This window comes from Ambystoma mexicanum, chromosome 3p (assembly GCF_040938575.1).
Source record: "Ambystoma mexicanum isolate Mex_15411 chromosome 3p, UKY_AmexF1_1, whole genome shotgun sequence".
Taxonomy (NCBI): Eukaryota; Metazoa; Chordata; class Amphibia; order Caudata; family Ambystomatidae; genus Ambystoma; species Ambystoma mexicanum.
The window spans coordinates 556013117-556085205 of NC_090925.1; positions in this window are offsets into that span (position 1 = coordinate 556013117).

The following is a 72089-nucleotide window of genomic DNA, read 5'->3' on the forward strand; positions in this document are numbered from 1 at the left end:
TCAGAGTAGTCAGGAGAAAAACATCAGTCCACACAAGGGTTCTATCATCTTAGATACAGCCATGGAATCCCACTTCCTGCAGTCACAGAACTCTGGGACTGTCATCGCCAGTCAAAAAGACTATGAACAGAGCAGCCATGATTGGACCCGTTACAGGAGGCTAGACAGGGATCAATCCATTGTGGCAGATTGCTTATTAAGTGGGAAATCTCTCCCCCTCTGTTGAATACTCTTTGGATTTCAGAAGAAAGATTTCACGCAAGAAAAATGTGAGTATACCGTCTGCCTAAATTCCTCTTTCACAGATGTGGAAACAAAGACTGTCAAGAAAGGAACAAGGGCTTTCATCCATCACGGAAAAACAATTTGGGTGATCTGCTAACTGGACAAGTTTAACAAATTACCTTCTGTTCTGAAAGAGTATAACGATGAGTAAACCCCCTACCTCCAAACTTCTATAAACCAACAGAGATCCCAATCATAAAGGTAAAAGAGACACAGTAATGGAAAGTCCTCCTTTGCCTTTTGTGGTAATGATGGCCGAAGGATAGTAATACTCTCCGAAAGGTGGTGAGTTAGATCCAGTAGCAACCCAAACCGCAGAGTACAACAGTCCACAATCAAAGTGATGCCCAATTAAGGTTCTATAGAATATAGATGCTTTATTTAAACACACTTATGTATTAATACCTATACAAACACTATACAACCACTCTCTGTAAAGGAAAGAGAGAAATGCAATATGTAATGGTGCAACACAATGGGCTTTTGGCAGGGAGGAACTACATTCAAGAAAGGCAATAAGAAATTAATAATGTTCTTCTTGGGAAAAAGGTGCAAAAGGGACTAATTTTACAGTGTTAAAAGTGGTAAACTTCCAGCTTACCTGCCTGCCTGCCTTCCAGCACGTCTCCGGTAAGTGGTCTGTTTGTGTTTGTGTGTCGGGTTTGTTTTGCTTTATGTTTGTGTGTATGAATGTTTGTGTTTGAATGTATTTTGTGTATATGTTGAGATGCGGGGGTGGGGGAGTGTGTCGGATGTGTATGAATGTTTGTGTTTGAATGTATTTTGAGTGTATGTTGAGATGCGGGGGTGGGGGTGTGTGTCGGATGTGTATGAATGTTTGTGTTTGAATGTATTTGAGTGTATGTTGAGATGTGGGGGTGAGGGGGTGTGTCGGATGTGTATGAATGTTTGTGTTTGAATGTATTTGAGCTGTACTGCGGTGCCGGTCGAACCTGGTTCAGGTGTGGTGAGTCCTGATGGGTCTATTTAGTTCAAATCAGGAACTCAGTACCGTCGAGTGTGGCATTCGGGTTGTGCAGTTTGGATGGCTCACCAGTGTCTATTGGAGGGTGGAGACTGTTTGAGAAAGTGGTACCTGCTGGTTCGGGTTGGTGAGTGAAACTCAGTTTGAGTTATTAAGGCCAGTTGGTTCAAAGTGGTGACTTTGGTGATACAATGCAGGGTTCAAAGAGGTGATGGTTCCAGTTGGTCCGCAGCAGTGAACAGGTTGTTCAAGCCAAACAGGTGCCATTTCTGTTTGGCATGATGCAGGGGAGAACAGATCCTACGGATGCAACGCAGAGTTTGTTCAAAGTTTGGTGGAGTGCCGAATGCAGCACAGCAGCAGGTGACTCTGGTTTTTGTCTGAAGAATATGGTAAGAATTTAGTTCAACCACAATTAAGTGGTAGAACAGGGATCCTGGCTGATCTGACTTGTCAGCTGCTGTGAGACCCACTGCAGGGGCTCAAGTTCAGGGTGAGTCCTTTCAGGTTCTGCTCTCCCAGCCTAGAAAGGTTTGGTGCAGTGGACATCTAGTACTTAACAAGATTCACCCCCCAGTGTGCCCTGGGAGTGGGTAGGGAGCAGAGCTTGCCACTGCCTCAGGACACTCCATCTTTACCTCAATGGCAGAGGGATTTGAAAACATCAACACTTCCAGTAGAGGTGCAAGCAAATTCTTCCTTTATTCACAGGTGGACCAAAAGTGAATCCAAAAATGAATCAAAGGAGGAGTGGGAGACCCCCTCATCACCAAGCCAGCTTAAATGGTTCCAATCTCTGTCCTTGTAAACAGTGTGTTTTACCTTCTTGCATCATACACAAAGGGCTTTGGTCTAAAGGAAGCAGAGGAGACAGGAAGGAAAGAGAAGTACAGAGAGAATCAAGGTGGTGGAACTAATCTACAACTATGCTGAGCTCCCTCTGGCACCATTAAACACACCCTGTCTCAGACGACTAGCTTCAAAGGCCCTTTGGTATGCGGCATCATGGTGTGTGGCTTGTCCTTTTGTGTAGGGTTCACCCTTTCATTCCTGTTCCCAGTACAGCTTCTTCTGCTGTTCTGTCTTGCATGGGAGCGGTGTACCCAACCTTGCAAAAGATCACAAGAGAGGCAGCACGCCTTGGCTGATGTCCTAGTGGGTGTAGTAGAGACAGCCAGTTTAGGGAGAATACACAAAGCTTTTCCATGGCTGGCCCGGCTCACAGTGTTGACAAAAATATGATTTTCTGAATTCCCTGCATTGTTGTATTAGTAAAATAAAACAACAACAAAAAAACATGTTTCTACTCCCTTGCTAGATGGAAAACCTTTGCAATGAATGAGGAAAAGGAATGGCCAAGGATTGAGATTTCCTTCTCAACAACTGCATGACCCACCACCCTTGGCCAGCAGACAAAACCCTTTCTGATTGAAATGGGTTGGATTGAGCTAAGAGGGGGAGATGAGAAGGGATACTCATGTGTTGTTTTCCAACTATATTTGAACATGATGGTCATGTTGGCTATCCCCAGGTGCATAAACTCTCTCCCAAAATGAAGAATGTTTAAGTTGTGCCTACTTACCAACCAGTTACAACTGCTTCTATACCACCAAGGTGTCCTGCTCCCTGTCAGACCAACATAAGAGCGTGCATTAAATGTAATTCCCTTGCCTTTTGTATTTTATTGAAAATATAGCTGACCATACAATATCCCACTCCCATTGCTCCTTCTTTTCAGCTGGCTTGACAGTCCTGTGGGACCCCCTCTGCTGCCCTCATTTAAAGGGAAAACATCATTGCTGTGTACCTAGAATCAGATGGAGATGGTAGATTAGGTAGACAAAGACCAAGAAGTACCCATCCCACTCACAGTGAGAATCAGTCATCACAATGCTACTGCTAGCCCCATAACAAGCAAGGTGGGGTGGCTGTTTCACAGCCACAAATGACAGATATGTTACTGATCTTCTGGCATTATCCTCAACTATCTCATGACTCCTCACTCCACTGAAACAAACTAATATTCCAAGGGTCCAATAATCTTTCCCTGCCTTTGTCCTAATGGTAAAACCACACGTAAATAAATTAAATTATAGGGGGTTTCATTACTTAAAATTCATAGCAGCGTAAATTCATTTTGTGTATGCACAAAATGGCATTTGTGCATGTACATTTGTATTAGTGCTAGTGAAAATGCAATTCATATTAATTTAAATTCCTTCTGCTGAACAAGAACATTGAAAGGCTGACTGCTATGCACCTCCAGGGCTTCACACCCCAGCTGGCCACGCACGCCTTGTCCCTTGGGTTCAACATTGACCGTCACCTTTCCTCAATGGCATCATCTACAAGGTTGTCATCCTGAGATCCCCAAGCTACCACCTCACTGAGAAACTCAGCATCTCTGTAGGCAGAAGTAAGGACATGTGCAGACTTGAGCTCCACCAGTGCAGGAAGGAAAGAACCAGACTCTGGTACCTCCTCCCCATCAACATTAGACTCAGCACATTGCTTCTAAAATTTAGGAAGGAGCTCAACACCCTCCTATTCAAGGAGTGGATCCTCCATAATGCCCAGGTCCATACACCCTCCACCCCCTACCGTACCTGAGGCGGGGTGATCTGATCCCTACTGTTTCCTCCCCTTGTTGCTTTTAGATCCATTGATGACAAATTGCCTGCCCTCTCCCTGCCGGGTCTTAGCTCCTCACTCCCTGGTTCCTCTGCTTCCCTCACCATGTTCTTCACCCTATTATTGTAAAGTGCCCTGTTACTTCGTAACCAGGTACTAGGTCAACAAATACTGTAATAAAAATATTAATAATAGTTATTTGTACTAGAGCTAGTGAAGATGTGCAAACATTTCTGTATGCACAAACTCTATTTGTGCTGCCACAACCTTTCAGTTATAGGGTCTTTAATATCCTGCCAGCCTATCATCACCTCCATCGTGGCTCCATATCTAACACACTATGTGCACAAGTTTTCTGCTTCATCCTGATCTTTCCCATAAGAAAAGGTGGAGCTTTGTGTTGAGACTTGTTGCTGAACTGAGGAACTACTGTGTGTGCTACTTTGACTCTACATACTCAACAGGAAATCAATGAGAGGCCTGAACATGCAATGCAGCATCTTTGTGTGAACACGTTGTGACTCTGCACATATCAGGATTTGCTTCTCCTGTATGTCATCAGTGTTGAGAGCCAAGGACCAGTGATGTACGAATGCGAACAATGCTTTGTGCAAAATGCAGAGAATATAATGCAAAAGCTCCTTAATCTGATGCAATTTAACATAGTTTGAAAACTAGAGAAAACCAATGAGATGTGACGATGGTTAGAGCTGATGACAACTCTTAAGAAAATACCAGTTTATGTATGAAAATAATCGTACAAGCTCTCAGGGGAAAATAGCATTTTTACTATGAAATACAAGCTCAGTTATAGTTCCAGTGAAACCTTTCCTTTTTGTCTGTCCCTTCTGCTGACAGCAGGCATGGAATATGGTCACATCCATAACAATCCACAGCGTTCTGCGTCACCCACCACTCATATAACACTTCACCCCTGGATGCATCATCCTCACAATAATCAGGATAGTCTTTAGATATGTCACACTGCAACACTGTTCTGCCGCCTGATATCCCAATGTCACCAGGATATTCTGGGTGGCTTCAGGCCGGTATGTCAAGTGGTGGAAAGTGTAAGTCCCCATTCCTGTGGAGTCCAATTATGCCTTAGTGGGCATGTCCTTCCAAACAATACTTCAGAAAGAGAACATTTCATTTTAGTTTGTTTCCTTCTACACGAAGCATGTAAAATAAATGGCAAATGCAAATCCCATTGGCCCCCTTCCTCAGTGAGTTTTAAGACATCACTTTAATTAGTTCCTGCTATCAACATGAGCTTGTGGCATGCAACTGTGTCATCACACAGTGTTCTCTTTTACTAAAGGTCATAGGTAAAAGGCAATGGTAGGCAACATTGTAATAATACTGAGTGTCTTGTACAGGCATTTCTTGCATTGTTTTAGCACTTGTGAATGGTCATCCTCCCAATGGAACACTTTAGGAAATCATACAGGGGCTTCTCCAATTTCGCAAACATAGAAGTCAATGTTCTGGAAAACCCTAAAATGCACAATATGGGCTTCAATGATTTGTGAGTTTTGGGAATCAGTAGCACCATCATTAGCTGAAGTCAATTTGGCAATGCTCTTGCCCTTTCATGATACACACATGGCGGCCATCTTTAAATCAATTAATATATTGCCCTCATCACTAAAAACGCGTCCAACTATTGATGCTCACCTAACACTACATATAATTATTTTCATTTGAGATCCGTACTCCAATCCTTTATATAAATACATAAAAAATTAAAAATAAAGATTATGTAACCTTTGATTATTTAGTCCGAAATACCATAGCGAATGAGAAATGACTCACAAAATCATTTTTTTCATCCTGTATTGTGTTCTACTGACAGATCGATTCATAAGGGCACTTCCTATCGAATGTGATTCGTTCGTAACGTGTTCCACGTAACAATACACGTTAGACAATTGTATAAATAGGTGGCCATCTTAGAGTCAGTCATGGCCCCGCGCTAACATTTTCGAATGAGAAATCGTTGTCTACTCAAACAAGAAGCTTGTATTTACTAGCTAAAGACGTAAGGACCCTTATTTTCCCAGTCTGAAATTAACTAAGCGTCTTAAAAGTAAACAAAAGGAGTACGCTAAACAATGCATCATCTCCAGTTGTCTTTATAGATTACTGCACAACCAGACGCATTTAAAAGCTTAAAACAAGACTACAAATAATTATCACCATCTTATAAACTTCCAAAGTATTTTGAGAAAAAAAGAAGGGGCATGCCAAAAAACTTAATGACGCATTCAGACCATTAGTAAGGTGAGCATACCCACTGATACTTTCCTGCAATGTTCTTACAAATGCAACATTTTAAGAGGCAAATGTTATTATTAAAAGGCACGAAGACACATTGCACATTTAGAAAATCCATTGTAACAGAGCAAACTAGTAACTGCCTTGTTCTTAGTTGTTAAGCGAGTCCGAATTTTTTGATGATTCTTCACAAATAGTTTTTTGTTCACTAAAATACGTTGTCAAACTTTCAAAATGTTCATCTATACCTTTTGTTTTTTATTCTTAACAGAGAATTCCACAATGTATGAAAAATAATACATTTGTAAACTTACAGTATGTTCATGAATTGAAATGAATACCCTACTGATGAACCAATGAACTTGGGGAAACATGTGTCGAGGGAAGCGTTTGAATCCATTCTTAAAAAGAAAATAAAAATATTTGTTTGACTAAATCTTCAAATTCCAAATATCTTATTAGGTGCGCAGGTTGTATGACTAAAACCATTGACTATTCTTGCACAAAAATGGTACTTCAGTTTTCTTCATTCAATTTTTGCCAAGTTACATCAACACTTCATCAGTAGTTCTCTCAAATGTTCAATATGTTCTTGCTCCTTGTTACAACAAATCATAATGCCATCTACGTACTGGCCCACATTGTTGCACACTTTAGATCATCCAAGATCATATTCGTTACTCAGTGCAGCAGTGTGAGATGGTCTCACAACCTCTGGGGCAATACTTGAAAAATCATTTGCTTTCCACCCAAAGATGGCATATTTCTGTCTGTCTTTGCATCGGAGGCAGGCCCATACATTATCGTTTTCATTAGGGACTATACTCATTGTGCATGTGGGTGTCATCCCTGAAATAATTCCTGAAAACAATGCAACACATTGGTCAGTGGGAGACACTACTTTGTTCAGGTTGGTATAATCCATCCTTACATCCATATCCATTTTCCTCTTTATCAGCCAAATCAGGGCAAATAATGTGACCTGCTTTTCTGCTTAAAAATTAAACCTCTCACCAACAATTACTTAATATTCCCTGTAATGGATACAGCACTCTGCTGATGCAGAATGAGAATAGCCATAGCTTCACATGTGTTGGATTCCTAGTGATGTACAATTCTAAACAAGCGTTTCTTCTTCCAGATTTTAATTTGGGGTGTGCCACAATCAAAGGGACTTTCCCCTGTCATACACCCAAGTCAATGGTAATTGTCAACTCTTTGTTCCCCTTAACAATCTCTATGGCTGGGCACTTTGAGACGACTATTACTATTCCCTTTTTGACTGCCACATTGCAAGCACGCAAAATCTAAAATTAGGTCTTCCCCTCTTTAAACATCTACTCCCAGTCAATCCTCCTCCCCCACACATGAACAATTGTGTTTCCTAAATCAAATTATTGAATTTAACATTCAATTTTTGTATCAGGCAGAGAATGGGGTCCCCTCCCAATACTTGCATTTTAAAAGACTTTGCGGTCTCACTATCCACCAGTGCATTTATTTTATAATTTACTCCACTAACCTTAAAATTACACTGTACAATGGCCCTACCCTATTTGTCTTGTTGCATCAATATATTGTGGATGTCCCTTCATGCAGTGTCTTGTACAGGGATGTCATTTCACCAAAATGCCAGTGGTTGCGGAAGTGACATCACATGAACCTGTCATTTCACCCCACCTCGAAGTGACATCACAGGAAGCGATGGAACGCATTTTTTCACCCCTTGACAAAACAGGAGGTGGCATCACATAGCATTGTTCCTATGTACAATACGAAAAATAAGTACACTATCCTAATAAGGCTACACATATGACCACTTCCGAACACTACACAATGGATTAATTCCTTGATTCCATGCCCCTTTTCAACTAATTAAATGGAAATTTGCAAAGATATATATTGTTTAGGTTAAATGACAACTCAGGATGTGCCCATGTTTAGGATGTGTAGACCACTCTCACATGCCCACGGCAAGGCAATTTTATAGAGTTGTCTGTTAATTACCAGATAAGTCAATTTCCCAAACCTGGAAAAGGCATCACATGATGATCAGCTAAATATATGTTTCAAATTTGGTGCATCTATGAGGATATTCCTTCTACAAAAACAGGAATATCTTTGTGAACACATCTATTCACAGCAGCATTTTGTAAAGACACAATTTAAACTACGTCCACCTCACTGAAGTTGATAAATGACATTTTAGTTACCCAAACATATGGTTAGGAACGTTTGTTGAAAATTGGGCACTATGAGGCACAGTGGTAAGCATCTCTGTAGAACGCGAATTGCATCTGTAATGATGATTAAGCAGGGGAATTTGAATGCTTGCTCCTATAATTATGAACTATTTTGTAAACAATAAGGTTACAACCTATACGAAGTTAGTCTCCCAGTGTTTGGAATGCCAATATTAAGGTGTAACCTATAACAATAAAAAATTACCAACATAAATCTAATTAATGTTTGTTATTGTTTAGTGGAAAATGTATAGCGATTGTAGTAAAAGTCTAAGGGCCTCATTACGAGTTGGGAGGCAGCCATACTCAGGTCCGGGTCCGTGGTCCCTGAATGGGGAAATACTGGGCCATTCCGACTTTGGAGGGCCCGGTATTTTGCTGTTCATGTAACCCAGATGCGGACCATCCCCATTCCCATTCTAGCCCCCATAGGGCTCAATGGGAATGGGGTGGGAGCTAACAACGGGCACGTCAATAACAGGCCTATTGTTAGCTCCCTGGTTCCCTCGCCGGACCCGCTAAGGATGTCTCCTAAAACCAGACGTTCAGAGCGGGTCCCGCAAGGGGACCTCGTAATAGGGCGGTATGGGTTTAACGGCGCCGGCACCTTTACCGGCACAGTTAAACACATACCGCACGGGTCATAATGAGGTCCAAAGAGACTGATTCATAGAATTTTTTGCATGCTGAAAAGTGACTTTACACACTTTTCAGAGCGCAAAACTCAATTCACTGAATCATGGATCAGACTGTGTGATTTTCCTTGACTTTGCGCTGGTCTGTCATGATTTTGCATTCAGTGGAGTGCTCAGCGCGACACACCACGCAAATTGTAGGATGGGCCGGTGCAACTAAATAAATAGGGGTGACGGAACATACATATTTCCCATTTTACCCACCAAAATTAGGAAGAATGTGGATGAAGAGGGCGTGTTGAGGGACGGGCCATGCAAATAGATCACTTGCCCAGTCAAGCGCAAACACAACCAAAATCATGGATTTCAATGTGCAACTTCACATCGGAAAAAGTCACATGCAAACCTTGTGATCTAACTGCCACATGATAGGAGACACAAAGAACAAGACACAAAGGATAAAAAGCATATAAAGCATGCAATGCACACCATTCAATCATCGTTCAGCCACGATAAATGCAGTTATACTGGCAGCCATTGTATGTGGACATAGAAGGAGGAGGAGGATGGGGATGACGAGGGACCGGTTCTTAACATGCACTGTGCTGTTTGGGATGCCAGATGACCAGGTGTATGCAAGTTAAAGGTTCCCACCCCATGTCATCCTAGACCTGGTCAGGGAGTGGAACCAATACCTTGCATCACCCACCATCTGCTCACATGCCATCACACCCCTGGAGAAGGTGCTGACAGCCCTCCACTTAATAGCCACAGACTCCTTTCAGTGCACCACTGCCATTGTTGGTGGTATATCTCGGCCACGCAATCCCACTGTCTTCACCAGGTTTTGGCCTGCATCACATTTGGTGCATGTGTGCTTAGGCATATATACATGCTATGCACAGTGCAGGCAAGGCAGAGAGTGTGCCAGGAGATGTATGGCACTGCATTGTTTCCACATGTGCTTGGAACTATTAACTACATGCATGTCATCCTGAATGATGGAGCACATCTACCTCAAACGGAAGCAATGGCATTCAATCAATGTCCAGGTCATCTGTGATGCAAACAGAGTTATCATGCAAGTCAATGTCGATTTCCCCGGAAGCACACATGACAGTATCATTTACTGACAGTCACCACTGTACCAGGCCCTGGCATCAGGGGCATTTGGCATGACCTGGCTCATCGTGAATATCGACTGTCGTGCACATGCATGCAGTGATGTGACACACAGAATAACAGAATAACAGACCATGAAAATCAATGCTAACAACAACCATTTACAAATTGGGCAAATTATGTAAGGGACAGTGCCACCCACTCTCACCATTCCTGCTTACGCAATTACAAAAATCCTGCGACACCAGCTGAGGAAAGGTACAACATGTCACATACAGCTATTATGGGCATATTGGAGTGCTCATTTGTGGTGCTCAAGTCATGTTTCCACTGCCTTGACCACTCGAGACGTATTGCTATATTCCCCACTAGTAGTATGCAGAATCATCATGGCAGCTTGTGTCCTGCACAATGTTGCCGCATGGAAGGGGATACCAGTAGTAATAGAGGGAGGATATTGCCCTCAGCCACAGGCACCACCCATGCCCTTTTGTCGACCATGAGCAGAGGGAGTGGTTGCACACAATCAGCTTTTGCAATCCTACTTCAAATGAATACCAGCCCCTGTGGAGCACACCCAGTGAAGCCACATCCCTGGTGTTATTCAATGATGAATTGAGGCCAATGCACCTTGCCCATAACAAGACCTGTTTGTATGTAATATCTAATGTGCACTTTTCTTTGACCTCCTGACTTTTTGGAATTGTTGACTCTATCCTATTATATATACTTGTACAGCACTGTAACCAAGCTGAACATATTCTTGTTTCTTTCTGCACCCTGACACTCTCGGGCCTGGTGTGCATTATAAATAATAAAACAAACAAACCAACAAACAAACAAACCATGAGAATATGTGTCTGGGAGGCGCAAAATGAATGTGTGTCCATAGTCAGTAAATCAACTGCAACAACCACTGACACAGTCATAGCAAGTGGAAACTACTATATACATGTCGCTCACACCACAGCACACAACACAATCAATGAAATCCCTTAACACTTGCACATGCCCCATAACAAATACTATGCACACAGGACCCCAACAACACACATGTCAACACAAGTAAGAAGACAAGGCACAAAAAGTAACCAGTAGCTAACACATGTGAAGACTTCCCTGGCTACCCTATGCGTGTCGCAAACAATGACCAGGTGGACTGGCCACCCCATTCCCAGACAACAATTATGCACACAATTTTCATCTACATCTAAATTTTCATATGAACTTGGAAAATAGCAGGCTCACTTCAAGAAATATGCACATCTCAACTCACATCTTTCTCCTTGCGAGCCTGCCCCAGCGGTACACAGGAATGTTTCCTTGCTCCACTCCATAGGAGTCCAAACCAGCTTACACTGCTGATGTGTTGCATGCAGGCCTCCCACATCACTGTTCCATTGAATAGCAGCAACCATTTCCCCTTGCTGAATGCCTCAGTAGTGACAAACAACACAAGGTTGGAGTAAGTAACACATCCATGCACCCAATGACACCGCACCCTGTGCCCTCCTGGATGTTATGCAACTACTGCAAGCAATGACTTTCTGCCTATAATAACCATGTCTCTCCAGCACCCATGCAGCTGGACCTGCTCACCTCAGGCCAATGCAATAAAAACCACCCTACACAGTGACACCATCACCACCCACCACACCTCCACTGCCGGCCTCCCTGAGTGCCATGCTGTGAAAGACCAGGCTCCATCTATCCCATGTTCCGATGAGGGGTCATTGTGATAATTTAGAACTGGCTGTCATCAGAATGACACTGAGAGAACTCCCGAAAAAGAGATCACTGAGATGTTGCGAACACAGTATCCCCTCGGAACCCTCCCAATGCCAAGTATTGGCATCCCCTGATTAACGAGGCATTAGAACAGTGTAGGAAACACTGGCAGGGCAGCGGATGATGGATTGCCCAAGAGGACGGTAGGAAAACCTCTCGAAATTAGAGTGAATACAGGTTCCAGCAGGTGGCAGCTGGGCAAATAGGCCGCAGTCATTGAGGAAGGCAGAGCACAGAGGCAACCGTTCGAAAAGAGACATGCAGACAATATAAATGAATGAGAAATGTAGGTCAAGGATACTGGCACACAAAAGGGAGCAGGAAACAGAGAAGAGGAAGGGAAGGCAGAGCTTAGAGGGACTGGATTGAATGATAACCAATGTATTTGCAACTGAAGTGAGCGTTGAGGTGCACTGAGCAGCTGTCAACAGGTGTCTAAATAGCTGCTACGGTACCATGCACAGTATGTGTTGCCATGACAAACAACAACACCAAGCCTATGGAGTGTGCCTGCTGTCTGGGGGTGGTACCTCTACCCTGTTGTGGCCAGAGGGACAAGGCAGCTTCCACATGGCCTGCCATGCCATGCTAGGTGTGGAGTTGTCTGGGGAGTACAACCCCAGAGAGAGCCTAAGCGCCAGTAGTGGACTGCCAGTGTGGGTAGACACACCATGAAAAGATGAGTGGACAGGATACATGTGACAGGCATGACAAATTGAAAAAATGTAAGCAATGACTTGCCAGCATAATGACCCCATGTGTCTGTGAACCCATGCAAACACAATGAAAAACACCCCAGACAGTGACAGCCTTCCACCAATGACACCACAATTCGGGCCTTCCTGAGTGCCTACACTTTACCCGCACAAGGTACCCACCTGTCTCACATCCACACCATTTCACCTGAAAATACATTCCTAACTTGCAAAGACATGCATTACCTGAAAGTTAAATAAACAGGACTGCCTTGATTCCTCAAGTTATCTTGTATGTAACAAGATAACTTTACTGCCATGGTCCACCAAGTGACAATGACCAGAAGGTCAAATCACTGAGCGTGAGCAACAATGAATCCAACACAATTAAAACACATTGACAGAGTAATCACTGGCATTAAAGCAAACACATTTCAAACACAGCACAACATGCACTCTGTACACATGGGTTAGTCTAGCCTGGGATGCAGGCACAAGCTGGGCCATTGATTGCAGGCATAAAAGTTGTGCACACCCGCTGTCAGGTGTCATATGTGCCATTGGGTTACCCTTGGATGGAGGGGGGGGATAGAGTGATGAATGTCCAGCAACAGAGCAGAGAAAAAGAGAGAGAGAGAGAGAGAGAGAGAGAGAGAGAGATAGAGAGAGAGAGAGAGAGAGGGAGAGAGAGAGAGGGAGCGAGAGAGAGGAATTGCCGAGCTAGGAGGAGTCTGGCTGTGGGGAAATGAGGAGAAGGATGGGGGTGGTTTCAGTGGGAGAGGGCAAAAAGCAGGGGGTGAAGAGAGAAAGAAAGTGACAGAAAGACAGAAAAAGAAGTCAGCAGGGGCACAGAGCCTGGAAGGCATATCCATAGAAAAATAGCACAGGTTGGGGGAGAAGAGGTACAATAGCGGGAGGGAGAAAGGCAGACTGGGAAACAAAGGCCACCTGTGAAAGGGCCATCCTCAGCTTCTCATCACAAAAACAACATGCACAACACACCATGGCATGTAAACCAGAAAGAGAGCCATGTTCGCAATATTAACGCAAATAAGTTCCTTCAACCACCAACCCCCCCCCTCTTGTACACCTCAGTTCATGGACAGGACATCACCCCCCAGCTATTGCCTCCCCATCCATCAGATCACACACCCTGGATGAGGCATTCCCAGGAAGGGTGCGGGTATCATAGGGTGTACTGCAATCCCCTGTTTACAGAAAAACAGAAACAAACAACAAGCGAATGGGGAATACAGGTAAAGTCCATCAGGGGTCCACATGTGCAAACCAGTACAAACCTAGATGCACCAAGTGTGCAAATCCTGCCTTGTGGATTGCAAGGAGAAATATGGGCACATATGTGTGAAAAGAGGCACCATCAAGAATTGGAGCAGCCGAGGTCTTGGTGATCAGTGAATGGATGTGTGTGCAAGATGTATTTTTGTAGCAGGGCAGGTCATGTGAGTGGATAAGGTTGTGGAGTGGGCTCTGGCACAGGTTGAAAAGGAGTGTGGATGCGATTTACACCAGCAGAGCCCTGTAGGACACATGGGGGGTGAGGAAGAATACCACAGAACGGTCAGTGAGGCAAGAGCTAAACAATCATAATGCAGAGTCAACCTGTCCAGATAATTGAGGATGAGGCTGTTGTTGTATAATGTTTGAAATACTGTCAATGGCTAAAGTGGGATTAGTGCCGCATATTCTCCTGAGTCTGCTGTCCTTTGTGGAAGCGCAACCTGAAAACCAATGCAATGGAATGGATGATTAAGGGGACATACACACACAAGCATGTGGACAAACACACATCTGCACGGTCCTCACCTCCACTGGTTGACTGACGTACCACCTCCTCCTCTTCCTCCTCCTATGCATCTGATGCATCATCACCTGCACATGGACAGGCAATGACATTTTGAATCATGAGTTCCCTGACAAACATGCACATGTGCATTATGATGCAAACAGACACAAAATGGCTGGACACACATATGGCACACATCATGACTTTGAACACTGTGTACATGCATTCCCTTGTCATCAATATACTCTCTATCCCACCAACATGACAACTACTGTCAGATGTCTACTGTATGTGACTGCACCTTGTTTAAGAAAGCAGGGTCCATTGCGTCATTGTGCAGACCATAGTCCATGTACAATCAATGACGTGCTATGTGTGCAGCAATGATTAGTGAGCGGGCCAAATCACCATCATCTCCATCAAAGCCTCCCTGTGCTGGCCAAAAATGTGACAACCCATATGACTGTTACTGACTAACAGTCATTAACTGTTGCTTAGAATGACACTGTCATGTAAAGTGTGCTGTCATTTCACACAATATGAAGTGACACTTCACATTATGTGTGTTGGCTTTGCACTATATTCACTGTGTCCCTTGAGCCAGCTCTGTGTTACTTGTACATACAAAAGTGCACTGGTAACATTGACATATGCATCTACTATGAGTGTGCCATGCTGTAACCACACTGAATCAAATGAATCAATCACAGAATTACCCTCAAGTGTGTTACTCTACTGTGCTTAACCCCCTTACCACACCACCACAAAATGGTATAAGTAGAGATGCCAGTGCCAGCACTGCCAGACAAAACATGGCTTTTGTGCAGGATTCACCCCTATGCTTAATGGTAAGGAGTCAGTGGCTGTGTAAATGTGAACCCCATACGACATATCATGAGCCGGTTCTTTCATCCATATTGCTAATGGTCATTCATGGTCTGGTAATGGTACATAAGTGGAATAATCATTACCTACATGCATGCCTCCTGTATGGGTGTTTTTTGTGTGGCATCAGTCCCTGTCTATGAACATCATCTAATTAAGATGTGTCTGTACTGGTGACAGGGCATGCTCGCATACCTCTTGGAAAGAATACACGAAGTCCGGGCACACAGACCTAAACGCACTCAATAAGTTCACCTTCTCGCAGACCCAGTCTTCAACAGAGCTAAAGCTGGTGGCACTAGCTTCGAAGTACTAGCCCCAAAGACTTGGAATGAACTCCCTCTCAGTCTAAGAAACAAAGAATCTTTTACAGTATTCAGAAAGGTACTAAAAACCAAGCTATTCAATTAGACCGTCACCATACACTTGCTGCTCTGTCTCTATCACTGTTCCTATGTAACCTCGGAACTCCCATTATGGTTGTACACTGCTGTCAATGACTATTCTATTATCACTGCTTCTGTAACATGCCATAACCTGTTTTTCAAGTAAATATGCTGTAACAGTGCCACAATGCCTCTGGGCCGCTGGGTGCTTCATAAATCCAAATAAATAATAAATAGATGCTCAGACTGAGAACCAGTACATCATCATCTTCAATTCACATGAGACAAGGAGCAACAGAGTCCTCATGCCACATCCAAGTGGGCAATTTTGCTGCCATGTCATTCCATACCCAATTAGATCCACATGTCTGGACAAGTATGTATGTCTCAAGGACACAGACATGGCAGTGTTCGGGTGAGTGTTGCCACATTGATGCAAGAAACAAGGCATGTGTATGTCATGTATTCACTGATACCCACATACTGGCTTTTCATGTCAGACTGGTCATTTTAATGTAGAGCTTTATTATCATATTTGCAATTACAACATGCACATACATGACATTCAAAGCAGACAGGTACACTCATTGGTGTTAATCTTTTCCGTAACCTCTCATGGGTTGTGCACAGACAGCAGACAGTTCATGGGTTGTGCACAGACTAGTTCAACCAGACTGCCCACCTTGGAATGATGACCTGCAATAAGCTGATTTAATGTATGTTTGGTCTAGCATTGCCCCTAGCCATATACAAGTAAAGTTGTTTCTACATAACACCTGCTACACTGGGCATTGGTCTGCGGGACTCAGACCACAGCAGGCTGGTCACACCACAGTGTGTCATTACAGGCAGCTTGGAAATGCATTCTGACAAGGCGTTTTGTAAGAACATGTAACAGAACAAACATGCACCTCAGCAGCATCTGCTGTGTTTTAACATCATATATTGTATGTACTTGATGTACAATGAAATGAGATGTGCCCCATTAGTGTGGCAATGATTTATTCATGTGGTTGTAGAATTATTTTTGCCTGACACAGAAGTGTGGCTTGTGGGGAATGTGTCCCTGTCAGGGGGCACATCATGGGTTCTTGCACTGTGCACATATTTGGTTCATAACAACCCTGTATACAAGCACTGGCACAGCTGTGAAGGCCAATAGACAGTGATGTGTACTGTCAGACAAACATGTACCGCACGGGAACCACACAGTCACTTCCCAGAATGCAGGCCATGTGATAGAAGTGTAAACGTTAGCAAACATGCATTGGTCAGGGATGGTTGAAAACTTCAGACGACTTTACTTGTAAACATATATGGGTTGGTCAACCATAATTGGCCACACATACGATGCACACGTGTCCACATAGGTCTACTGGCCTCTCATGCCTTGCACCAACTCACTGCTAATGAGTTGACTTGCAGCCTCTTCAATTGCAGTCAGCTGCTTCTCCTCTACTGGCCCCCCTCTAGTGGCCTGTGCAGAGGCCAGGTTGTCACTGAGCTTCTGCTTGGTCCTTCACATGAGATTGTTCATCCACTTCTGGACCTCTTTATCAGTGCGCCTCTGCACACCACAGGCATTGATTAGTTCTGGGACATGCCACCACTGTGCCATTTGGTGTGTGGCAGTAGAGATGCTTCTCGCCTAGGAGTACATCTGATGATGGTGATTCGTCACATAGTCTACGAGGATCTGAAGCTCCTCATCAGTGAAGCGCTTCTTCCTCTGTGGTCCCTTATCCTGTGCCGAGTCTTGGTCTGGAGTCGCTTCCTGCTCTGCAGAGTATCCCCTCTTGGACCTAGAGGCCCTAGGTGGTGCTGGCCCACCTGTCGGCCGCTGACCATGTCCACATACAGGTGCCAGGTCACCTGTGGGCTGAGGCACACCACGTCCTGCTGGTGCAGGGTCACATGTGTCCTCACCATGTCCCTGTCTTCTCCCCTTACCACTCATGGTGCAGGAAAAAAGAAATGACTGAATGATAAGCACACTGATTTATTGCTCAGAGAAAAATAAGAAAAAGAACAGTCTACGTGATGTACTATGCAGATGCATTGTCCAGCAAGGCTCCAAGGCACCCCAAAACATTACAAAAGTGGTACGCGATATGCAGTGCCACCCAAAAATCAAAAAAATGCATACTCGATACTCTGAAAGCTTCTGCCAGATGATAAAAGTGGTACACAAAGAGTAGTGGCACCCCAAGGTTGCATGCACGATACCCCAAAAGCTTCCGAACAAAGAAATGAAGCTGTACGTGATACGCAGCGGCACCCCAAAATCTAAAAAATGCATACACTTTACACCGTAAGCCTCAAAATGGACAAATGCATGCACATATGCGTAGAGTCAACCCCCAATAAGAACAATGCAGTATGCACTGCGTAGCACACCCAAATGCATATCTTCAAAACTCATCTGTCTTCAAACCTTCTTGCACACAACCAGTGATGCGGTGCATACCTCTTAAATATCCCGTGATTGCCTTGTACTGCATAAGTTGCATAGGTGTGCTGTGTGCCACGTGTAGCACGTAATGTACATGCAGTTGGCCTTTACACTGTAATCTGCTGCCTCAGATGTGAAGCACCACAAAGAGCCTTTTCCTGCATCCAGTGTCATTTAATCCTCCTACTGCCTTGTACGGCCTCCCACTATTCCATCTGCTGCTGCCCGCAGAGATTGAGTGCCTGCTGCCTACCGGCATTGTGGGCATTGTGTTGGAGTGCCTGCTGATCCACCATTTCCTGTCCTTGTGTGTTTGGCCTCTAAGGCCCTGTGACCACCTCATCTGCTGTCTTTGACACCCACCTCTCCATTCCACCATCGCTACTCCACAGTCCATTCTCAGGACCCAGTTAGCCCACTCACACCTGACTCATGGGTTGCCATGTCTACTCCATCCTCCTCACCATCAAGCAGCAATCCCATGGCAGCAAGGTAGAGGGATGCCACCTTTACCTCCACCGAAGTTGGAATCCTGGTGGATGGGGTCATGGAAAATTATGATGCACTCTGTAACCGAGCAACGCAGCTGGGAGAAAAATTGACTGAAACAGATCTCAGTGAACATCATGGATGCCATCAACATGGAGGGGGTGGCAGAAAATTGCCAGCAGACCGTGTAGAAGCGATGGGAGGACCTAAAGACCCACAGCCATTCCAAGGCTGTAGCAGACCTCAAAGCAGGTGCCACTGTGTATATGCACCGTGCGTCCTGCTACAAGTTTTCATCTGCCTCTATGCAGGTCCTTGAGAGGTTCTACATGGAGCTCCATGCCCAGATCTTTGAGTGGCAACAACGCCTGCAAGCTGCTGATGAGTAGACATGTGGTACACTGCTCTACAGTGTATGTGTGTTGTGCGTGGGCATGCATTTTTACAGATACTCCCTTCTGTATGAAGCATGTGTGTTGCAGTGATCCACAGCGGCATGCAGCCTCATGGACAGGCTTGCCATGTGTGATGTCTGTTGAATGTACATGCGCTGGTATGTGCACTGTGGTTTGTTGGTTACTTTGGCCACTCATTGTGCACATGCAAAGTCAGTTATGGTGACACGTGCTCAGACTGTAAGGATGCCAAATTACAATGTTGTGGCCAAGTGAGGGACATGCATACAGGGGGCAACTGGGGGTAAGACACCTTGGAGTCATCCAGCTTGATGGATGAGGAGGTGGAGGAGGAGGCAATTGCAGATCAGCCCATGGGGTCAGGTGGGGGTGTTGAGGAGGGTGTTCATTCTGCAACCCTGTCCCAGGGGCATGAGGATGCACAGACCACAGTGGAGTTTCCTACACAGAATCCTGTCCCTGGGCCATCAGCTGTAGCAGTGACCACCTTCCAGGATGCCTCGACCCAGACCAGCAACCTGATTCCAGCTGATATGTCCACCTACAAACATATGCTGCCCCAGCTTGCTGGTTTCACAAGCCATACCGCAGTCATTTGTGATGATGTACAGGTTACTCCTAGGGAGCGCGTATATCATCACCATCAGCTGTGTCGCCTCATGGCCATGCTGGCAACAGCACTGTTCTTGGGTGGGCTCTGTGGGCTGTTTGTTTATTGGCCTCCTCCACTTCTTCCTTTGTGAACCAGTCGTCCTTCAGCGTGCCTTCTGAGCCACATTCCAACATGGGCCCTTGTGCATCAGTCCCACCACTGCCATCCCATCAGGTTGAGCTTTCATCCCATCCCTGAGAAGTCAGATGAGGTGGTCACTGTGCCTACCCAGACATCAAAACAGGCACAGGCAGTGGAAGGTCAGCAGGCATCTCAAGGCAATGCAGGTGCTGTACGTCCCCGATGGCAGTCATCAGGTCAGAGGGCGTACCTCTATAGTGTGCACTCTGAATGGCGGAAATAGGTTGCGACCATGAGGAGGCAGAATGTATCAGGAGTTTCCACCCCGAGTAGGCAATTGGCACCAGTGAGTCAGGAGGGACATTGAGGGGCCATGCAGGATTGTCTTCTGTATTTCACAGAGGTTGTATACTAATTGACCTTTTCACAATTGACCTCAGGAGAATTGACCTCAGGAGAATTGACCTAATTTAGAAGGTCAATTAGGACGTATATGTTGGGGGATACCCATATAAAATAGCTAAAATAATATAAATGTCAATTGTGCAGAAGGTCAATTAGGACCACTATAATTAGGTCAATTGTGCAAAAGGTCAGTTTTAAAAGGTCAATTTGGGTAATACCTTCACAGATACCAGAGGCAGCTAGTGGCAAAGAGGCAGCAGGCAAGCGAAGCAGCTCAGATAATGGCCAGGATTTAGATGGCACTAAGGCGGTCCAGGAGGCACTCCTGGTTGCTACTTGTAGGTTGGCAGAGGAGGCAGAGCAGCAGATGGTGGCCACCCTGCAAGGCCTACAGGCAAGTACAGAGGGATGCCTAAAGCAGGAGAACATTGCATGTGACTCAGCCCTGGTCGAAGGATTGTCTGAAGTTGGAGAGAACTTGCCCGCTGACTATGTATATATATTCATGGTGCTGTGATGTTTGCTGGGGGAGGTGTGCGCATGCACCTGCCTGACATGTAGGAGTGTGGCCATCAGACAGATTAAGGGGGCACTGGATGATTTTCAGATTCCATTGCGTGTACAGGGTCATTGCATGTTTGGCGTCAGTGTGTTGTTGTTGTTGGAGTGAAGGCTTTTGTTGCTTGTGTAATGTGTACATACAGGTGTGGTTGTGGTGATGTGTGGATGTCTCATGATGGTGTTCATTGTCTCTCACTGGGGATGTATTTCCACTTGTTCATGTGTATTGCCACTGTTATGCAGAATTATATGCAGTACCCTTTGGGAACACCACACACAATTAGGACTACAAGTGACAGTACAAATTCACCTTTGGTACAAGCCTGTACTACACCGTAAAGTAGTAGCGATGGCTGAGCAGCCAGACTTATCTCAAGAGCAAGTGAGCAGTATCAATAATTACACAAAGGACAGCAATTACTATGATTCAAACAAACACTGACTCAAGGTTTCTGAGTAAAAGAATATACATTTATTTACACATCAGGTGTAAAACATTTCACTAAAGTAAAGCAGTTGAAAAATCACACTCTTAATACACTACACCACACCCAATAGATTCTGGACAAGTTAGGCTCAAAATGAAGTATGAGCAAAATGGCACTCCAGCAATTTAAAAGTGAGGGAAAGATAAAGTTAGATAAGAATTGAGCAGCACCAACAAGTAAGTAAGAAGGGCAATCTAGAAATAGGAACTACAGTGATGAAATCAAATTAAAGGGGCCTAGCCCAAAGTCAATGGACCAAAGTCTTTGCTCAAGATCACACAGTTCAGTGTAGTTCGCGGTTAAGTCTTTGCCAAGAATTCAGAACGAAGTTTGTCAGATGAAAAGTTACTTTATGAATGAAGGACAAGCCCTCTGATTGGCGAAATGTTTGACACGCCTTCACCGCGGCTGGATGAAACGAACAACCGGATTTGAACAGTACCTTAAATGGAGAAGAAGGCTGTAGCTGAGGAGGACGTTCCTGGCGGGTCCTGCAGGCTCACGGTTCCTGAAGTGACTGTCGGATTGACACAAAGTAGGACGATTGGAGGGTCCTGTACTGCCCAGGGAAGAAACCAGCAGCAGAGCAAAGCAACACATAAAAGTTGTGTTCCTTACAACGCAAGCAGGGTCCGTTCCTCCTGTCTATCCGGTTCACTGTAACTCTGTAGAGCAAATTCGACCAGAGAAGGGAGGCCTGATGAGCAGTTTGGTAAACTGGTTGTTCCCACCAGCTCAAGGGGAGAAGATTCCTTGCAGATCTTCCCTGTTGTTGGAGTATGAAGATTCAGACCTGCAGTAGTACTTCCCCGGGAGGTTCAATCGTGGTAGGGGTCCTCTTCTCTCAGTTCCTCTTTGGTTCTCTCGTTCCAGTGGCGACTCTGCCTTTCCAGCCCCAGAGACATGCTTTTTATGCAGTTTTCCCCCATTCACACAGCTTGGCTGTCAATCACACAGCAGAGTGGCTGTCTTGCCGGGACAGTCACCACAACCAATCAGATCAGAGTCCGACATGGGTCACCAAGGAGACCCTTTGCAGGGAGTCCTAAACCCCTGCCTCACATCCTGTCCCTCCCAGACATACAGGCGCCTAAGGAGGGCTTCTGTGCAGAAGCCTGTAAAAGATAGCCTGAAACAATACCAGGGCTATTTAAGATAACCGCGATATGCAAAATAGGGAAGTTACCAGTGCCACCAGCCAAGTCTTAATGAAAAGGGAGCGAAACAATGCTCCAAGAGAAACAGACAAAAAGGGATAAGTATTAACTCTTTCCAGAACTCTATTTAAGATAGTTTCTACTGGGTCTGTGAGTTTTACAAGAGACTAATAAAGTCAATGGCAACTTTACATGTTCTGGGAGACAGTAGTCGTCCCAGAAAATGGAGTCGGGAGTTGGTAAGCCAAAAAGACAACCCTGTGTCACTGCACTGAAGGTGCTGTGTAACACACAGTAAAAAGATGATGCCTATGGAGTAGGTGAGGCTCTGCAGTCTATGAACACAAGAAAATGTTAAACACACACAGCAAAACACATGTAAGAATGGGAAAAAAGGCTCACACTCTTACCAGGTGGATGAGGAGGTGGAGGAGGAGGTGGAGGAGGAGGCAATTGCAGATCAGCCCATGGGGTCAGGTGGGGGTGTTGAGGAGGGTGTTCATTCTGCAACCCTGTCCCAGGGGCATGAGGATGCACAGACCACAGTGGAGTTTCCTACACAGAATCCTGTCCCTGGGCCATCAGCTGTAACAGTGACCACCTTCCAGGATGCCTCGACCCAGACCAGCAACCTGATTCCAGCTGATATGTCCACCTACAAACATATGCTGCCCCAGCTTGCTGGTTTCACAAGCCATACCGCAGTCATTTGTGATGATGTACAGGTTACTCCTAGGGAGCGCGTATATCATCACCATCAGCTGTGTCGCCTCATGGCCATGCTGGCAACATCACTGTTCTTGGGTGGGCTCTGTGGGCTGTTTGTTTATTGGCCTCCTCCACTTCTTCCTTTGTGAACCAGTCGACCTTCAGCGTGCCTTCTGAGCCACATTCCAACATGGGCCCTTGTGCATCAGTCCCACCACTGCCATCCCATCAGGTTGAGCTTTCATCCCATCCCTGAGAAGTCAGATGAGGTGGTCACTGTGCCTACCCAGACATCAAAACAGGCACAGGCAGTGGAAGGTCAGCAGGCATCTCAAGGCAATGCAGGTGCTGTACGTCCCCGATGGCAGTCATCAGGTCAGAGGGCGTACCTCTATAGTGTGCACTCTGAATGGCGGAAATAGGTTGCGACCATGAGGAGGCAGAATGTATCAGGAGTTTCCACCCCGAGTAGGCAATTGGCACCAGTGAGTCAGGAGGGACATTGAGGGGCCATGCAGGATTGTCTTCTGTATTTCACAGAGGTTGTATACTAATTGACCTTTTCACAATTGACCTCAGGAGAATTGACCTCAGGAGAATTGACCTAATTTAGAAGGTCAATTAGGACGTATATGTTGGGGGATACCCATATAAAATAGCTAAAATAATATAAATGTCAATTGTGCAGAAGGTCAATTAGGACCACTATAATTAGGTCAATTGTGCAAAAGGTCAGTTTTAAAAGGTCAATTTGGGTAATACCTTCACAGATACCAGAGGCAGCTAGTGGCAAAGAGGCAGCAGGCAAGCGAAGCAGCTCAGATAATGGCCAGGATTTAGATGGCACTAAGGCGGTCCAGGAGGCACTCCTGGTTGCTACTTGTAGGTTGGCAGAGGAGGCAGAGCAGCAGATGGTGGCCACCCTGCAAGGCCTACAGGCAAGTACAGAGGGATGCCTAAAGCAGGAGAACATTGCATGTGACTCAGCCCTGGTCGAAGGATTGTCTGAAGTTGGAGAGAACTTGCCCGCTGACTATGTATATATATTCATGGTGCTGTGATGTTTGCTGGGGGAGGTGTGCGCATGCACCTGCCTGACATGTAGGAGTGTGGCCATCAGACAGATTAAGGGGGCACTGGATGATTTTCAGATTCCATTGCGTGTACAGGGTCATTGCATGTTTGGCGTCAGTGTGTTGTTGTTGTTGGAGTGAAGGCTTTTGTTGCTTGTGTAATGTGTACATACAGGTGTGGTTGTGGTGATGTGTGGATGTCTCATGATGGTGTTCATTGTCTCTCACTGGGGATGTATTTCCTCTTGTTCATGTGTATTGCCACTGTTATGCAGAATTATATGCAGTACCCTTTGGGAACACCACACACAATTAGGACTACAAGTGACAGTACAAATTCACCTTTGGTACAAGCCTGTACTACACCGTAAAGTAGTAGCGATGGCTGAGCAGCCAGACTTATCTCAAGAGCAAGTGAGCAGTATCAATAATTACACAAAGGACAGCAATTACTATGATTCAAACAAACACTGACTCAAGGTTTCTGAGTAAAAGAATATACATTTATTTACACATCAGGTGTAAAACATTTCACTAAAGTAAAGCAGTTGAAAAATCACACTCTTAATACACTACACCACACCCAATAGATTCTGGACAAGTTAGGCTCAAAATGAAGTATGAGCAAAATGGCACTCCAGCAATTTAAAAGTGAGGGAAAGATAAAGTTAGATAAGAATTGAGCAGCACCAACAAGTAAGTAAGAAGGGCAATCTAGAAATAGGAACTACAGTGATGAAATCAAATTAAAGGGGCCTAGCCCAAAGTCAATGGACCAAAGTCTTTGCTCAAGATCACACAGTTCAGTGTAGTTCGCGGTTAAGTCTTTGCCAAGAATTCAGAACGAAGTTTGTCAGATGAAAAGTTACTTTATGAATGAAGGACAAGCCCTCTGATTGGCGAAATGTTTGACACGCCTTCACCGCGGCTGGATGAAACGAACAACCGGATTTGAACAGTACCTTAAATGGAGAAGAAGGCTGTAGCTGAGGAGGACGTTCCTGGCGGGTCCTGCAGGCTCACGGTTCCTGAAGTGACTGTCGGATTGACACAAAGTAGGACGATTGGAGGGTCCTGTACTGCCCAGGGAAGAAACCAGCAGCAGAGCAAAGCAACACATAAAAGATGTGTTCCTTACAACGCAAGCAGGGTCCGTTCCTCCTGTCTATCCGGTTCACTGTAACTCTGTATAGCAAATTCGACCAGAGAAGGGAGGCCTGATGAGCAGTTTGGTAAACTGGTTGTTCCCACCAGCTCAAGGGGAGAAGATTCCTTGCAGATCTTCCCTGTTGTTGGAGTATGAAGATTCAGACCTGCAGTAGTACTTCCCCGGGAGGTTCAATCGTGGTAGGGGTCCTCTTCTCTCAGTTCCTCTTTGGTTCTCTCGTTCCAGTGGTGACTCTGCCTTTCCAGCCCCAGAGACATGCTTTTTATGCAGTTTTCCCCCATTCACACAGCTTGGCTGTCAATCACACAGCAGGGTGGCTGTCTTGCCGGGACAGTCACCACAACCAATCAGATCAGAGTCCGACATGGGTCACCAAGGAGACCCTTTGCAGGGAGTCCTAAACCCCTGCCTCACATCCTGTCCCTCCCAGACATACAGGCGCCTAAGGAGGGCTTCTGTGCAGAAGCCTGTAAAAGATAGCCTGAAACAATACCAGGGCTATTTAAGATAACCGCGATATGCAAAATAGGGAAGTTACCAGTGCCACCAGCCAAGTCTTAATGAAAAGGGAGCGAAACAATGCTCCAAGAGAAACAGACAAAAAGGGATAAGTATTAACTCTTTCCAGAACTCTATTTAAGATAGTTTCTACTGGGTCTGTGAGTTTTACAAGAGACTAATAAAGTCAATGGCAACTTTACATGTTCTGGGAGACAGTAGTCGTCCCAGAAAATGGAGTCGGGAGTTGGTAAGCCAAAAAGACAACCCTGTGTCACTGCACTGAAGGTGCTGTGTAACACACAGTAAAAAGATGATGCCTATGGAGTAGGTGAGGCTCTGCAGTCTATGAACACAAGAAAATGTTAAACACACACAGCAAAACACATGTAAGAATGGGAAAAAAGGCTCACACTCTTACCAGGTGAAAAAAAAATCCTAGAAATCCAGCAAAGCTGCTGAGGGACTCAGTAGGTAAGGGAAATGAGCTATTCTGGAGAAATCTCTCTAACAGCCACATGTTACAAATGTTTTCGTTGTGTGTTGTATCTGGTGTCATCTGTATTGCCTCTGCACATTTTCTACTGGTAGCAGAGTTTATTGTGTTGATTTAATTTCTAGTCCACTATTGTTTAGGTGTTCCCTTAGCACTTGCGTGGGATTGTGCATGTGCCAACACTTCATTCACTGTTGTAGGTATTTTGCATTGTGGCTGTTGCAGTGAGATGTGGTCTCAATGTGGATGGGTGGCTTGGACACATCACTTTTGTATTTGATGATAGATTGCTGTGTCACTCCCATGTCATGGCTGCCCACACACACCAATCTGCAATCACACACTACCTGGTCTCATATCATGCATCACCTCTGCGACTGGAATGCAGCTTAGTCCCATGAGTGAGGATGGTGTGGGGAGGGGGTGTAGTGTCAGGGGGCTGCCTGGGATACTGGCAGAGGTGAGGGGGGCTGGTGGTTGGTGAGATGCAGTGAGGGGGCAGTCTGGTGGTAGTGACGGAGGTCAGGAGGGTGTGGGGAAGGGAGTGTACTGTCAAGGGGATACCTGGGATAGTGGCAGAACTCAGAGCGGTGTGGGGACCAGGCTGTACTGTCAGGGGGCTGCCTTGGGTAGTGGTGGCTATGAGGGAGGCTGGTGGGTGGTGTTGAGGCTTGAGAGTGCTACCTGGGGGTAGTGGTGGAGGTGAGGGTGGCTAGTGGGTGGTGTCATGTCTTGAGAGGGCGTACTGGGGTAGTGGCAGAGGTGAGGGGGTTTGGAGAGCGGGATGTACTGTGAGGGGCCTGCCTGGGTTAATGGCAGAGGTCGGGGGGTGGTGTGGATTTGGGTGTACTGTCAGGGATGCTACCTGGGATAATGGGGGGAGTTGAGGAGGGAAGGTGGGTGGTGTCAGGTCTTGAGAAGGGTGCTGGGGTAGTGGCAGAGGTGAGGGGGGCTGGTGAGTGGTGTCGGGACTTGAGGGTGTGGCCTGGGTTAGTGACAGAGGTGAGTGGGGGCAGTGTCAAGACTTGAGGGGGCTGCTATGACTAAGGGCTGTAGGCCAGCACTATGGATGGCTTGAAAGTAGGGGCGAAGGTCCGTAGTTTCGCCAGGGTGCAGCCTTGACTTATGGGGGACTGCACGCAGTATCGCCGGGGTGCAGTCTTGACTTACAGGGGATAGTTCGCAGTTTCACCGGGATGCAGGCAGGACTCACTGGGGGGGCACACACATTGTTGCCGGGATACAGCTTTGACTTACATAAGAAGCGCATGCAGTTTTACACAGGGGGTTGACTTACGGGGGAATGTGTGCAGTTTTGCTGGGGTGCAGCCTTGAATTATGGGGGATCGCGCATAGTTTTGCCAGGGTTCAGCCCTGACTTACGGGGGATCGCGCGCAGATTCTCCGGGGTGCTGAATGATGGGGCAAAGGTTGATTGGTAATGCTTTTTGTTTGTGTGGGGGCGTGTTGTGGGCACCTCGATTTTCTTTGTGCCTCGGTTTGCTTTGCGGTTAAAATTCCATTAATACATGGAGCGCAAAAAACATTTGCCCGCAAGTAGGTGCAAAGTTGTTTTACGTGCAAAGTACTTTGCAGCGACTTTGCACTTTTTCTATGAATTGGGCTCTTTTGGGTCTCATTACAAGTATGGCAGTGTAGTAAAAAACGTTGATAACATGGTGGTAACTCAGTTACTGCCGTTTTATCACATTCTGCACTGCAGTTTTGGAGGTGAAGTTGGGGATTTTCCTCCAGCAAAAGGCTGGAGAAAAATCCCTCGCCTTACCACCAGAAAATCAGCAAAATCAGCCACCGAAATCCCCATGGAATCCTATGGACACCAAGAAATGGGGATTTACACTGTCTATGATGCTTGGCGAAGTGGCGGTAACAGTAATTCCCTTTGGAGGTATTCTGGCAGATTAACCGCCAGAATACCTCCAAACTTGTAATGAGGACCTATGTTTGTGAGATATTACTTTGTGTTAGTGTATGCTTTATGTTATTTATTTCGTCATGTACATTAGGACTTTTGTTAACATTGGAATGTGTACTTTAGAAAATATTACATGTTTGCTATATATCTATGTATGTTCTTGGTGTATGTTGAGAAGATGCATAAATGCTGACCTTATTGACTTTGCATTTGTGTGGGTGAGTTAAAGGTCCAGCAGTGTTGGCTTTATTTCATGTTTCCTGTTTAATAATACTTTAAACCTCATCCTCAGCAATCAAAAATGTTGTAGACTTAATTAGTACCTGGCGAGGGTCAATTAGCTTGTAAAATGCAAGCTCATTGTCCCTTGCCTGGGCCTTACCTGCCCCAGAAAGCTTGGAGCTCCGCGCGGCCCAGAGTTCTTCCCTCGACTGGCCGCCATGGGAAAGGGAGAAGGGACTGCACGTAGTCCGTTCTCCCCTTCTATGGCAGCCATTTACTTTGTTTACTATGGCCTCTACAGAAAGAGAAAATGGACTACGTTTAATGTCCACGGCGATCATTTGTTTTCCTTTTTTTTCAGCTGCGAAACCCAACGTGTCTCGCAGCCCAGGGGAAAAAAAAAAACATTAGTCTAATGGGCCGGGGTACTAATGGCAATATGCCCCGAGACTGCAGACCATTACCGCAAAAGGTAATGCCCCCAGGGCCTTCGTTAAGGCCCTCGCTGCACTCAGGCCTGTAACTATGGGCCCCAAGGGCATTACCTTATGCGGTAATGGCCCACAGTCTCGGGGTATGTTGCCAAAATATTTTTTAGATAGTTACCATAACTATTCAAATGAGCATTATATGATGTGTATGTCAATTATGTCGAAGTATTTGTGTTGAGTGTGACTGATCATCTTGTGCATTTCGTGTTATGTAGAGTACTTCATTGTGTGGTATATTTTCTTTTGTCCCTCTGGACCTACTCTACATGTATGGCAAACCTAATATACGTTGGGTGCGGCTGATCATCTGGTTCGTTTGGTGAGCTATTTTCCATTTGGCTGTATATTATTCAAATAGTTTTGTCCATCTTATGCTACAGCACATGCACTGCATCCAGAGGCGTTGCTAGAGGGGGGCGAATGGGGGCTATAGCCTTTGGTTTTTTGGTTGTAGCCCTGGATAGAAGCTCAGGGACTACAACCGAAAGGCTATAGCTAGCCTCGAATCCTGCCAGTCCCGACATTAGCTTTGCCCCTGATCTTTTCCAGACCTAGCAACACCCCTGACTGCATCCCTACTATATGCTGGGCGAAGTAAATCATTATGTGTGCTCCATACAGTAGTTTTAATTTGGTTGTCTATTTTTCAATTTATTTTGCCCTCCAATCCTGCTACGTATATATGGGGGCCTCGCTGCATGTCCGATATGATGAATCATCCTGTGAGGTTTGCATGACATGTTTCATTCCCCATTTTCTTTTCATTTTGTTATGTCCTCCGACCCTACTGTTCATGTGTGCTGACCTTATTATAAGTTATGTTTAGGTGATTATCTTGTGAGTTTTTCTGAATACTTTTAATTTTATGAAGTCCTTTTTAATTTAGGTTTGCCTCTCTGACCCTACCTGCACATTTTGATTAATATTTTTCATTTTGCAGTATGTTTTTCACCTCTCCGGCTCCCTCCTCTGCTTCTTTGGCTGTCCTGTTGCCTCCTCCCTCAGCCACCTCTCTGGCACTCTATTCTTCCTCTCTGACTACTCTACTCTTCCTTCACCCTCCGCCCATTCTCGGGCCCCTCCAACACTTCTGCCTGTGGCCTGTACCCCTCCACAAAGTCCTGTAAAGGCTATATCTTGTTCCACATCGATACTCTAAACGCTTGCGCTCCTGTCAAACACTCCTCTGACATCTACAATCTCCTGGAAGAGCTTGATTTGGATATACTCAGTCTCACCAAAACTTGGTTCACTGCCAGTGCTGTCACAAGTTTTGACACTCTCCTTCCTGGTGGCTACACGATCCTCTCCAATACCAGAGCCAACACTCCCGGCAAGGATGTAGCCATGATTTTACCAGAGTGGATCCCTGCTTCTGTCATTCCAACCCAGGAATACTCCTCCTTTGAATGCCTGGTCTGCAAGCTCTCTATATCTCCTGGCCTCTCTCTCTCACTGTGGCCACTATCTACAGGCCACCTGGCCAGGTCGCCCTCTTCCACTCTGATTGAGCTAACATCTCCTCCTCCTTCCTTGCCTTTACCTCTCAACTTATCCTCCTGGAGATGTGAACATCCACCTGGAAGCTACTAGCTCCTCGGCAGGACTCTTTTGTAACCTCTGCAACTCTCTGTTTCTCTCTATTCTTCCCTCTGACCCGACTCACTTTGCAGGGCACACCCTGGATGTTCTGATCTCTTTAGAGCTCCCTCTCTCCAACCCTCTCACCACTCCTCTCTCTTGCAGTGACCACTTCCTTCTTTCCTCCCACCTTTCTCTCTGTACCCCTCAGGTCAAGCCAACCCCAGCACTGCCACCCACCTTCTCGGTCCTACACCTTTGGCTGACTTGATATGATATGATACTTTATTTATATTGCACCCATACACAAGTGTTTCAGGGTGCAACAAGACAAGGGAGGGGTACATGGGAGGACAGAAACAACGATCTTTCAAGGCCCAGTGACATTGAGAACATCCAAGTGCAGGGGAGAGGTTAAGGGGGAAGTGCAAGGGGCAGGGGAGGAGTGGAAGGTGCTGAACACGTGATCAAGAAACAACAGCAGGTAGTGTGGCCAGCAGGTGGCAAGTGCATGAGTTAAGTGCAGACAAGGGGTATAAATAAGTGCAGATAAGGGGAGTGTAGGGTTGCAGATACAGACCCAAGTACAAGGGAAGCCAGGAGGCAGTGCAGGTATGCAGCTGGGTGGGCAGGGATCTGGGCCCGAAATTGGAGAGTAGCCAGATGCCCAGTGCAGAAATGGACAGAGATCAGCAAGGGAGAGGAAGAGAAAAGGCAGAAGCAAAGAGAAGGCTCTTCAGGTGCTTCCGGAACCAAAGATGGTTCTCCTCATGTTACAAAGAGGTAGGGAGGCTGTTCCAGAGGGAGGGCCCAGCCAAAGAGAGAGATCTACCACCAACTCATTGTTTGGAGAAGCGACTGACACTGAGGGAGTTGGAGGTGGTTCTTACACTCTGCACAGCCCTCGCTAACCCTCCTCTCTCTATCTCTAACACTCTTGACGTCCTTGCCCCTGTCATGAGGATCCATTTGAAGCCAACATCTAGGTGCAACTCTTCGTACAATTCCGACCTCACCACCCTTAAATGCAATTGCAGAGTGGCAGAGAGGAAGTGGAGGGCATCATGAGCATCTGGCAAACTGGCCTGGTGCCTGCTGCAAAGGCAGTACAGACTGTCTGTCCTCTCTAAGAAGAGAGCCTACATCCAAGCCTGTGTCTCTGCAGCCCCTAACAACTCGGCCAAACTTTTCAAAATCTGCATGGAGTTGCCCAATCCTGTTGCAGTCTCTACCTCTCCTGTTCCCTCGCATGCCCTCTACATGGCTCTGGCATTTCACCACTAAAACCAGGACATCCTGTCCACTCTCTCTTCCTCTACCTCCTCTTTCTCCTCCTCATCCACCATGGCCACTCTTTGCTGTCTCTCCTCCTCCTTTCACCTCGTTTCCCCCGTTCACCCCAGACAATGTTTCTAGACAAGTTTGATCTATGAAAGTCTCATCAAAACAGGTTCTCCCCTGATCCGACAGAACCAATAAGGACCACATTGACACCCTTGCTACAGCATTGGACGATTGGCACTCCCTTGTGCACCCACTTCTGAAGAAGCCCTCTACCCATCCTTCCTCCCTGGCAAACTATCGACCGATGTCCATCACTCCTTTCCTAGGAAAACTCCTGAAAAGCTGGTCATTTGCCAGCTCAATCTGCACACTGAATCTGTTGGTTGTCTCCCCGACCACTAGTCTGGCTTCAGAGCAGCCATAAGCACAGAAAATGCTCTCCTGAACAACTGTGAAGACCTGCTCTCTAATTTTGACTCTAACCTTCCTTCTGTCCTCATTCTCTTTGATCTATACTCTGCTTTCGACACGTTCAACCAGGCCATCCTGCTCAATTGCCTCAGCGACAACCTGGGTATCTTTGGTCAGGACCTGGCCTGGATGACCTCTTTTAGCACTGACCGACCCTCCCAGGTCCAACTTGGGTCTTTCCTCTTTTCTATCTCTCTTTCTACTTGTGGTGTTCCCCAGGGGTCTAACCTTTCTCCCTGGCTTTTCAACAGCTATGTGGCACCTCTTGCCCACCACATTGCTCTAACTTTCAGTGTTATGCGGATGACACCCAGCTCTCCGTCAGGCTCCTCTTACCCACCGTGGCTCCTTCTCTCATACCAGACTGCCTGGCTGCAATTCAGGAATGGTGTGCCACCACTTAATGGCAGTAAGACTGAGATCCACCTTGTCGGGACACCTGTACCCTCCTTTCCTCTCTCTCTCTCCGGCCGTCCACCCGGGGGCCCTCTTCCTGCTCCTTCCTGTGAGGCTATGAATCTTGCTGTCACATTTGACTCCACCCTCTCCTTCTCTACTTACATCTCTGACGTTTCTAAGAAGTCACACTATCAGCTGCACTTCCTCAGACATATTCTGCCTTTTCTCACTTTCCACCAGAAGCTCACTGTCTCCAGAGCCCTGGACCTCTCGAGGCTTGAATATTGCAACAGCCTCTTTCTAAATCTGCTTGTTGCTGCTCTCCGACCTTTACGACTTATCCAGAACAGGACTTGTCCTTGGCCGCAAGCCCAGGGATCATATCTATCCAGCTCTGAGAGCTCTCCACTGGATCTCTGTGGCTGCAAGGATCAATTTCAAGACCCTTTGCATCGTCCACAAGGCTTTCTGGGGCCTGGGACTGCACTACCTCCAACTTTCTCTTCCTAAACATCTTTCTTCTCGAACCCTCTGCTCAACCGCCTCCAACTCTCTGCGCGTCAGACACTTCTCTGAACAGAGAGTGGCGGGTAGATCTCTTTCCTCAGCTGGGGCCTCCCTCTGGAACAGCCTCCCTGTTTCTCTCAAACTTGAGCAGAACCACCTCCGATTCCAGAAGCAACTCAAGATCTTCCATTTTGCCTCTGCTTTCTCTCTTCCTCTCCCTTGCTGATGTCCCTGACTGCTCCGCACACTGGTCACCTGGCCACCCATCGAAATTTGGGCCCATGCACCTGCATGCCCAATTGCCTTGCACTGCCTCTGGGCACTTTAGGATCGGTATCTGCAACCCTACAGACCCCTGTCTCTCTGCACTTTTGAGCCACCCTCCGGCAGCACTTATTGAGTTACGTGCACCCCCTCCCCACCAGCACTTCTTCCCTTCGCTCCTCCCCGCAATGTGCGTTCTGAATGACTCCACGCCTAGTAACATCGTTGTTTTGTTCTCCCTCTGTCCCCCCTCCTTGTCTTGTCGCGCCTAGAAACACTTGTGTACTGGCGCGTTATAAATGACTTATTATATTGTATTGTATTGTATTGTATTGTATTGTATTTATTGTGTTTATATAGCACTTTAATCCAAAACGCTTGTTAACAACAGAATACACATAACATTATAACAGTAATTTACAATTATGAATCAAACCAACAAAACAGTAAGTAGAGCTATTAAACTGTGAGGGAAAAGGGATGGGTGAGGAAGGGACCGAGGAGGGAGACAGAAGGGGTATAAGAAGGGGTATAAGGGTGAGAATGAGGGAGAGTAGGGGAAGGGGAAGGTAGAGGAGCGTAGGGAAGATTCGAAGGAAGGAGAGGGACTGAGAGGAGGGAAGGGTTTCATGGCGGGGAATGGAGGAGGAGAGATTTCAGGGAATTATATCATATATTTTTCGTCCTCTGACACGAATGGGCATGTATGACGGTCGACTACTTGGTGGTAGTGGCTGATGGGTGCATTTTGTAAAATATTTTTCATTTCACAGTTTGTTTTTTCATTTCCTTTTGCTTCTGCAACATTTCTATGCATATACGTCACTCTGTTGCACGTTGGCTTCTGCAGATCATTTTGGGTGTTTCTCTGCATATTTTTAATTCTGTGGGCTGAACCTAGATGTTTGTTGGGGGCTGCAGGTTTTTTTTTACATGTTTTGTGGTATATTTACCATTCTGTTTTGTCTCTCCATGAATTCTATGCATGTATGGATATTTCAATATTTATTTTTATGAAATAGTGAATATCTCAAATTTGCTATATTTGTTTAATTTGTTTGCCATGGAGAACTTCATGGTCAGGGCTATGGGTGCGCAAACACAACTTGCAAGGTGAAGTAGACATTGCTGAGATGTGTGGTTGGAAATTGACAACATCTGACATGAGTGTCCGGATATGGTGAGATCAGATAAGCAAATACAACTCAATTCTCCTGTATAAGGTGTCATGTAAACTTAACTATACTGAAGCGACTGCGGCAGTATAACACACTTTGCTTCACTTTGTTGTCAGCTCCTTATGGACCTTCACAAAGTGTAGCTAATTTAACCAACCTACTATTAAATATTTTATTTAAAAACATATATATATATATTTTTAAATAAATGTTTATTGGTTAAGCAGAAAAAAGAAAAAACAATCAATTACAACTTAATTTGTCATGCTAAATTAACCCTTTACATTCACGTTCAGTTACATATTTTTCCCTCTGTTTCACTGTCCAACAATTTAAAAAATCCAAAACGATATATCATAGACCCACTTCGTTTGGAGATAACCATCAATAAAATAAAATAAATCAAGGGAAAGGTGAAAAAATAAGTAAAAGGGACCAACGAAGAAGGAAAAGAGAGCGAAGACTGGGGAGAGGCGATCAGTTCCAGGTTTTGCTAATTGGGTCCGTCATGAGCACCAGTTATTATTTATTCAGCAGCAGTTATACATCACTAGCCTTTACTAAAATTGCTTTGTTGAATTTAAGAACTTCAAAACATAAGCTGGTGCTCTATTCCATGATCATCCACAACCACCAACTCTGGTCAAGATCAATAGAGTCAATCTTTTGAGTTTTCTTTAGGTGTGTGGTTTTTAGGGTTGCTAATTTAGGACAGGTCGTTACCCAGTGCACAAGAGTTTCCACCTTTCCCTCTGATCCGCAAAAACTACAGTTGGCTTCCCCTGGAGATGTTATTTTTCTCTCCAGCGCTATCTCTCGTGTGTTTACTATGTTCAGTCTTACTCTTAGTGGTAACTCATTTAACCCTTTTTTGTCTTTTTCTTGGGCATGGCTTCTCATGTCCTGATTTCTCGCATGTATAGTTTCAGTCCAATCCCACTCTACTAGTTTTTTTTTTAAATTTTCATTGGGTTGAAAATGAGTTCTTTCTCGCATAAGCCATGATCTTTCATGATGTTCTCTATCTTGGTCCACCAGTTCTGAAGCATAGGGTCTTTGGTTTCTACTTGACAGATGAAGATTTCTAAAGGTGAATCTGGTTCTGCTATTTTGGTTTTTTGGTAAAGTGCAATGGACTCCCATAACACAATGCTCTCCATTTATTGTAGTCTAAGTTCATGGTGGACAACCGCTATTCGGAGGGAATTGGGTAGACACAGACCTTTTCACCAAAATAGACCTTCTAAAACGGGCCAGATTTTCCAAGGTAGACATAACATTTACTCTGAACCATATGTCAGGACTGCAGCAACCTTTGGACGGCCGTATATGACGAGTGGCATTATGGAATATCTTCCATACTTTTGGAAGATGCTTGTGCCTTGGGCTGCCAGATGTTTTCTTTTAAGTCGCAGGGCATGATAATGAGCATTCTCATCGCAGTTATTATTTAGCAAAAACACCCAAGTACATCATTGTGTTTACAACTTCCATCTTCACATCAGTTATATACCAGTTTCGGTCCCTTCGCTCCGGCATACAGGCTGAAGACATAATTAGAATCTTAGATTTATGAGCATTCATTTTCATGACTTTTGTTTCCAAAAACTGTTGGAAGCAGTCTAGTCTCCTCTGTAGGCCAACTGGAGTTAAGTCCATAAAGAAAATATCGTCTGCATAAAGGACCCATGGTGTTAATTTTCCATTTATTTTTGGAGGGAAAGCTCTTACATCCTCTTGTGGTACTCTAGATCAGCGATATACAGGCTGAACAAGAATGCTGCAAGGCAGAGCCTTGTTTCAAGCCTCTTTGTGTCACAATTTTCTCAGAGAGCACTCGCGAGCCTGATAGTCTGATCTGTACAGACGTGTCTGTAAAAAGGACACACATTGCTCCTATCAGATCATGTGGGCAGTTCCATTTCTTTAATTTTGCCCATAGTTTTCCTCGATTCACACAGTCAAAGGCTTTTTCTAGATCTAGGAATGCCACATATATTTTCGAACTGGACTCCAATGCTCTCAACTTTAGAATTCCGAGTATAAAGATGTTAATAGATGTCCCCACGCCTTTAATAAAGCCGGTTTGATGCAGTTGTAGGATTCTAGATTTTATGGCCCATTTTGTCAGATCTCTAGGTAATATCGTAGCAAACAATTTTACCATTCAGTCCAACAAGCTATAAGCCTATAATTATGTGGGTCTGCTTTGTCCCCTTTTTTGTACATTGGGATGACTATGGCTTCACACCATGAAGTTAGCACTTGTCTTGTGCTTAGGACGTGATTGAAGATTTGAAACAAGCCCTGGCTCCATTCCTCTGTGTTTTCTTTTAACTGGTTGGTTTGTTATCCCGTCAGGGTCTGCAGCTCTTGATCAGCTAAGTTTCTTAATTCTTATCTCAACATCTTCTCTGTCTATATCAATGGCCCCTTCCATTTGTGAGTTGGAACTTTCATTTGCAAGATTATCATCGGGATTGGAAAACAGCTTTGTATAATGATCGCGCACCTTACTTCACCAAATTGCGCTAGCATATTATTCGCTCTGAAAGATCCCCCATTGTTTAAGAGTTCCCAAAGATCTCTAGTGCTTTTTTGAGAGATCGCTTTTAGCATATGTTCAGCTTGTAGTTGTATTCACTGGGATTTGGTGGCGATCAAGCAGTTTGTAAACTTCTGTTTCCATTGTCTGGTGATTTCTATCCTATCTGGTAGATTTAGCTTTTTTATTTTTCTTATATCTGCGTGCAGTTGTTTTTTTGCACTTCGCGCTAGCGGGTCATAGAGATTCCTAGAGATCATATTGCATTTACGTGGTTTAGAAAAGTCCCTCCAAATCCATATTTAGTCCACCTGATTCGAATCGACCTCCACAGCTTGTTTGAAAGTATGGCCAATCTTCACAATCTCTTTCTTGCCAGTTTTCAATCGGTTTTTTGCCCATGTTAACTTAACTGAGGCCATTAGCCCATGACACTTGTGTACTTTGTTTACTTACAGAGTCATTGCAACTAGATTGTGGTCGCTTGTACTCTGGGTTTTTACTTCTAGGGTCTTAATTTGTTTTACTAAGTTCCCAGATACAAAGAAGTAATCGAGACAAAATCTCTTGTTTCCACTGCTCCATGTATTTCTCCCTGGTATATCCTCAGGTGTTTGTCCATTAAGTATATGTAGGACTTGTACAGTGAATTCACGATACCAAATTAGTGCTTTGCCTTGAAGTTCTTTTTTGGTTTTGGAATACCTTTTTAATCGAGTAAATGGATGTTAAAGTCACCACAGATTATCACTGGGACTTCTTTCCATCCAGCTATGGCTTGATCTTTCTCCTTGTATAACGCTTGGATGAATTTGGTTTCTTGGGTTGAGTGAACTCGCCAGTATATATTTATTAGTATTACATTTTCTTGTTTGTTCTTATGTTTCCGTTGAAGGTGTAAGGTCTGCACATACGGATTGGGATAATTGTGTTTGAATATTCAGTATTCTGAGTCAGTTTTTACCAATGGTAGGAGCCCGGAATAAGGTCTTCCCATGAGGCCCTTACATGCTGGATTTAGAAAAGCCTCATAATCGTTGCATGATGGGGTGTTCCTTAACCAGGTTTCCTGCATGAAGATAACTTCATATTTAGATAGAGTCTTCAACTCTTCCGAGACCAGAGGTTTGAATCCTGTAGTGTTTCAACTGGCAAATCTAATCTATGCAGTGACTTCTCTGTCTTCATTCTTTTTCTGCTTTCTGCCCACCAGGGCTTCAGCTAGCCATTTTCAAGAGTCTTCCTCAATACCCTACCATACAATACGCTTTTCTTCTTCCCGATTGTTTCTCACTGTGAAACGAACTTGGTGTAGGTCATTCATATTTGCTGTAATATAGCTTATAGACTTTTTAACTGAGGAACGTGTTTCAGCATGGTTTCTTTCTTTGGTTTCGGATAGCCAATGTTTTTTCATGTCTCCATATCCCTCAGTTTCCTGTCTCGGTTGAGGGTCTTGGTATCATTTCTGCTGTTTATTATTTTGATTGATATGTTGTTGCTTGTTTGAATTGAGATTAAGCTTTTCTAGTTGTTCCCATCTTTGTAAGTCTTCATGGGCGTCGATTTCTATTTTCTCAGGAGTAAGTTCAGCGGGACGAGATCTTTGTTCTGTTCAGCTACTGGACTTCTGATACTCTTGTAGATCGTAGCCTAATCTCAATGGTCTCACACTTTGATCTAGGATTAAGGACTTAATTTTCCATGATGTTAAGTAGAGGGAGGATAGCTCAGCAGCAACGTGCTTACCTTGGAAGCAAGACAACACAGAGCAACACTGGTTCAATGCCCGGTCCGCACTTAGAAACCTCTGGGTATTAAGCGCATTATAAATAACCTATCATGTCATCTCATGTCATAGCACAACTTGATCCATCAACTTCTCTGAGACAAATTCAATGATCTTGATGTCATCTGTGGAAATGCGTCCTAAACTAGGTATGAGTTGTAATAATTTCATTACCATAAGTTTATTTAGAATGGGAGAATTGTTCCCTTTATCAATCCGTTCTAAATACATTTTTGGGGTTCCTTTCCCCTGCTGTCAGGTATTCTCTGCCAGGCTTTTTGCTCTTTCTCTCCACGCTTTCCTTGGTTGTTGTTTTTCCTGAAGGTTCAGTTTCTTTCTCTTCTGATCCATTGCAATACATTCTCTCACCTCTTCATGTTTCTTTGAGGGAGGTACTTCTCTAGATTTCTTTTTTCTTTTTATTATCCTCCTTTTTCGGGAGTCTTCTGATATCTCAGCCACAGCACGTTCTATATCAGCCCATTCCGATTCTGATAGATTATTCCAGTGTGCTTTTTCATCCTTCTGTTCAATAATTTCTACCAGATCACTGAGACAAGTTTCGTCTTCAGCTTCACATAGATCCTCTTCCAAAGGCGTCTGGCTTTCTGGGAACATAGTTAGATTTTCCCCTTTGTAACTTTTTCAACTTCTGGTATTACCAGTTCTTTCCTTGTTCTCTTATGGAGTTGTTTACTCCCAACTTTGGTGTGGTCCTTGAATTGAATTATTAAGGCAGGTTCTCGAGGCTGTATTTTTTTTTCCTTTTTTCCTTAGTCATTGGGGGCTCTGGTAATTTTTCACGCACTCCCTTAGAATTTCGCTGGATCTTTTTCTGAGAAGATATTTCCTGTGGTCTTGTCTCCTAACTCTGGTTGGGTTCAGTCTACAGCTGCTGCAGGTATGTCAGATTTTTTTAAAGTGGCAGTTGATGCATGTTCTTAGACCAACATATCTTTATATTTCAGACCCTTCCACATTGCTTGCATCCATCTGAAATCTTCAAGTATCGCTTGCATTAGAGTCGATTTATCATTGGATTCTCTACGGGCTAAATCGCATAGCCAATTTTGCCAAAGTACTGATGTTTCTGCTTCTTTTTCTAAACGCAAATCTACTTTCGTTGCTAGATTCTCCACTATTGTTAGTTTGGACTGGAGCACAGCAATCAGGGTGCTCTGATCTTTTATTGCCTCATTAACTGCTTCATATAACTTTAGAAAAGGTGATATCGAGAGTGTGATGGATGGAAAGATGATTCTCTGTAATTCTGATGCATCTTTATTTGTTATGGAGGGATTCGGATTTCCGTTCTCCGATTCCCAGTATCTTCCTTCGTTACTATAGCCTGAGGTACTGGTTGATTCATTTAATTGCCCGGGCAAATCTTCCAGTGACTCAGAGCTCAGCTTGGGAGGGAGTTTCACTGTTGGTGTCATACTGGAAATCGCAGGCTTTTCCCATCCTTCTCTTTGAGGGCTGTTTCATTTTATGATTCGGTTTTGTTCGTTTCACAGGATCCAATTCTAAATGATTCAACTGCAGACATTTTAAGTTCAATCTCCGACAACCTATTTTGTATGGAGGCTAAACTCTGCCTCTATTGTTTAGAAATGTTTTCTGCTAAGGTTGAGAGCACTTTGTCTAGTTGTGCAGCTAGCTCTGAATTTTTTTATATTTTATTGAAAGCTCCAAAGGATCACTTCTATTTCCCATGTTTTGATTTACGAGGCATTAAGAGAGTGGAGGTTTTACTCACCGCTTGCACGTCTCTTTTTCTGCGCGCCGCCATAGTATTCAGTTTCACAGGTGTACTTGAGAGGTGAGAAGTATCGGCATCTTGGAAGACTTCATATGAAATGGATCCATTTGATCTCATGTTGGTTTCTATTTGTGTCAAAGTTTCTTTCGGTTCACGGCTTCATAGTAGTTGATTTTTATCTTGTACAATGGGCTGGCTAGACACAGCTTCAGACTCCTCGATTAGGAACAGTTCATTTGAGCTTGTTTCAATAGCTTGCAAGGTCGTATTTACATTGTCAAGTGTTACAATAATCGCCTCTCGTCTGGGCTCCTCAATCGACTGTATTGGCGTCTTTGGTTTAAGGTGATTTAAGGCCTTTAGGGGGCAGTCTCTATTATCAGAGACGTCTTCTTCTTTTGAGGCTCCATCCAATGTTAGCTGGACACTGGGCATTTTCTTTATTTGGCGTGTTTTCATTCTTAGATGAGGCGCCCAGCTTAGGTATGACTACGTAGCGTCTAGATTTCTAATCTGGCACCTGCACTAAAATGTAAACCTCACGCGGCTTCGGGAACCAAAGGGCCTAGTCCCGCAGTTTCCCCACCGCCACAGGCTTTGATGGAACTAGTAGGGAGCAATGCCAGTCATCCGCCTCACATCAATAGAGTTTCCTTTGTTACTTACAGTTCAGTGAAAAGAGCTGCTGCAGTACAGTCTTCTTGTAATCTGCTTGGGTGATGGCAGACAGCTGCAGCTATGCTGGGGCCACGCCAGCTTGCAGCTAACTGCCAACTGCCAGCTTTCACTTTGCTCCGCTTCGCTGTTCTGGAAGCTTTTGAATCCAGGTGAGGAAAGGTATGGGGAGGAGCCTCCAGCGTCCGTTGATTGTTAAAGGTAAAGAGTCTTTATTCACACTGTAATGTCAATATACAGTGTTCTACAGAGTTCCAAAATAATGCTCTACACACGCCAAACCAAGTGAGTTGAGACATCTTGTCGTCCTGCTAACTGCCACTTTGCTCACTTCATAAAAAACATATCCATGTTCCATTAAAACGTTATGAACTCATTTCAATTGGACATATACAACATTTTAAACGTATTAAGTTATTATTTGTTGCATTCAGCTCAACATCAAACACTGACGAAAAATGTCAGCCTAAACAAAGGTGTTTTTTTTGTGTTATGAATATTTTGATATGAAAATGTATAATTGCAGAAGTGCTTCTGTCAAAAGCGTTATGCACATGCTAAAAAAACATAGAGAAGTGTATGTTGGTTCTAGATTGTTTCTGTCTCCTTCCAACGTCTGCAGAGATGCTCAAAGACACAGGGCATTACATTATTTTGTATCGGTGACGTCAGTTGAAGACATTTGAAGGAAACCGTGAGTTTATTTTTCACTGTGAATTGCTCTGTGCCTGTGTGCAACCTAGGCACATCCTCTTTGTTAAAATAATGTCACAATAGCAAATCTTGTATGCAAAGCTTGCTAATGACAGCTTTGCGGCAAAAGCCTTGTGATGTGCCAGCGACAAAGACACTGTAGAAGCACCCCTAGACTGGTTTCCTCAGAACTGCACTATTTGACCCAGTGGGAAGGTTGAGACATAGATCTGCTGGTCCACCCCATTGCGTAAATACAAATATATTGCATAATTATAACATCATTGAATAGTGATGGATCTGATACATGATGAAGTTGATGTTGTATTACCTTGTACCTTGTCTAAGAACCTTCCATGAGCAGCATTCATGTAACCCAGAATCAAGCCTTCTTAAGCTCCTCTTATAGCACCTTGATGCCTAAGGGCTGCAGTGTGCTCTACAAATCTAAATAAATAAAATAAATAAGCATAGCCAGTATCCATGGAAGATTTGAACAATGTTACATGTTGTTACAATGGCCCTCATTACGACCCTGGCGGAGTGGGATACCGCCAGCGGTAATCGCGGCGGACCCGTCCGCCGTACTACGAGTTCCCTTAGCGCCATGGAGGTTTTCTCCGCCTGGTTTTACCGGGCGGAGAAAACCATGGCGCTAAGGGACCTCGTTGTTAATTACGCCGCCGTACTTTACGGCGGCGTAATTAACTCCTTCCCCACTCCCATTATACCCTATGGGGCAAGAATGGGAATGGGGAAGGGTAAAATGGGGATTGGGGATTTACCGCTCCGCCAAGGTCGGCATGGGGTGGTAAATCCGCCAACCCCCATGGCGCTATCGGCGGCTTTCCGCCATGCTCCGCGGTGCATTTTGCACCGCGAAATCCGCCAGGGTCGTAATGAGGGCCAATGAATGTTTTGAATATTAGTCAGATTCATATCCATAATGCCTAATATGCTGTGCAATAAAATGTTTGAGTAGCTCATTTAAAATGGATTGGCATTTAGACACGTATGGTAGATGTCCACAACTGTTGAGCTAACACTACGTGATATCTAACCAATAAAGGACACCGGAAGCTTGAGTTCCCTCTGTGTTTACACGTAGCAAAGAAAAGCCGGGTGAGGTTTAAAATGCCCAGGAAGAGCCTGGAGTAAAGCACGTAAGCGTAGAGCGTGCATCGTCACAGATAGGCCAATCACAATAAGATGTACGACAGGCATGTCATGCAATTCCCATGCAAAGCTCATAAAGCGTCTTGCGTTCCATGTGCTCCTACTTACATCTTTAAGACGCTAATAAATGCAGATTACATGTGGAAGTATGTCTTGCGCCGCAAATGTTAATACAACTGCACCTACCAGAATGTTTATTGAGTCGAATATGTTGCACTGATGTTGCTGGAAGAATATAAATGTCTGAATATATATAGTCTGAATGTACATGAATTCTCTATCCGCATTGGCATAATTTGCATACAGTTGAGCGACCTTTTTCTTGAGTGGTTTGCACTAATGTGTTTTAATGGCTGCTTTTTCATTTCATGGAACGAACATTGAACGCTAAGGGCCATCCCTATTCATAGAGCCATGAAATTCTATGATTTTGTAAATGAAGACAGCATAAAAAGAGAACTAAACATTTTCATAACCCCACTTACAGCTACTCTGTGCTCTGCTTTTGGTTGTAATTACACATGTTAGAAACAGATGCACATACAGCAAAACAAGTATCTTTGTATATGTATTAATGCAAATTAGACACTTATTGGATGGTATTATGGTATTATGGAGATTTGCACCTGACGCATCACATGACCCAAGCCTCAAATCCGGCGTTAGAAAGATAGAGGACAAAGAGGGAGAGAGAGAGAAACAGAGAGAGAAAAATGAGTTACTTGTCACATATGCCGACTCCAAGTGGGGTTAAAAATTAAGCACTCATCAATTGACAATACACACGTGTAGCAGCGTGCACATGCACTCTACCTAATGTCATGAAAAATATTCACTTCCAAACAAGGTCTAGTGTACATGTGTCTAATTGTGATTTGCAAACCGCAAACAAAAATTCACCCATGTTTCCTTTTTTTAATGCACCTTCAACGTCTTCATTATAACAGATTTCTCTCCTTTGCTTTCCGGCAAGCCCCAAAGGCCGTTGGGAGGGGCAAGGATGGTTGCTGTGGTCCTCAGAGGCCACACAATGGGCTTTGTAGCATCGCTCCCAGGTGACCTTCCAAAGGGAATATGGGGTTGAATCTATACAAAGACTGGGCCTCATTACGGGTCCGGTGGTAAGAAATAGTAATTACCGGCATGCCGGTGCTACAGTGTCTGTGAAGTACAGCTCCGGAAACAATGGCTGATTCTATGTTGGCGTGCATGCACATTCCGGCATGCCAGATAAAGTGGCACCGGCATGCCGGTAATTACACCAAACATCTCCCAAAATCCCAACACTGCCACCCTCTGTGCCAGTGACTCTGATTCCGGCATCACGCTCCCGGTTCCACCGGCACTGGTATCAACGGTGCCGCTATTACCGTGACCAGAAAAACAGTGATCGCTAGAACAGGAAATCGACCGGCGGCCAATAATAAAACATAATCCATTGCAATCCTCAGAGCACAGGACTGATACAAATATCCAGAGCACTGTTCTTGCAAAATAAAGATGACATCAAGGGTACCTGCAAACCGGAGGTGCAAGCCACGCTTTAGTAAGGCAGCACTGAAGATGTTGGCAGACGCATTTGTGGAGCATGCCGATCAACTATTCAGTACAGACCTAGGCAGGCAGGCACAGCTGAGAAAAAAGGCCATCTGGGAGGAGTGGGCACAGAAGGTTACTGCAGTTGGCACAACCCCCCGCACTGTGCGTGACTAAAGGTGGGATAACCTGTGCTTGAGGGTGCACAGCCTCCTGTCGGCCCAGCAAACCCAGGGTATGGACATAGGAAGCAGCAGTGCATCACCCATCCACCTGCATCCCTGGGAGGAGACCTGCAGCAGTGTGCTGCACCTTGAATCCATCGAGGGAGTTGGTGCTGCGGAGGCTGGAGGCATGACATCCAAGGAGGCTGGTGAGTACACGTAACCCCAATGTCCCATTAACCTCCCTGTCCACCCTGCACACAATAGAGAATAAACTTCACTAATACCCCATTCACACAATCAACTCACCTCCTCTCCCCTCCCTGCCTCTACTTCCTGCTCTTCCTCTGGCCCTTCTGCAGCCACCTCTCCTCCCTCCTTCTCTGCCTTTCCCCTGTTCTCCACAGACAAGGTTTCTAGACAAGTTGATCTATGAAAGTCTCGTCAAAGCAGGTTCACCCCTGTTCCTCTAAAACCATCACGGACCACATTGACACCTTTGCTCCTGCCCTGATGACTCTGTAACCACTCCTTTGCCACTGGAGTCTTCCCATCCCCCCTGAAGCACTCCCTTGTGCACCCTCTTCTTAAGAAACCCTCTGCTAACTATCGCCCAATCTCCATCACTCCCTTCCTGGGCAAGCTCCTGGAGAAACTGGCCATCTCCCAGCTTAATATCCACACTGAATTTGTTGGTTGTCTTCATGACCATCAGTCTGGCTTCAGAGCTGCCAGAAGCACAGAAACTGCTCTCCTGAACATCCGTGAAGGCTCTGCTCTCCAACCTCGACTCTAACCCCCACTGTGTCCTCATCTTGCTTGATCTCTCTTCTGCCTTTGACACTGTCAACCATTCCATCCTGCTAAATTGTCTCTGTGATAACCTAGGTATCACCGGTTAGGCCCTGGCATGGCTGACTTCCTTCCTCTCTGACCGACCCTCGCAGGTCCAACATGGGTCCTTCCTCTCTGCTATCTTTTTCTCTACTTGGGGTGTCCCCCAGGGGTCTAACCTCTCTCCCTGGCTGTTCAGCCAATACCTGGCACTCCTTGCCATGCATTGCCACTCTCTGCCCCAACTACCAGTGCTATGCAGACAACACTCAACTTGTTTTCAGGCTTCCTTCCGCCACCTCTTCTCCTTCCCTCATCTCTGACTGTCTGCTATCCACGAGTGGTGTGCCGCCAGTGACCTCAGCCTTAAGGCCAGTAAGACTTAGATTCACCTCATTGGCACACCCACTCCCTCCTTTCCTGTAGCCCGCTGGTCGGCCTCTCTTGGCCCTCTTCCTGCTCCCACCTGCAAGGCTAAAAACCTCAGGGTCATCTTTGAGTCCACACTCTCTTTCTCTCCCCACATCTCTTATGTCTCTATGAAGTCAAACTACCAGCTGCACCTCCTCAGAGGTATTCTTCCTTTCCTCTCCTTCTCACAGAAGCTCACTGTCTCCAGAGCTCTGATTCTCTCTAGGCTGGACTATTGCAACAGCCGCTTTCTAAATCTGCCTGCTTCTACTCTCCGCCCTCTGCAACTCATCCAGAACAGGACTGCAAGACTTGTCCTTGGCCTCAAGCCCAGGGATTGTATCTCTCCAGGACTGAAATCTCTGCACTGGCTCCCAGTGGCTGCGAGGATTAAGTTCAAAACACTATACATCGTCCACAAGGCCTTCTGGGGCCTGGGGCCTCAATACCTTCAACTTTCTCTTCCTAAATATCTTCCTTCAAGAGCTCTTCACTCATCGGCCTCCAACTCCCACATGGTCAGTCTCATCTCCAAGCAACGAGTTGGAGGCAATTCTCTCTTTTCGGCTGGGGCCTCCGTCTGGAACATCCTCCCTGCCACCCTGAAACTTGAGGAGCACCACCTTTGATTCTGGAAGCACCTTAAAACCTTCCTCTTTGCTTCTGCTTTCTCTCCCCCTTTCCCCTGCTGAATTCCTGGCTGATACTGAGACTGCACTGGTTACCTGGCTACCCTTCTGTTCTCAGGCCCAAGCCCTGCCAGTTTCATGCCTGCCCTGCCTCCCTGGCACCCCTGCAGCTGGGAATGGTTGTCTGTATCCCTACATTCTTTTATTTATCTTATTTATTTGTTATCCTATGTACCGCACCTTCCGTTTTTTATTTATCTTGCTTATTTATTATCCCATGTACTGTACGTTCCCCTCCCCCTTCCCCCGCACTTTTCCTTTCCCCCTTCCCTTGCACTTGTGCGATCTGAATGACATCTTGCCTAGTAAGATCGTTGTATGTCTTCCCTCGGTTCCCCCTCCCTTGCCTAGTTGCGCCTTGAAACACCTGTGTATAGTCGCATTATAAATGCCATATCATATCATATCATAACATATCACAGGCACCCTGTATCACCAACACAACATTCTCCTGCTGGCACCCAGACACATATCCCCCTGCCACAGCATAACATATGATGTTTCCACCATGCTGGCACAGCCACAAAGTCACGTCAGTGCCATGCACCTAGATCACCAACAAATGACCAGCATCACACACCAAGGAACCATGTGACTGCCTTGTCCCTACCAACACGGCCCATGATGCCAAATTATCACTGACGTAAAAGTACCACAGACAACAGGCACATGTGGAACACATCCATGGCACAACCCTCCACAACACATCATACACCTTGTTTGCCACACCCCTAACACCCTACACACAAGTACACCACGGAAGCATCCCTGGCACTGCACACACCATGTAGCAACAACACACTTACTGTAGAAACTGTTATTACTTGTGTTTGAAAGTATGAAATAAGCTATTTTTGTCAAAATAAGTGGTTGTGGAGATAATGTGAGTAACCAGAACTCAGGAAAGGTTATTAGTGGTACACTAACCCAAACAAAAATGGACAAAGAGAGCAGTAATCAGGCTTTTGTTCTATTATGTGCATCCTGTATTTTTCCCTCTTTAAGACTGATCCCACGTCAGCAAAAAATTAGGGAAGTACCCAATTGTACAGCACGGCACATCACAAATCCATCCGCACAGTATCCATGACAGAAGCATGTGGGAACCATGCCATGTCACCCACCATATCCCTGACACAGCACTTTCCTCAATAAGTCAAAGCATTCATGTCTGTCTCATCAATCCATACGCATCACTAATGCCCTGCTTTTCTGACTCCCTCAGGCACATCCTCTGGCACTGACGGCCGGCCCAGTCCATCAAGGGGCACCAGGTGTCACTGCCGAAGGACCACCACCACCTCAACACACAACTTCATATCCTCAACGGGCAGATGTCCACGTGCTACTCTAGATGCATCCCTCCAGCCACTGCAGGCCCTTGTGGCACCTCCGCCACAGCCACCTCAGGGCCCTGGGGCACCTCCACCACAATACCTCAAGCCCCTCTTGAACCTCCACAACAGCCACCTCAGGGTCCTGTGGCACCTCCACCACAGCCACCACAGATCCCTGTGGCACCTCCACCACAACAACAAGGATGTGCACAAGGGTGTCTTGGAGAGAACTCAGCTGATGAGGGTGGTCCAGAAATTGGCAACACAGACCAGAGCATTGAAGAGGACCAGCCCATGTCAAAATGCGTGTGGGGTGTGTGGTCCTCAGTGGTATTCACTTGGCCCATTCACAGTCAACATGACCTCTGACCTCTTTAATAAAACATACACAAATTGAACTGCTGGATATGTCCTTATTGTGTTTGTATTCTCTGTGGATCCGGTGGTGTGTGTTTGCTTGACTATGTTAGTGCTTCTTGTTCTCATTTTGTTGTGGTGCATTGTGGTACATGTAATTCATTTGTTTATAGCTGTACACAATTGATGATCTCATGCATGCACTGGATCTATTTACTAAATTGTGGCACGCATGTCAAGGCCTTGCACTCAGGCATGCTATTACTGTGCAGCCCCTTGAGTGACACCTGTACACTTCAACGTACAACACAAAGTAGATTCTTCTCAGCTTTCATTTATTAACTTTATGTGTAGTATTATTGACACAAATTATGATCATTACTGTTATTCATGGTCAACATTCACCTTTAACCTCAATATCCGGCCCTTGTGCAATTTCATGGTGTATTTGTGAATTTCTGAGCACAGAGAAGTGGGATGAAAGATGGATTGAAACATTCAATGTACACAGCCACTGTTGATGCGTGTTATACATGGCCATGATTCAACAGTGCACATGGCCTTGTAGTTAGACACACCCAGCAGCCAGGTACGCTATGCTGTTTCCTGCCCCCTGCCTCAATTCAACAGTGTACGTGGCCTTGTAGTTAGACTCACCCAGCATCCAGGTATGCTGTTTCGTGCACCCCTGATTCAACAGTGCATATGGTCTTATAGTTAGACTCACCCAGCAGCCAGGTATACTATGCTATTTCCCGCCCCACCATTCAACAGTGAACATGGCTTTGTATTTAGACTCACCCAGCAGCCAATTACGCTGTCCACCGTGACGTGCCATGTACCGGGCAGCATGGAGTTGCGTAGCAGAATGCAGTCATGGGTGGAACTGGGAAATCTGGCACAGCAATGGGTGATGATGAGGCGGGGAGCACACTCCATCTGCATGTTCAGTAAATGATATAGTTTTATGTTCTGGTACAGCCTCCACAGCATGCCTGGCCACCAGCTCCACGTGTGTGCAGTCCAAGGCACCAATGACGTTTGGCATGCCTACAAGATCATGGAAGGCTATTTTAGTGCCATTGACCTGAGCTGCTGTCCTGGGTAGACTGATCTGGTCTTGAACGTGACACAGGAGTGCATCAATGACATGGAACAGGACTCGTGAAAAGCAGGGCTGCGATATCCCATGCAGCTCACCAACTGTGTGTTGGTATGTGATTGTGTCAAGGAAGTGTGGCACAGACACTACCTTGAGCAAGGGGGGGGGGGGTGGCTGTGTGGATATTTATGAGGCTGACTAGGTCATCATGGATCAGGTCCACTAAATGAATGATGGTGTCCCTGTCTAGCTGGTACAGGGTGTGGATCTGGCTTTGGCTCAGGTTTAAAAGTGTGGCCTTTAAGCGTGGGATTGGTGGATGTCTGCATGGTGCAACTGCCTGGGCAATGGGGTTTTGCTGGGCCATGATGGCCCTCCTTCTCCTCAAGCGCCTCCACGGCATCCTCTGCCTCCAGGCCTCTTCAAGTAATAGCCCTGCAGGCATGGCCTCCAGATCCAGTACTGTAAGGGGTGTGGGGTGTGGGAGTGGTCATTTTGTGCTGTAGCACTGCTCATTTGTACCACCTGTGCTGATTTTGTGCACCTGTAGCATGTTTCTACACACATTAATCTACTTAATGCCTGGTTCGCGATGGCAGTGTTTCCAGCATCGTTTTCACGTTGATGCCAGCCTGTCCATGCCTGTAATTGTGTGTCCTTGCTGCTCGGAATGTGCACTTACTAATGCCATGGCGGTATGTCAGGCACAGCTGCCACGTCTGTCCACAGATACCGGCAATGGTGTTGCCAGATCTGGTGGCTCACTGGCGGTGTCAGTGTTACCGGCATCACAACTCAGACTATGCCGGTCTGGGAAAAGGTGCCAGTACGCATCATTGTTTCCAGACCGGAAAGGTTATAATGAGGCCCAGTGTCAGTATAACAGGGTCTGTGCTCTCAGTATTAATGAAATCCCTTCAATCTGACTTTTGATGGAAGTCAAAAGGTTCAACCAGTCTGGTTCAGTGTGTGTTGGGACCCTTCTGCACCATGTCCTCAGGGCACCACACAAGGAAGCTTCAGAAAGAAAGGAATTCTTTTCCAAGTTCAGAATCAAATTTTCCGGTTGCGGCTCCAATGTACATATCAGTCAGTAACCAGGAATCTCTACCTACAGCAGTCCCAAAGGCCGACCTAGAGAAGAGTCCCTCAGGAAAGACGGTGTGTAAATGAGTGAGTGAATGTTGTGCAAATAGGTTTGTGGATGTGTTTCTGCTGTGCCAGCTACCAAGAAGCTGATTTAGGGAGGTGGGGGTGATAGACAGAGGCAGTGTGCTACTACTAGAGCTATTTTAATGGGCGTCCATCCATTTTAGTGCAGCCAGTCTTGCCATTGTTCACTGTTGCATGACATTTTTTGCGGGTCATTTATATTAAAGCAAGCTGGATAAATATTATCACATCTCTATATTCCATTTTGGTTCAGCCAGTCTACCCATTTCATAAGACGTCATGGCATTTTTTACCCAGGTAATGCAAGCATGATCTGTGTTTACTACTTCAATAGACTGGAATTTGGGTGCATCCAGTTTAGCCATAACTTATTGTCTAGTGACATTTTTTATTGGTCACATATAATAAAGCAAACATGTTAAGTGTTGGTACCTGCCATTCAGGTGTAGCCAATCTAGACATTTTTTACTATGGTATGGCATATTTGACTAGTCATCTAGGATAACGCAAGCATGATGTGTGCTATTACGTGAGTAGTATTTCATTTTAATGCAGCCAGTGTAGATATTGTTTACTGTGGCATGGCATTTTATTCTAGTCATCTATGATAAAGTAAGCATGATAAGCATTATTACATGGTTTGACTGGCATTTTGGTGCAGCAGGTCTAGCTATTTGTTACTTTGGGAAGGCTTTTTTATGTGCATTCATGATAAAAACAAACATGGTAAGTATTAGCACATAGCTAGACTGGTATTTTGGTGCATATGCAAGAAAATTATGGAAGAACTCCAACAATATTGGTTCCACCTAAGTAGTAAAAGCTACGTCAATTATACACACACACACAAATTACAGGGCCTGTGGTAGAGGTCCTGTAGTTATGATTAAGTTGCTCAACTCATAGAAAGAGCACTTTTTGGGTGGCTTATAACTTTGGTGCCGTTGGACGAATCCTCATCAAACTTTGCAAAAAAAGAATATGGCCATATTAGAATGAAATTGGGAAACGTTGGTGTGGTTTCACCCGAGGGGTTAAGTTATATGGAGGTCCCAAAATGTTTGAAATCCTCATAGACATAATGGAAAACATGTTTTGCTTGCACCTACAGCCCAAACCATTGGAAGTTTTTTCTCCAAACATGCGCCAGGAGCGGTGACTTGGTTCTGAAAGTGTGCTTTGTAAACTTGGAGTAAATTTGTCAAGTAATTTTTTCTAAAAAATGGGCAAAAAGTAGCAATAAAATATTTTGTGATATCTGGATATGGTCTGCTGACTCATTTCCTGATTCGGAATCCGTGGACACCTCTGGAACAATCAGAGGGCTGCTGGAGGATGTGGACACCCGAAAAGCATGCTCATTGGATGTTCAAAAACATGAGGTGCGTCAGATTATTTAAATGGTTGCCATGTTGGATCCTTGGACAGCCGCCATTGTCTGTGGACAGCGCAGTGAGGAAATGGTGTGAAAAATACATATGTTGTGATTTTGTGGCCGAAAGTGGGACTGGAAAGGGTGGGGAGTGGAAAAAGGTTGATAGGGAGCCGTTTTTATAGGTGAAAAAACGTGGTGCAGGTGCCACTGAGTCTGCGGTCATGACCATTGTTCGCAGACACTGCAGTGAGAAAAAGGAGTGGCAAATGCATTTGGGGTTATTTTGTGGCCAAAAGAGGGCTTAGAAATCATGGGCAAGTGAAAAAAAATTGAAAGGGAGCTGTTTTTATAGGTGGAAAAAAGTGGTGCAGGTGCTGCCGAGTCTGCAGTCATTTTGACTCTCCGCGGATATCATCAGGAGTGGGGAGGTTAAGGGTGAGCGTTGCTATTTGTAGGTATATTGTACATACTTATGTGGTTTAGTTCTATTGTGGTGGTTGTGGCCAGTGCCCACATTAATGTTGAGTTGTTCATCATTTTGCTGCGTTTGGAGCACTGTCACATCTTTGTTTAGATTGATACATGGTATTTTCTACCTCAGTCATGACTCTTTCTGCTTCATTTAGAATGAGTGGTTCTCTGAGTGGTTCTTGGCTTCCTGTAAGAGAAGGCTTATTGACTTCAGGAGTGTCTTTATCTAGTAGAGGTTCAATTTCTTCCTCTTGTTGGCATTCATTGTCCAACATAAGTTTGTATTGTTTAAAATTGACTTTTGTTATACTGCTTTCATTTGTATTGAATACAGCGTCACATGAATCATGATCACCTAATAATTCTACTTTTCTCCAAGGTTTAAAAAGTTGCAGCAGGGCAATGTAATTAATTAGACTGGGCTTGATAGGTTTTACTAGGTTTCCTTCACAAGTTCAGACTGAATCTTTTCCAGTTGTCTCATCTGGTAATACATTGTTTTTGTAGCTGTAGTTGTGGGTTATGTCATACAGACACATGTTTTCCAAAGCATTACTTCTGTTTGGGTAGTATGCATCAATCAAACAGTTTTTTTAAAAAATGTCCTGGATGTTGGGATCATTTGTGGCTATTGTTTCTATCTCTTGTTAGGATTTTATAACTCTTCTTCGTGATGAAGCTGGACCAATGATTAGCAAGACAATGCATTTAGATTTCCCATATAAGGGTGTACCTGTTGAAAGGTCTGCATCTTTGTAACAACTGTAACATGGGAGAGCATTTTTATACCAAAGCTGTACAATTTTTGTGACATTGTTTTGTCAGATGATGTGTCATCCCAGAGGTCTTTCAGCTTTGTTTTCACAGCTATGGTGACATAGTCTGGGAGATATCTTGCAACTCCAGTGGAATTGTCTACAATGTATTATATGTCTATATTTGCATTACACAAGTGGGCAATTATTGCATTGCAATCATTGATGTACTTGTATGTCTCGTCCCTTTTAATGTTGTATGTGTTTTAGGGGTTTTCTCTTTTACACTGTGTCTAACAGAAGACATCATGCTATTTACTTGTCCTTTGTGCAAACTGGTCTAGGGAAGCCAAAATATCATTTGGTACAGTATTTCCCTTTGTTTCTTATATTGACGTCTGCAGTATTTGCCACACTTATGTTTTTGGAAGCGTAAGATTTGTGTACTTAGATCACTATGTGTGGTTTCTGTAGGGATGTCACAAGTAATGTATTTTTGAATAAATTGTAAAACAGCGGCATCACTCTCATGGCCCAATTTGGGAGCATCGATTATCCACAACAGCATGTGGATGTGTGGTGCTCCTCTGTATTGATATTATCTTCTCCAAAAGAAGTGTTCCACTTCTCCGAGTGGAGGAGTCTTTTGATTGCAGATGAAGTGCAGCATGGCATGAAGCAATGTTAAAAGTACCTTTATACATTGACAGGGTCTTGAGAACAGAGCTCTCCTGGTGTTTTTATAACTGTTCCCTCTTTATTTTGGTTTGCAGTGCGTAAGAAGTTGTGCAAGTCATCCCATGCATATTATGCACAACTTAAAGTAACACACCATCTGGGTGGGCATAGGTATTCTTTTGTACCACGCATGTTTGGCAAGAGATTTGTGATACTTGACTGCAAAGCATCTGCTTTGTCTTTTACCTTTTGAAGCAGTTGGGTAGCGGATATGTTTGAAAAATTAGAGCCTGTTTTCAATGTGTGTGCAACTCCATAACAGAGAGTTGCTAGCTCACCTTCAAGCAGGAGGTGGAAAATGTGTTCTACATTTTGTCTGAATCTTGGGTCTTCAGATTACATTAGTTAAGAGTGATATTCTGATCCACTAATTTGTGTGGATCTTTCATCATATCTTCCTCCTTTTCCTGTAAGAAAGAGCAGATCAAAAGAACAAGCTTTGACACTTTTCTCCCATATCCTCATTGGGGAGCCTTTAGGTTGATGCATTTCTTATATGTTTCTAATGCATCTTCTAGGGTGTCTTTGTAGTGTAGTGGGTGAATTGTATACTGGTCTAAAATGTTGGCTGCAGAAACAGGATTTACACATTCAAATTGGCCAGTTTGTGTTGAATCTGGAATTATTTGGGTGGTTTCTTTTACGTGTTCCTCTATGTTTATATCTTTGTAATATTCACTGTTTTATTTAAGATAGTGGAGGGCTTGTATAACTTTGTTTTAGTCAACTAGTTGTTGCCAGTTTAGTTTGTCTTTTGTTGGTACACCATTTCCTAGTACAATCAATGATTGATCTGTTGGCCGTTGTACTCCTAGAGTTTCTACATATTCTTTCAGATCTAATACCAAATATACTACTTTCTCACAAATGCCTTTCAGTAACTCAGATGGAGTCAATTAGGCTGTTTTCGGTTGAAGACTTATTATAGCTTGAAATGGGTGCACTGTTTGGATTATAATGCTCTCATACAAGTTAAGTTGTTGCAGATACTTTAGAATTTGGAAGATTACTAAGTTATTAGTGATAGCACGTGATGCCATGTTGTGATTGTCAAGCTTTTTATTGCAGTATGTGCAAACTATTAAGGGACACATTTTGTATTTATTTTCTGCTGTTAGATATAAAACTAATTTGCACTATTGGGATTTCTGATTGCCCTCTATTTTGTAGGCCATAGCTACTATTTTTATGCTATTAAAATGTTCTGCGACAATAGACACATACTTTGGTATTTCAGCAGATGTGTTTTGAAATGTACCTATTTTTTTGTATATGTTTGTAAGGTTTTTGCTAATTTTTTCTAAAGTTACTGTATTTTCTAATTCAACTTCAGTTCCACAATATTTAGTTTGGATGTGCTATAATTCTCAAAGGCATTCTTTGGCAGTTTCATGTAGGAGAATGTTATTTAAATTGAGCAGTTATAGAGCTGTACTTTTTGCATAGTACAGTCTATGGACAAGATTTCATTTACTGGAATGGTGTGTTGCTAAAATGTTGATGTGCTGGAAGGTGCTTTTGCAAGCATTTCCTGAAATGCAGACTAATGAATGTCCTCACAGTCCTTTGTGGTTGTGCACTGGGCAAGAGTAAATGGTTTGTAAAGTTTTTATTCTACTTTGGTCTTTTAGTTTCGCATAGTGATTGAGGAATTGTTGTTTGGGCAAAAGTAACATTTGGTTGATGGTTTGTTAGGGACCGTTTTCTATAAGTTTTTCTTATGCCATAATGGTGTTTCCTATCATTGTATATCCTCACCATTATTCTCTATGTAAATTGTTTTTTTTGTTCTTGTTTATAAGCCTCTTCATTGAAATATGTTACTGTGCTGCTTGTGTAAATCCATCCATCTTCTCAGAAGTTTGAAATGTATCTATATTGACATTGCGATTGTTTAAACATATTTTTGTAACTAATTGATTCATTTAGTTAGTTATTTCATTGTTTAAAATCAATATAGACATGTTCTCTTTAGAAGAAATGCACTGTCAATTCGTGATTCGAGGATTAGTCTTCTGCAGTAGTTTTTAAGGCTAGATTGTGACTTTTCAGATGTTTTTTTAATATTGTGAAGAACTCTACGGTGGAACACTTTTTGTAAAATGTATTTTTTGGAATGCTTTACTGTTTTAGTGGTGGCTGGTTTAGTTTTGTTCAGTGAGGTTACTAGCTGTTTTGTTCTAATATTTTCTATAAATTGTTTTAGAGATGGATGACAATATGGCTTGCTTTTTAATTGTTCAATACTTTTAGTAAGAGAGGTTGCTACTTATGAAAGTATTTATTTATTTATCACATTTGTTACACACCCAAACCCTGAGGTATCACATCATAGTTACAGACATCATACAATACAACAACAGCATTAGAAATACACTCAAACAAGAATCAAGGATACATAAGAGTACATATTCAAAGTAACTTTAAAAAACATTGTTTCATTTTTATTATTTACATATTCTTGTGATAGTCTTCATGCAGTATATTATTCATCTATCTACCTGAAGTGGCTAAATGTTGTTAGTTGTGTGTCGGTTGCTAGAATTGGTTGAATAACCACGTTTTTTGTTGTGTTTTGAAGCAAGGAAAAGTATCTTCATATTTAATATTTAATGGAAGGGCGTTCAGTGTTTAGGGGCCATGACTGGGAAGCTACTGCCCCCTGCTCTGAAGCTTTTGTAGTGAGGGACCACAAAGGGCAAGTTTATATTGGATCTGAGTGTTCTGTTCTGTTAGTTTCTTTTTTACTTAATTACTTAATGAGCTGTTTATATAGATGGGAGCTTTCTTGGTGAGTCATTAATGGATGACACACAGAGATTTGAAAATAATTATTGCCTTAATGGGTAGCCAGTGAGTCTCCCTCCTGATGTTGGAGATATGGTCTGATTTCTTAATTCCTAGTGCTGCTTGGAGCGCTTAGTTTTGCATTAGTTGTAGTTTAGTCTTCTGAAGTAGTTTTTAAGGCTAGATTGTGACTTTCCAGCTGTTTTTATAATATTGTGAAGAATTCTACGGTGGAACACTTTTTGTAAAATGTATTTTTTGGAATGCTTTACTTTTTTAGTGGTGGCTGGTTTAGTTTTGTTCAGTGAGGTTACTAGCTGTTTTGTTTTAATATTTTGTATAAATTGTTTTAGAGGTGAATGCCAATATGGCTTGCTTTTAGTGTTATCTGCTCTATATTGTCTTTGTTTCCTACAGAGTTGCTTTTTTGTAGACATTTTGTTTTGTGTGTTGGGAAAAATAAATTTCGGGTTTAAACGTGGAATGTATTTGCACTTATTGTGCTTGGTTGTGTGGGGGTGATTGTAGAGATGGATAGATTGTTGTGTGAGCTGGTAGTGGGATGCTAAGTGTGGTTGGGACAGTTGTAAGAATAAGAATCTGTAAAGTTGTGATGGCTTTGGGTTAGTGAATAAGGGAGTGGTGCTGTGATTGAATGTGTAGGGACATTCTGATGTTTTGAGGAAAACAGTGGGTGTCATAATGGTGGTGTTTAGATGGGAATAGAAAGAGTGTGAATGTTGCAATATAATGAGTAAAAGTGAAATAAATGTTGATTCAAAAAGAATACTCTAGGCTAATATATAGTGAAAGCATGTTGTTACAAATATATATATATATATATATATATATATATATATATATATATATATATATATATTCAGTGAAAACAACTTTGTTAAAGGGACGTTATGGTTAAGTTGCGCTATTAAAAACCTATGAAATTCAGTGAAAAAACTTTGTTAAAGGGACGTTATGGTTCCAAGTAAAACCGAAAAACCCTTGAAATTCGCCAGTTATGGTAAGCTAAGCAACCATAACTCGCGCCACCACCGTGCACTGCTAAGACTAACACCCAGGACATCAAAGATGACATCACAAATGTCATTGATGACATCACTGATGACATCACATGTGTATGTACTTTTCATGAAATATGTGTACAAGGGATTCTTATTATAATGTTGCAAAACAAGTGTCAAGGATCATTGCGATAAATATCATACCCTAATTAGTGCATTGAACGATGCATTGATATAAATAGCATTCTATTATGGGGTTCTATCTAGTATACTAAGCTACTCATACAGAAACATAACATTGTGTGCAGCGTACAACATGAAGGTATAATATTCGTAATGTTAATATGTTGAATAATAAAACGATAATTGTTTTCTTAATAGATTTTTGTGTACTGTGAAATATGTAATAAGTAGCTAATAAAACACATGTATTACATAATTGCATTATTATAGACAAAACACAAAGACGCAAGAACACATACCAATATGGGTATATACAGGGAAAGTGAAGTTAGCAAAAAAGCACAAGTAGTAGCAGAAACAATTCATAATTTAACTGATTATTTTCATGCAAATTAATGATTGCTCTGTTTCAAAGCTGCTATTTACCCTAGGTATATGTATCACTTGATGTGATTGGACCCTAAGGAAAGTAGTGTGAGTACAATGTATACAAATATGACCATATACAGGGAAAGTACAGCAATAAAAAAAACAACAGAACTATCAGAAAGTGCTCATAAGTCTATTGATTATCTTTATGCACAAAAAGGATTGCTGTCTTTCAAGCTTGTGCCTTCCAGTATGTATATGTTTCATATGATGTGACTGGACTCTAAGGGAATTACTGTAAGAACCTACTTGAAGTATACGTCTACAAATAAAATGACATTTTTAGTTTCTGACTGTTACTGAAGAAAACCATGTGGCCTAGATATGTCAGTAAAGGAAAAAAGAGGGAGCCAGACATGTGATGTCATCAGTGATGTCATCAATGACATTTGTGATGTCATCTTTGATGTCCTGGGTGTTAGTCTTAGCAGTGCACGGTGGTGGCGCAAGTTATGGTTGCTTAGCTTACCATAACTGTCAAATTTCAAGGATTTTTCGGTTTTACTTGGAACCATAACGTCCCTTTAACAAAGTTTTTTCACGGAATTTCATAGGTTTTTAGTAGCGCAACTTAACCATAACGTCCCTTAACAATGTTTTTTCACTGAATTTCATAGTTTTTTAGTAGCACAACTTAACAATAATGACTTTGACTTTATATACATGTCATATGGAACTGACTAGATCTCTTCTTATGAACTTGATGTCCGCGAACTTATTTAATGTTCGTGGACATGTTCGGAGAACAGTACCACTACCTAAAAACTGTGGGGGGGGGTGGTGGGGTATGTTTGATTGTTATATCATAATATAGGAACATTTAACAAATTCAAAAAGCAGCACACAAACACATTATATATAGTAATACATAAGAAATGTAACCCATATATGTAACACACTAACCATTCATTTAAATACAATATGTTCTGAAATGGAATATACCACAAGAAGATAAATTGGCTTCCAACATAATTACCTCACAGACACAACAGAACTGAGAACAAGACCAGACCAACTGAATACATAGGACTTATCTTACCAGAAATAGTAAGTGTACTTCATTTTACTCATATATTTATAAACTTTCTGTATTAGATTAAAAAATATATTATCTTTTTTTTTTTCTCACAGAAATGTCTAGTACTCTGGAATGGCTAGAGGACAATTTCCCACATGAAGAAATGTCACAAGATAGTGAAACTAATGGTAAACACTTTATAATATAAACCATTTATTTATTATTTTTTTATATACATTTAACATATATATTATTTTTTTGTACAGAGCATACCAAAATAGAAAAAACTTCAGAAAACCCTGTTATGGATAACAGTCTTCACAATATAGGAGACAAAATGGATGTATTGTTGGCTAATTTTAATAATTTAAAAACTTTTGTTGAAAATCATTTCAAACCAAAAACCTTGTACCATTACCCCACATGTACTTGTCCCTCCTCACCATATCCCAGTCAATTATTCCCAAACCCTCTCCATAATCCAAAACGTTTTGATGAGATTTCCATCCCTTCTTCACCTAATACCAATCATGTTGAAACCCCAAATTCTCATGTTTTTGTTTCTGTTTCTGCCTCACCTTCTCTGTCATAAATTATTAATATATGTTAAATAAAGTTTAATTTTTATATTGTATTGTGAATAGTTTCCGTTTTTTTAAAAAAAACAATAAAAGTGTCCGCGGACAGTGCGAGTGTTCTGAAATGTTCGTACATAAACAAAAATGGAGGTGTCCTGAAGAACACCACACCTGTTCGTACTGTTCGCTAGCAAGTTGAAACTGTTCTAAGAACACACGTGGTGTCCTGAAATGTTCGTAAAGAAACAAAAATTAAAGTGTTCTAAAGAACACTATATCTGTCCGTAATGTTCGCTATCAACTTAAAACTGTCCTAAGAACACAATTGGTGTCCTGAAATGTTCGTAAATAAACGAAAATGATGTGTCCTGAACAACAGTACAACTGTTCGTAGTGTTCGCTAGCAACATGAAACTGTACTAAGAACACACGAGGTGTCCTGAATTGTTTGTAAACAAACAAAAATTAAAGTGTCCTAAAGAACAATATACCTGTCCAGTACTGTTCGCTAGCAAGTTCAAACTGTTCTAAGAACGCTATTGGTGTACTGAAATGTTCGTACGTAAATGAAAATGGAGGTGTCCTGAAGAACACTATACCTGTTCGTAGTGTTCGCTACCCAATTGAAACTGTTCTAAGAACACACATAAACTAAATTACACGTGTCCTGAAGAACACTATATCTGTCCTTACTGTTCGCTACCAAGTTTAAACTGTTCTAAGAACACACGCGGTGTCCTGAAATGTTCGTTTCACGTGTGACGCACTTTTAATTATTTCAGAACCCGAACAGTGTCCATAGGATATCAATGCGCATGCGCTAACCAATCTCTGTGCACTTGGTGTCCTGCGGACAGGCGCTTCCTTCGCGGACTAGTTCGCGAACGGATCATATGACCGCGCCCACGCTCATCGTGTATCCTGAAATGCGGACACTGTTCGTGTCCCCGAACAATTTAAAAGTACATTTTCAGTTAATCCATAATATTTTTCAATAAAATCTCACCATGGCACAAGTCCCACATAGCAATCTTGAGTTTCTATATACCTTTTGAAACTTTCCGATCCTTTTTTTGTGTTCGATCTGCCCGCGGCCAGTGCGCATGTCCGCGAACCGCGCACAAGCACTCCCTATAAAAGACCATGCCCAAGAGCTTATTCCCATTGTGTTTCTGGCTATTCTTCAGAACACAGTGATTTTTGCTGCCACCTGCAGACTACACCATCATCGAGATGGCATCCTTGGCTGCTGAACTGCCACTTGGTGCTGCACCTGCTTCAGCACCACCCAGACCCCCTCTACTACCACCACCTCCCCAAGGGCCTGAAGAGGGGAACAGGAGTGAGGATGCGGAGGAGGAAGAAGAGGATGATGAGAATGAGGTAGAGGAAAACTCTACTACCCGCACTAGGCGTGAGTCTTGGGTGTGGGGGTTATTTACCATTCATGGTAATGTTCCTAAGGCTCGTGCGAACCGTGTTACCTGCAGTGAGTGCAAAATGATACTCAGTCGCGGGAAGCACGGTAAGTACAGCTTTGGGACCACTACTATGAAGCAACACCTGAGGTCATTTCACTCTGTGGCTATTCGCAGGGCTGTACCTTGCGAAGAACGTAGCAGGTTGATTTCCTCTACTTCATCCTCTGTTTCTGATCCTGTCACCACAAGGAACACCTCTGTGGGACAGCGTCTTCCTCAAGCTGCCTCACAGGCCATACAGAATGCTGATGACCCTTACCTTTCGAGGGTCACAGTTGTATGTATGTACTGTGACACATTACTCTGCAGGGGGGAATGACTTCGGAGTGCTTTTGAGACTATCGTCTCAGAGCACGAGAAGACCTGCTCACTACCCAAATAAAACCCACTCTACATCTTCCTCTCTCAGCTCTCCTTTTCTTATCCCTGTGGTTGGTGTCCCCCCTTTACCCTCCTTTACCCTCCTCTCCTAGTGTGTCGTGTCTGAAAAACCAAAAAAAATACAAAATTACAAAAAGTAAAAAAAAAAGAAGGCTCTTTTCAGAGCCGCCTTTCCCAGTTAAAAAATAGAAGAGAAAATAAATGAAGCAGGGCTCTTTGTATTTTTTAGAAGTCCGCGGACAGTTTGCGAACATTAAAAAAATTGGGTTGCTACTCCATCACAAACATTGTAATTTTCTCTGGAAAGAAGTGGTGGCTCTGAAAAGAGCCTTTGGGTGGTGTTTGTAAGTCAAAAATTGTAAATGCTTAACATCTACTTCAAAATCGTTGTTGGAATTCCAAAAAAGGTTGCAATGCATTTTGTACATTTCTCAGAAAAATCTGATTGCCAGCATAAGTAAGATGGACTCCATCTCTGCGAAAAATGTATGTACTACAAAACATAATATTTTCATTGTGAAAAGAAGACATGCCAAAATCTCTTAGAAAGGCACAAACAGCCTTATTAACATTGCGCCTTGCTTTTTCCATTTGTGGACCAAATGAAGAAGAACGAAGCCACATTTGTCTCTGCGCAATCCGTGAAAATATCACTTGAGAATTAGGAAACATGTCGATTACCTTCCTAAGTCCTTCTTTCATAGCAAATTGCAAAAAAAAAAAAATTCCAGTCACATGTCCTAAACTGTTCCCTCCACAATGAATTACAATTATGTCTGGATGTTACTCTGTCTCCAAAGTAGCACAGAGAGGTAGCAAGTCCAACCACTTCATTCCACGTACTCCATGCCAGTGTTCTTCCACATGTGGGAATTCAAGATCTACAGCTACTCCACAGCTTTCTGCATGCACCATCAACCAATGTATCCACAAATCTCCTATAATCCAAACAATCTGTTTTCTGAAACACACAGCCATAGCTATCTTTTGTTCTCTCAGCAAAAAGAGTATCTGAGAAAATCTCTCCTGGCACAATACAGCCACCAAACTTTCCTGACCAATCCCTTTCAGTGCTTATTCTCATTTGCATGACTTCTGAACCCAATAATCCCCGGATGTAACTCCCGATGTCCGCGAACTACCACCATGTCCGCGGACATATATCGTAACATGAACAGCCCTTCTACCATTTCCACTACACTCTCTCTGCCATTCCCTCATTGGATGTACCTCAAAAATCACATGACCATGCACCAATCACATTCAAGACCTCTACATCTAACTGCATCATCATAGATCAGCACTGCAAATGTACTCTGAATCTCTCTGAGTACAAGTGTCATATCATTGGCAAGCACCATCTACCAGAAATACTGTACAAGTCTTCAAGATTTCTACTTGCAGCTCCATGCATATCCATATGCATGAACACAACCTTCAGGTATGCATACTTTCTGTATAGTAGATTAACACATTTTACCTTGTAAAATCTGTAAAATGAATTTACTGTACTTTTTTCAATTTCCTAACATCAACTATCACTTATAAACCTTTATACTATTTACTTTCTTTATACACACACACTCAAATCATGTTAAACTAACATTTTTTAAATGAAATAAATAGACTACATATATTCAAACAAAATTGCATGCAAATACAATCTATGTTTAAACCTTTATAAAAAATACTTATACAATTTCATATTTTTTGTGCTTATTTATTTATTTACTTAATTACTTTAAATTAGACATGACATTGAGGCACTATTACCTAGAACAGTTTACTTACAGAAATAGTGGTATTCACTAATATATTATAAATTTCACAAGACATAGTAAAGATATATTTCTTTGCTACAGTTAGTCATTCAATACAATTTGTTCATTAAGAACATATCATATGTACTGAACTGATGCAATGTATCTTATGTAAATAAATTAGTTTAATGGTTTTACAGAACGCATTGAGCATTTCAATTAAAAAAAATCAATATCTAAATTAAAAACAGTGCTATAGACAAACAAAGTTACTAATTTGAAGCTTTTACAATTGCAGTGAAGACCAGTTTCCTGAAAAGAAGCAGCCGAATTCGAAGAAGAAAGAAAAACTAAGAAGTTACCTGTTAATTTAAAAAAAAAAGTAAGTAAAATATCACCATAATTTTTGTATTATTAATGAAATATACAATAACATTAATACGAGCTATTTTGGTTTCTAAAAATAGAGATTTTGTACCATTTTGTCCAAAAATTTCCATGTCTTAAACAGCGATTTACAGCCAGGATGGCCCACAAATTTCTGTTTTTGGACACACAAATTACCCAAATGAACCACTCCAATTTTCATATTATAGAACAAACAACTGTTTTAATTGTATACATTAGATTTACTATTTGTACTTTTGTACACCACTAGCTTACTTTTTTTTGTCATCTGAACCCCAGTTTAGTAACACATAAATTCAAGAATACCTATCCCTACTAGTTTTAGTTCCCAATGCACAATCACACACCATTATATACATCTTTATCATCTTACTCAAACTCTCATGCACACAGCACACATACATTCCAGAACACCCCAACCCATATCTTCTTTATTTTTTTCAACAGACCCTAAAGAATGCCTACCAAAAGTCAAGTCCATAGAAAGCAACGCAAAAGTAGAGCAAATGAAAATAAAGGTGTCCAACATAAGCATACATCTCCAGCAGAATTTGTAAAAAAAGTTGAAACAAAACAGCTAATACAATCATTTAGTGAAACACAAGAAGTTTCAAGTACAACAACTTCGCTTCCTCTATCGAAATGTAAAACAAACCAAAAAACAAATAACAGAAAATCAGCTATCAGTACAGATAAAACTACTTCTTCAAATTTTAATATAGTGCAAAGTAAGCATACCAAGAAAAGTATTTTAGCCAAAATATACCATCACAAAGTCCTTCAAAATCTTATAAAAACAGGAGAGAAATCAGGTTCAAAGCTTAAAACCTATCGTAGGAAATTAATCTTAGATGCATTGATGGACAGTGCAATTCTTCTCAAAAGAAATGTATTTATTTTACTGTTAAACAAAATGAAACCACTAACAAAACTAATAACTAAATTACAAAAAAGACTTCTCAATAAGCGAAATGTCAACAAAAAGAACTTCTTAAGTATCTGCGGAGGTGAATGGAATCACACTACGAGCACAGAACCATATTTTAATGAAGAAGCGTACAAACAAAAGCAAACAAATACAATTGCCATAAATAGCAGTGGTCGAGGTTATGAAAAAGTGAATAATACCATAATGGAACAAGAAGTACTCCTTACAAAAATATGCCTTGAAAACTTAGAATTACCCCTCCATTCAACTGAATCAGAACGTCTAGTGTACAAATGGCCATGCACGTCAATGTGTAACATTCCCAAACAATGTTTCAAATCTTTACGCCAATTCCTGAATAAATATGTAAAAAGCAAAGACAAAATCAAAATTAAATTACTGCAAAATATAGATACCTGTCCAGTGCGCAAGTACACAGGACTACAAGGACATTCATTGGCCTGCATTACAGGACCTACTTGTAAAACCACTTTCCATGATATCAAAAGGATATCAACGCATCATTCAACTATAAGAAATCTAGTCTATAAACTGTACTATGCTAAAAGTCCTGCTTTAGCACTAGCAAAGTTAAATAACATCCTTCTACATGGTACAGCAAAAGACCTACTTGAAGAAATTCACTATATCCAGAAAAAATATTTTGGAAGTGAATGCCATTAACAGAATGAAATAGCTTTAAACCAATTAAGCAACAATTCTACACATGGCAACCTTTTGCTAAACACATACAAAAAAGAAATACTAAAATTTAAAAGTACATCAGCTGAAGTACCAAACCATGTATGTGTATGTTGCCGTGGAATTTTTTTATAAAAGTAACACAAAAACTGTGGACCTATCATACAAAATAGAAGACAATGAAGATTCTAAATTGGTTTGAATGAGCTCTCTACCTTCTAGCAGAAAACAAATATGAAATAACTGAGCCCTTAATACTTTGCAGTTATTGCACTACAAAACTTGACAACAACCAAACTCCTTCACGTTCTATCACAAATAATTTGGAATTATACCCAGTACCAAAACCTCTACAGCAACTTAATTTATATGAGAGCATCATAATTCAAACAGTACACCCATTTCAAGCAATAATACGCCTTCAACCAAAAACAGCAAAATTACCTCCCTCTGAATTGGTAAAAGGCATTCGTGGAAAAGTAGTTTATTTACCATTAAATCTAAAAGAAAATGTGCATACTCTAGGAGTGCAACGTCCAATGCAGCAATCTTTACTTTATATTATATTAGTAAATGGAGTACCTACAAAAGACAAAAAAATATGGCAACAGCTGGTAGATTTATGAAAAGTTAGACAAGCCTTCCAATATCTTAAAGAGAATAATGAATATTACAAAGAAATTAATATTGAAGAAAACTTGAAAGATACAACTGAAATAATTCAAGAAACACAAGAAGCTGGTCAATTTGAGCTACTAGATCCTGCTACAATATCAAATACTTTAGACCATTATATAATTCATCCTTTGCACTGTAATGACACCGTACAAGATGTACTGGAAACATACCAAATGCATCAAACAAAAGGATCGCCAATCAGTATATGGGAAAAAAGTATAGAAGCACGTGCTTTTCCTCTACTCTTTCCTACTGGCATAGGAGGAAGGCATGATGATAGACCTATTCAAATATCAGCTTCAGAATACCGCTCATTACGGATGTATTCTGAAGATCCCAGATTTAGACAAAATGTGGAATACATATTCCACCTACTCTTTGAAAGTGAACTAGCAACTTTATGTTACAGAGTTGCACACATATTAAAATCAGGATCACACTTTCAAAATATGACAGCTACACAATTATTAGAGAAAGTGCAACAAAAGTATGAGGTTTTACAATCAAATATTACATATCTATTAGCAAATATGCGTGGTACTAAAGAGTACTGGTTTCGACGTCATGGAGATGTACGTTGTATGATCAGAAACCTTGGTCCACCCACTTGGTTTGTTACATTAAGTTGTGCAGAATATGCATGGGAAGATTTACATGATTTCCTACGCATATCACATAAAAACAAAACAAACATAGATATTCTAACACCTGGAGAACTTTGTTCTTTGGATCCTGTTAATGTTTCAAGATATTTTCACCATCGCTTCATTGCTATGCTACATTTTATTTGTAATAAAACTGTTCCTCCCCTTCGAGAAGTGCAACACTTCTTTTGGAGAAAAGAATACCAAGCCAGAGGAGCACCACATATCCACATGCTTTTATGGATTAAAGATGCTCCTAAATATGGTCAAGACAGTGATGCCACTGTTTTACAGTTTATTGAAAAATATGTCACTTGTGAAATTCCATCAGAAGCCACAAATAGTGATCTTCATGCACAAATTTTACAATTTCAAAGACACAAATGTGGAAAATATTGTCGTCGCAAATACAAAAACAAAGGCAACTACTACACCAAAAGCCGATTTGGTTTCCCTAGACCAGTTACAAATACAGGTCAAGTAAACAACCTCATGTCTTCAGTTAGACATAGTGTTAAAGGTAAGTCACCTAAAAATACATATTACATAAAAAGAAAAGAAGAAGGAAAATATATCAATGATTATAATGCAATCATTGCCCACTTATGGAATGCAAACATAGATGTGCAGTACATTGCAGACAATTCTACTGCAGTTGCACGATATGTCACAGCATACTTAACTAAAGCAGAAAAGACAGATCTCCAAGACCTCTGGAATGACCTGTCATCAGATAAAACAGTATCTCAGAAATTATACAGCTTGGGCATAAAAATGCTCACCCACAGAGAATGTGGATCTTACGGTGCAGCTGATCGTTTAACCGGTACTTCATTGTATGGTAAATCTGAAAATATAGTATGGCTATGTCTTGGTCCAGCTAAATCTAGAAAAAGAGTTCTAAAATCATATGAAGATATAGAAACAATAGCCAAACATGATCCCAAGAGCCAAGACATTTTAAAAAACAATTTATTGGACACATACTACCCAAACAGAAGTAATACTTTGGAAAACATGTGTCTTTACCAAATAGCCCAAAACTACACATACAAAAATAATATGAAACCTGATGAAAAAAAAGGTAAATACAGAGTGACAGACTGTGAAGGCAGCTTAGTTAAACTCACTAAACCAAATTTAATTAATCATATCAAATTGTCATTGATGACTCCTCAACATAAAGAAGTATATTACATGTCCCTGCTACAACTCTTCAAACCATGGAGAAAAGAAGAACAATTACTAGATAACTATGACTCATATGAGGATGCTTTCAAAGCAAACGAAAGCACTATAACTGATGTAAACTTTACACAGTACAAAACAATGTTGCACAATGGCCAGCAACATGAAGAAGAACTCCAGGCCCAACTAGATAAAGATACTCCTGACAGTAGTCAACCTTCTGTAACAGGAAGCCAAGAACCACTGGGAGAACCACTAATAACAAATGAGGCAGAACTAGCTATGATAGAAGTAGAAAACGCCATGTGTCGGTATGAAGTTAAGGAAGACTTAACTATACTACAATCAAAACTAAACAATGAGCAAAGTAGCATTTTTCAAGAAGTAACAAAACAAATTGCACATGGTGTAAAACATGAAAATAAAGAATGTTCCAGCCATAATTATAAACCTATATGGTGAAGCTGGTTCTGGCAAAACATTCCTAATCAAAATCATTAGTAAGTTCCTTCAACAATTGACAAACAACAAACTGTCAGCTGTTGTCGCTGCCCCCACAGGTTTAGCTGCCTACAACATAGGTGGTGTTACATTACACCGATTACTACTATTACCAGTAGAACACCAGAACAAATTAGACTATTACAAACTTTCTGCAGAAGCTGCAATGGAATTACGCAGAGTATTGAAACAAATGAAAATGCTACTAATAGATGAAGTGAGCATGGTCTTCAACCTGATGTTAGCTTTGATTCACCTCAGATTACAAGAAGTACTCAAAACAGACTATGAAGAGCTCTTTGCAGGAAAACACATTATTGTTTTTGGAGATCTGCTTCAATTAACACCAGTAAAAGGTGAACCTATTTTTAAAACATTAGGGCACAAACTCTGCCGTAAAACTGTTGGCAGCATTAGAAATGTCAACCTTTGGCAACATTTCCAATACAGAGAATTAACAGAAAACATGCGCCAATCTGCAGATCTCACTTATGCCAACATTTTTAAAAGTTTGAGAGTTGGTATACTTTCTAAAGAAGCAGAAGCAACATTGAAAACCCGGCACATTAATGCACTTTATGGCGATAATGCATGTGCTACAGATGTTATGGAACAATTAGCCCACAAAAATGTCATTTGTATGGCCTTAATGCCAACTCTTGCAAGCTGTCTCAAATTCAATGAAATAATGTTAAGTAAAGAAATGCAACCAATAATGGAAATTAGCACCACAGACAAAGTAAATGTACATGGTATGACACTACCCATGTGTGACCAAGCCACAACAAGACTAGATAATTTAGAAAAATCAATCTCAAACACAGCAGGCTTAGAAAAGATGTTAAAATTATCCTTAAATTGCAGAATAATGCTTAAACGTAACCTTGACGTGGACCAAGGACTAGTTAATGGAGCACTGGGTACAGTTGTTGGCTTTCAAGCATACCCACGTGACAATAAAATTCAGTTTGTCAATATACTCTTTGACAAACTTTCAGAAGTAAAACGGATAGGACGCTCAACAGCTAGATTCCTTCACTTCAAAGATATGTATCTACGCAGAGAACAATTTTCTCTCACTCTTGCATACGCAGTCACGATTCATAAATCACAAGGTCTTACCCTAGACAAAGCAATGATAGATATTGGTAACACAGTCTTTAAAGAAGACATGAGCTACGTAGCACTATCACGCTTACGTACACTTGACGGTCTATTTCTAATCAACTTTGATGCAAGTAAAGTAAACGCTGATATTCCTTGCATTTTAGAATATAATAGACTTCGCACACTATACTCTCCCCATCTAAACACATATTCTGTTCCACAAAAACTAAAACGTTGTAAAAGAAAACTAAATCAAACAGAAATGCAACAGGACGTCACTGCAAATCCTCCAAAGAGAGTAAAAGAAACTAATACTTCATCAAGTACCACAAACAAAAAAGAATCAATTAGAGAAAGTAAACCAGGTACTTCTTTAAAGAAGGAAGACAAACTCCAAAAAAAGCAGTTGGATACAGAACTACTTGGACCATTTAAATTCTCAAATATAGTTGGTGTAAGTTGCTATGCAAATGTAGCAATGAATATTCTATTTCAATTACCACCAATTGTTGACAACATTTACTTAGACAGTACAGACCCATTGTGTTTGCAAATGTTAGTACTTCACAGAAATGCAGCAAACAATCCTGACAACACATATAGTGTTTTTGGAATAAGACGTCAATTGGACTACTGTGCTGGAATGGTGAAATTCACTATAAACTCACAGGAAGATCCACAAGAATTTCTAATGTACTTACTACAAGTACTGGAAAACAAAAAACATACCTATAAATGAAATCTTTCAGATTTCATACATGTGGAAACATACATGCACTCTCTGCAACAATGTGACACAAGAAGAAATCCCCAATGAACGCTTCATATATATATCAATACCAAATTGTGAATCCATTCCATTTCAGCAACTTGTACAAAATGCAAACCATGGTAGATTATGCTCTACCTGCAATTCAGATAATCGCTCCACGTTAGTAATACAAACACATAGTAAATAAGTAATACTAATGCTTCTACGTTACAATGCAGATGGTACCAAAAACAACTGCAAGCTGACTGGATTCACACATGGTCAAATATCACTTGGTAAGGAAACCTTCACAACAATCGGTATAATCTACCACGCAGGAGCCACAACCAATTCAGGGCACTACACTGCATATATAAAAAAGAAATGTGGATGGTTTGAATGTAATGATAGTACCATTACTCTAAAGCAGAGATTACCAGCAAATCTTACAAACGCTTATTTGATGTTCTTAAAACCAAAATTTGATAAATAAACTGTATTTAAACCTATAAGTAAATTTGTGTTAAAAATATATAAACTGTTAGAATACTCCAAAAGCTATCTAACTGCTCAAAGATTCTACAACAACTAATCAGATAAATGAATACCACTAAATTAGACCAAAAAATACACAGTTAGAATACGCCAATTGGTATCTAACTGTCCCAAAATTATAAATTTGTGTTAAAATAATATAAACTGTTAGAATACTCCAAAAGCTATCTAACAGCTCAAAGATTCTACAACAACTAATCAGATAAATGAATACCACTAAATTAGGCCAAAAAATACACAGTTAGAATACGCCAATTGGTATCTAACTGTCCCAGAATTTAACAATATCCAAATAGATAAATCAAAACCACTAAAATATATTAAAAAAATAGACAGTTAGAATACGCCAATTGGTATCTAACTGCTCCAAAATTTTATAATATCAAAACAAATGAAGAATCTGTTACTGCTCCAAAAAAAATACAACAAAGCAAAGTATAAAGCATTAGCCAGAAACAAAAAGTGAACATTGAAAACAAACAAATAAACTGTAGCATAACAGAAAAAGGTTTTTTTTTTAATCCAACATGGATTTTTTTTTCTCCCACAGACCCAATGATTTTAGCAACAAATACAGAAACTGAGCAAATTGCACAGTACTCTGATTTGTACTCTACTAAATATGAGGGTCGAAAAAAAATAAAAGTATATTGCTTATACAATGTAATAAGTCATTACAAAATACTAATACTA